Source organism: Neolamprologus multifasciatus, chromosome 7, assembly GCF_963576455.1.
Source record: "Neolamprologus multifasciatus chromosome 7, fNeoMul1.2, whole genome shotgun sequence".
NCBI classification, from domain to species: domain Eukaryota; kingdom Metazoa; phylum Chordata; class Actinopteri; order Cichliformes; family Cichlidae; genus Neolamprologus; species Neolamprologus multifasciatus.
In genome coordinates, this window is record NC_140445.1 from 26058305 (window position 1) to 26130393 (window position 72089).

Consider the following 72089-nt stretch of genomic DNA (forward strand, 5'->3'; position numbering starts at 1 on the left):
TTCCAGGGAACAGCAGCCTCAAAGATCCCACCCAGCCCCACCTCAGCTTCTTACAGAAGGTTTGCCCTTACATCACAGTGTATGGATTATCTGTTATCTGCCTTTACTTGAGCTGTCTGTGAAAGTGAAACACATGCATAAAATAAAAAAAATATACTGTTTTATGTTTGTTATGTTTGCCTAATGAGGACTGTGATCATCTAATTTACAGTGCTCTTGTTGGTTTGCATTATTGAAATAAATTGGTCCACATCGATACTTTTTTACAGGTCATCGGCAAAGGTTTCCAGGATTGTTGCTTTTTGGTTGCCCCTTATTTGCTGATCTAATTTAAGCCTTTTCTTTTAAAATTTCAAAAGCATCCAATAATCTTCCATTTTAATGTATAAAAAAAGGGTTTTTTTCACAAACAAATTTGTATACAAATTAATTGGCTTCAGAAATCAACTGTAAACTACTGTGGAACTGCTTAGTTTGAAAAATGATAGAAATCTGAGGTGAGCTTAAATAAAAAGGAGACATTTTCTCAAAGAAAAAGTTTGTTTGCGTTAAGAATATGCAAAAACACACACACATAAAAACACTTTTTCATCTTTAGTAGTGGTTGTATTGTCATAAAAGCATATCATCTAAAGAGGGGATGACATTCTGACCAGTAAAAACCATGAAGTTACAGATTGTTTCAAAAATAATCAGTTAATCAATTCTACTGGATATAAAGAGGGAGTTATATAGAAGAATTTTTTTTATAAACTCCAGGAGTTAGACAGCTGGGTAGACAGCTATTCCCAGAGTTGTGTGTGATTTTCCACACAGATCTGACAGAAGTTTATTTTTTAAAAATGGTGAAGAATTGAAGTCAAAGTGCACAAGGGCAAAGCCTGGAGTTGGGTAAGTCTTTTTTTAAACAGATGCTGTCTGGGGTAAAGGTCTGGGTGTTAGGACTTGTGCTGAAAGAGAAGTAGATGGCTGACTAGGTTGCATGCACTCTGCTCTTTCTCATTTCCGACCATTACAACGGTTCCTTCTACTGAGAAACGGCCCCATAACATGATGCAGCTTCCACCGTGCCTTAGCACTGGAGTGCTATTAGCCATCTTGGCTTAGAAAAAAAACAACAACAAGTAATAAAGTGCTGTTGAGATGGTTCTTCTACTTCTATCCCGCTTGTAATGATCTGTTAGACACTTCTTGTACATCCTGGACTCTCAAAAAAATCTGTCAGGGAAACAGAGCCAATCAACTGCCAAATGGGGAAATAAAGCAAACATACAAGGTCTTTTTGGGAAAAAGTGACAACAATTTAAATTTCTTTTAGGGGGCGTTGTTTTGTCTTTTTTACTGAGTTTAACTACTATGGATGCTAAGTGACAAATTGCTTGGATGCTTCCCTGATTCGGGCCCTTCTTCCCTACATGTAAAATTATGTGATGAGTCTTTAGGGATTTGGTCTTCTTTTAGCTTTCTACAAACCCATCTCTACTGAGTTTCCTTTTTTAAAATCACATTTTAGTTGTGTATTAGCTTAAAGACAACAAACTACTTTGGTGGAATATTTCCCCGTCTGTTTTGTTGCAGTGTTAATCGCACACCGCGTGTGTGACTGTAAACTACAGTAAGCCACATTATTTGGATATCATTCTCTTATTTAAAGCATGTTTTCTTTCACTTCTCTATTTACCACACAAACGTTCATCGCTTTTTGTGCATTTGATAAACGAAACAACAACAACATGCTGTTTACTGCTGACTCAGGACTTTTTGAGATTATGTAAAGTCACCAGCCGTAGCAAAAAAGCGCACAATCGAGTTTAGTAAAAGATGATGTCGACCAGTGCAACAGATCAAGGCTGAGAGAAAAACAAGGATAATATGCACAGTTAACCCTGACAAGTTACTGGCTCGATGCCATCTGAAATTTTGTAAACATGCAAGCTTTTCCACAAAATGAAGAACCTACAAAAATTTAAAAAAAGAATTTAAAAAAACCCTTTCTTTTTTTTAAATTAAATGTTACTGGCATAAATGATCTCTTGTCAGGAACACTCAAAGAGTCACTTCCTCTTACTCTTGACACCAGAGAGAAGCTGTTGCTGCTTTGCTTGCAGTCTAGCTGATGCCCTTAACTATGACCTTTCTCTTTTTCATGCACACACACTGAGCTAAAACAGAAACCACTGCTGTATCTGAACTGTTACATGTATTGAAAAAGGAGATTTTAATTGCCGCTTTCATAGATTCTGCAAACACCAGTTTCTTATCACCGCTTTCACTATGCAGCTTTTCCAGTAACAATGATGTACTTTCTCTAAAAGAATTTTGAAAAAACATATTGCACTGGGTGACAATCAAGACAACAGAGAATACAAAATTATAATTTGTTGCACGTCTATAACTTCCCAAGCATCACTTTGAATACACATCATCATGCAGTACATCACTTTCAGTACATTCTGCAGCATATCTGGGCTTATAAAAATCTAAATGCCTATCTCTCTCTCACACACACACACTCACTCACTCACTCACTTGTTAAAAATCTAACTCATATACAGTGTTTTTTTGGTCACAATATTATTTTTAAACTCAGTACTTTGCAGGTTGTATTTGAAGCTTTCGAACTCCTTCATTCCCAACCGTTTGCCTGAGCACAGGGCAGTGTCCTGGGCTGGCCGTGACCAGCACCCTGCAACCTATTCGTTCACTTAGAAACTTCCTTAATGAGTCATCGAAATATGGGTTTCCTTCTTTGTAGCTGTCCAACAAAAGCAGAGTCTTGCCAGATGTGATTAACAGAGTTCTCAACTTTTCTGTTGATATATTTTTGGTGAGTGAAAGCTGAGTTGTTATCTCCTGAAACAAGTCGTCTTTCACGGAGCTGCAGTCAACATATAAGAGAAGATGAAGTGCGCTGAGGTCGAGGAAGTTGGAAAGGGAATCTGTGGGCCATTCAGTCCAGGATGAGATTAGGATGTGGGCTACAGTTGTTTTCCCGCTTCCGGGAAGTCCCTCAAGGAAAAATGTCTCACCAGCTCCCGGGAGTAAAGCAGGAAGTTTCACAGGGTGGCCTTCACTGAAAATAAAAAAAAGCAAAGTCGAGATTGTGAAGTCAACAAAACCCCAAGTTCTTTTTTGAGATCCTGGGCTTATTACAGATTACTTTTACTTTACCTCACAGGGACTTCTGCATAACAACGTTTGCATTTGAAAACTTTACTGCGATACATCGACATGTACTGTAGCTATCAGTGCATTCAAAAAATGTTCTCGAGCTGAGCTTCACAAGCTCGCTCACAGATTTCGCAACTGCTGCCTTATAAACCGATAGCCATGACAATGTCAGTCAACTATCATAAATTAGCATTAAATAGGCAGAAGTACTGTTCGCAAACACAAATGTAGGAACAAAAAAAAGAAAACAAAAGCCTTGCCATGCCATGGTCATTCCCTTTTGTCTATTATAAAAAGTTTTTTAGCTGTCACAGGAACTGTGTTTAAACTAGAGATGGCACGATACCACTTTTTTATGTCCGATACCGATACCGATATCATAAATTTGGATATCTGCCGATACCGATATGAATCCGATATAGTGTGTTTTTTAATCAGTAAAACTGTTTTTTTAATATCTTGCTGCTTTTTGTATAAGTTCATACTCAAGTTAAAAAACAACAACAACACTAAAGCTATTCTGTTATACCTGTATGTAAAAAACAAACAAACAAAAAAACACTGCACCCAAAATATTTCATAGATCAGCAACACTGATCAATCTAATAAAGTTAAACCTACCCCATCCTCCCTATTCTGGTATTTTAAAGAGTACTTAGCAGAAATATTAAGCAACCTAACTAATAGGGTTGCAAACTCCCAGCAAAAGAAAATAGGGAACCACCCTCTTCCTCATGATGCTTAATCAATGTAATCAACTTTAATTTGATGCAGGGTGAAAAAAATTCACAGAAATAAATTATTTTTCAAGAATAATTAAATAGATTCAACATCTTTCTTCAACAGAATTGCAGACTGCACAGATGGTACCTTCCCAAAGGAAAAAGTACTACTACTAAAAAGTACTAGGGTATATTAGACTTAACAGTTACCATATACAGTAATGGACTTCTATACATTTTACATCAGATTAAAACTTTGGGTGTAAGATTCAGATAATTATTAAATAATTAAAAGCTAGATATTTTAAATGAGAATAAGAAAGAAAAGTATGTCTTTGTGCCCCCTTTTGCCTGTTCATGCCCTATCGGCCCCCCTGGCTAAACTTTGCTAGATCCGCCCCTGCACAGTTACCAGCCGTCAGCTGCATAGAAAAAGATCCTGGTCTATAAAGTAATATTAAATAAATTCTAACAACAGCTTATCAAGCTTAATAGTGCTGCTGTTGTTCAGCCGCTGGTTTCCTCTTTCTGGTGAGAAGTGAGCCAAAAACAAACAAGAGAGAAAACTCGCGACAGAAAAGCCGATCGGCTGATCATTAAGCAGTTTCACGATTGAAGTAGCAGCAAGAAGAGAGAGAGAGAGAGAGAGAGAGAGAGAGAGAAAGGCAGTTGCTCTATATATCGGTTGTTAAGCTTAACGCGGGAATGCTTTACAAACATTCAGAGATGAACTTACACACTTGCTTTACTTCTCTCTGAGATAACTTCCTCGGAGATGAAATGTTTGCTAGCAGGCTACAAATACACACAGCCGCTCTATCACGTGACCACACTGCTCCGGCTAGCCATGTCGCCAAGTTTTGTGAGGTGCTTTTTTGATATTTAATGGATCGGATTACATTTTTTATTTCTCTCCGATATCCGATCCAGTAATTTAGGTCAGTATCGGACCGATACCGATACGTAATATCGGATCGGTCCATCTCTAGTTTAAACCCAGCATTGTATATTTTCATTAAGTTAAATCTGTCAGTAATAGAAGGCTTTGGTTGAATATACAACACAAATTTAGTTAAAGTCCACACAGTAAATTAATTGTGACCATAAACTTGTCTTCATTCAGACCCCTAAAAATATAATAACCTCATTATTTTTTAAATGTGCTATCTAGTACTGTAGATTCATAGAGGATGGTGTTACTGCTAACAAGGACCACTACCTAATACAACACTAATTGAGACGCCACACACAGCTCTGCACAATGCTGGGTGGTTGCAAGTAAATGAAAAGAGGATTCACTGTATGCGATTTTCTGGAAAGAAGAACTTTTTTTTTTTTTAAGGCTGCGTGTACGGGAAATGATATTGGATAAATGCATAGTCGTCTATTTCCCAATCATTTTGGACGCATGTATTTATGACTCACTTGTTTTGCAGTCTGCGAGGCAGCTCCTCCGCACTGAAAGTGATGCATTGATTCCTTCGCTCTGCACTGAGAAAGCTTTCTGAGTAATGCGTTTTCACATACAACCCCAGATTTTCCTCAACGTGGCCTGGAGACAAGAAGTCCAGTCAGTCATTTGCTGAAGATGTGAAATATCCTGCAGGTATTTCTTTTCAGATAATCTTTCAGTGGCACATAAATCATGTAAACTATATTTCTCAACTTGATAAGCTACCTACCTTCATTACAAGTAGTTATCTCATTCTCATAGTTGTCGTCATAACTTCTCAGACCTGACAGGAGAGAACAGCATTGTTAGAAATATGACAACACAGAGGACAGTAAGATTAAAAAAAACGCTGAAGTTTTATTTATAACCAGTGTAGAAATTCAACAGCAAAACAGCAATAAAAACATAACCACTGAACTCACGGGAAGCAGCGGTAGGAGCAGGTCTTTCCAGGAGGTTCCTGGTGCTGTGAGTGCTGTGATTGTGGGATCCTGTAACAAAAAAGTGCACTTTAATGCAACATACTGGTACAGCAGGTGATGTAGTCTTTAAGCACTGATACACTGAATGTATGGAGGTTGTTGAGTTTGGTTTGTTTTGAATTATACATTCTTTAATTGACCTTATATTTGCTAAAATGGTGCTATGCCACCATATATGTAGTGATTTGGTGTCATGGTGTCATAATCTCTTATGATTCTGACATATGATTTCATATGATATTTGCACACATATTTGTGTCTTTTTATATTTATATGTATATTTATACCTATATCTCTATATTTCTCTATATTTTTGTATCAATATGTCTGTTTCTACACTTTATTTTAAATCAGTGCTTGACGTTTGTTGTATACTCAATTTCCCTCTGGGATTAATAAAGTCTCTGTGATTCTGATTCTAATATTTCGGCTTTGAAATTTCAATTATTCCTCAAAATGTCCAATATTTTCATATGCTCTTGAAAGCACCACAATAAAGATCCATGCCTTCCTGATAACTGCGTGACAGTTTCCTGATCTATCTGTAAGTAAAACGTCATTTTTACACATTCATATGTGAAAATATATTTAATAAGTTTTCCAGTGAACCTGAGTGAGGTGTGTGAACAATATTATAAACTCGTGCTGAAAAAAAATCACCCGTGCGTTTACAATTAGCTTTGAATTCCCCTTGTAGATAAACCAAAACCACACTGGGTGTTTCCCACAATCTAGCCGGTCTGGTCTGATAGTTGCGAAACGCATTAGAATGTAAAAAGCTAAGTCATGGTCACACGAAAAAAACAAACAAACACTGCAGGTCACATGCTAAAGAATTTCCAGCAAAATTTTGTTCAAATCACAAGCATTATAGAACAAATGGGACAAGAACCTCCTGAAACGTTCACAGATGCTTCCTCTTTTACATGACCTACAGTGTCACCAGTGTTCCTGGGAGTATGCATGTGTTGTTTTGTTTTCTTTTTTTTCCCAGTCAGAGCTGCGCAGCCTTTGACACAGGAAAGATACATTTTGCAGTGCTGAGTAATGAATTCAGATTGTCTGTGAGCTGTTTGGCACAAGACCAACAACAAAGTTTTGGTTTTGCTTGGGCATTAAAGTTAAAATCATTTAGCCGATGTCAGCTCTGTCGTTGCACATTTTATGCAGTTTTACTGAATGTTTAAAATGAAACCAGAGCAAGCACTTGCAGTGAGGTGTTAAATAGCTTGTCTGTTTTTGTGGCAAAGGGAAATGCAGGTTTGCATTAAGATCACCTTCATGTTGTATTACAGGTTTTGCAAGATGACTGGCTTTCAGTTTGAATTTGTTTCTTAAATATCTTGCAAAGTATCCATTGTTTGAGATAACTGTTTATATCTAAGCCCATTATTCAAGATAACTGCTGCTATCTGTGGTATTTTAACACCTCACTAAATTGTTACCCATCATTTTGTTTGAAACCAACATTTCTGTCTGCAGCACGACACAGGATATGTAAGCATTCCTGTCTGTGCTGAACTGAGGGACTGATTGGTTACCTTTTCGTCGTCGATAGGTGACCACTCCGACAGAGACGAATGCCACTATCACTCCTATGCACAGTATAATGATGACAGCATCATTTTTTGCAGGATGAAGTGGTATTTCATCTGTGAAAAGAGTCAAAACATTGTGGGATTAGTATTTCATGGTAATATCTATGCTTTAGCAATTTTAGCCGCTCTGGAAATAACCAAACATACCAAAGGAATATGACCACAAACTTCCCCTTTGCTGGTCAAGGACAAAACCTTATAGCAGCTATAGTGCCTCGTTATGCTGGTGCAATGGCAGATATGATCACATAAAAATGTCTTCTTTCACATATTTTATATATTTATTTATTTGTTCTTGTATTAACAATACATTTCTCTTACTCTAGCATTGAACATTTTATATGTATAAGAAATTAATTTAAATATATTTCTCATTTCCCTCAACAGGATCATCATTAAACTCTACCCTTTTGTGTTTATCATTACAATATGACTTACAATAAAGCTTCCTGTGGGAAATACCGCATGGGAAAATGTGGCTAGTTTTTCATCAAAGAAATAAATATGACACACGCAAAGCACATTAAAAGTGAAACGGTTTCGATACGTGTTATGATTAAATATATATTTTTTCCATATTGGTGTGAAAACGATGAGCACCCTACATGCAGACACAGAAAAGTCTCACATTTGAAGATTTGCTACGCACCTACATCCACACACCAGACAAACACCACCCACCAGCTTCACAGAAACATATGGGAGGATCTTTTAATTCCAGGAAAGCGGTGGAAAAAGTGGGGGAATCATATCTACATATCTCAGTCTCTGCAGTTTGATGTAGGGTGGCGATAAAAGCCAACATGTACAAAACAAAATTCTAATCATATCAGGAAGTTGGTGGTGACGGGCACACAGGTTATGAGAACATATTTCCTGTGGTAGCTTTGAACATTTAGAGCTTCACTTGAACTTCAGTGTCATCTGCTCTTTTGGGGACCATTTAAAAAAAAATCTATTTCAGTTTCTGATCAGTTAAACAGACACAGTAATGTTGGAGCCTTTTTTCTCCTTTTTTTAAGAGAGGCACACTGTACAGCCGGATGATTCCCAGCTGGAAAAGCTGGGATTATGTTACATCCCCCTTCCTGTTAAATATTGTGAGTATTGTTTTGGAAGAAATCCATTTCTGCAACGCCTTCCTGAAAGGAAGCCGTCCTTTTGATCTCAAAGACACAGCTATAAGCTGCATCTAACTCTCATGCACACGCAGGAGGACATGTAAATACCATGTACCATTTCAAGACTGGGAACGAACGCTTACCTGGAATATAAATTGTTGCAGAGCTGCCGTCTTTTGTAAATTTACAGGTGTAGTTGTTTTTTTCTGATGAGCTGACTTTTATCTGGCTGGTGATTCTAAAAATCTGGTCTGGTGTTGATTCAGCAGTGGTGTTGGGATTGAGTGTCTCCAGGTTTCCATTCTGCCATTCAACTGTTGACTTAGGGTATCCCTCAGACTGGCAGGTTATCAGGACCTCATCACCTGTTGCAGCCCTCTTAATGTGTTTGGTCACTGATTTATAAGATGCTAGGGAAGAAAATGAAGTTCTATTGTAACACAAGATTGATAACAGCATGTGCTGAGTTTGTCAAAGTTTCTTTCTTTTTTTTTTTTTTTTTTACAAAATTGACTAATAGTGGTCTTTATTTCATTTTCAGTTTGAGTGAAACTTTAACTGCCCAGAAATGACCATGCGCTTTGGCAGTTACGAGACCATTCCCAGAACAATGCTTGTGAAATCTTCAGAAAAGAAAAGTAACAGGCCTACACTGCAACACATGTACTTCTCACCTTCAACAGACAAGGCTATAGTTTTATAGTCGGCTCCATCCGCTGAATGAACCACACACTGGTACTTCCCGGCATCACTGATTCTAAGACTGGACAACTGTAAAATCACAAAAGCACATGAGTCCTCTGTTATGCCCTCTTAAAGAAACCAAAATGGAAAACTTTTCAGCTCTATCCCTCCCTCTGCCTCTCTTATTAGGGTTTTATTCTGTACTATAATATAAAAAATTAAACAGACTTAGTCCTTTTATGAGTATACACCCCTGTAAAGTTCCAGTAAAGTTATCCCGTGGCACTTTCTAGGGATGAAGAAGAGCTGGCAAGTTTAAACAAGCTTAATGCTCAGAGGAAAGTTAGTAGGAATTAAGTGGTAAGCCGTCCAACATGTGTTATGTAAGTCTGAGTAGCTCAGTGCCAGGAATTACCTTCAGCTTAGCCCAGCCTTCCGCCAGCTCCTCGGTCAGAAGCTGCACTCGTCCCCGATACTTTGGAGATTCCAAGCGCGCCACGCCATTATCCAGCCGGATCACATCCTGAACGGAGTCAGAGTTGATCCAGTGCCAGGTCACGTTCAGGTCAGGATGAGGATAGGAGGGTTTAGGGTTGAACTTGCAGCCCATCACGACACTTTCTCCAAACTCTGACGTGTACATGCTTTGCTCTGCCTCAACAGTGAACAAGACTGCAGGGAAATGACACAAAATAATGCCAAGATGAAGGTAAATACTCCAGTCTTAAAATGTTTACAAGCATCTTATACTTTTAACATAATTTCACTCTGCAGCTGTAAGTACCTCATGTGTCAAATATGTAGTTATTGTTCTGACTTTGCTTCTACATATCCAAAAAATGTATTTACCACCCACCTGAGAGAGAGGGCTGAAATAACACTTGTAAAACTATAAGAAGGGCCCAGTCCATTGAGATCTGAGGATGAAAAAAGGGACTATTACCAGATGTTGAGATTCTTTAGTGATGAAACATGAGTCACTTTACCAAAGAAACCCAGATGTGCAGTGTAAACTTGTTTGCCTCTTAATTTGGCAAAAAGCTGTGTGACAGTATATCACATGGTAATCCCAATCTAGCATGACTCAGCTCCAAAGAAGTACTTCCCTCTTCTTTATCTTTTATAACAGGAAAAAATAACACAGGGAAGTTTTTGTTTTGAAACTGAAGCCATGCCAGCACACTTCAACCGCACCATCCTCACATAACAGCCCACCTCTCTACATAAAACATCTTTCCACCACACCATTATATCTGGAAGTGTAGCTGTACCAGGCTTCTATGGAAAAAATATAACTTAACACCAACTGCAAATGTGTACAAGAGCATCTTTGTTTGCTTACACAGTAAGCAACTTTGATAGGTGAGTAAGTAGGATATAAATAGACATTTTCTCCTGGATTTCCTCCCCAAGTGGAAAGACAACTACAGTTCTGCAGAACTCTGATTGTTAAGATCTGTTATCTGTTTGGTTAACCATAGTCTTATCTGATACGTGATAGTAAGGGAGTTTTAGAGTACGTGTATGCATACACAGATAAATCAGATGAGTCGAAACAGAATCCAAAGACAAAAATAAATGTTAACGTCAAAAATAGATGGCCCGTGTAAAAACAGAAAAAAATGTACATGGCTCATTTGTACATGCAAAAAAGATACAGAACATAGAATATCTTTACATTATTATTATTATTAATATTGTTATTATTGATGGTGTTGCTCTAGTGTTAAAAATATATGTGTATATATATATAATTTGTTTTGAGTTGTCCTAAATAAATAATTTGTCCTCTTACCTGTAGGTCATTCAAAAACAGCCAGCTGTGTTCTCATTAGTTATTTCCTTCTTCCTTGAGCTCTAAATGTGATCTGAACTCCCCCCGTCAGTCCCTTCGAACAGTTAAGGCAGGAGAAGTGGCCACGCCTCCTGCCTTAACTGTACTCAGCTCAACTTCTTTATGAAATTACGGCGTTTTCTTTTCGTGGAAAGCTTAGACGGCTCGAAATTAACTCTCCGCTGCTCACACGGAAGCTGACTTGTGTTTGCTGTAAGTAAATGTTCCCGACAGTAAACTCCTCCAAATATAGTTGCTCAAACATTAATGATCAGCAAACACATATTGAGCAACATTCGAGTCCTGTAGCTTGTATCCGAAACTAATACTGGTTAGTTTTTTTGTGGGTTTTTTTTTTAACGCACTTGTTTCTGTCTATGTGGTCAGGACTCCCAAACTATGGCGTCCTTTATCGGGAATTTTTTTATACTACCTCAGTATCACCCAGTTTGACCACTTGCTGTAAATATTAATCCAGGTAAAACTCTAACAATATAATCATTAGTGATGAATGAGTTAGCAAAGATATCATCTACTTAAAGAAAATAGTCTGTGTAAATATTTTAGTGTAAATAATAAGTAAAATTCCAGCAGCAGCAACTCTCGGTCTAAGGAATCATAGGTCGTAATCCTAACTCTATATCGTGGGGGAAAGAATCAAGAAGGACTTTTTCTTAGAAAATTTATTTATTTATTTAATGTACCACTTATAGTGGCTAATGGTTACATTTCTCTGGTTATCAAGACTTGAGAAAACTAATTAACTACTACCATGGGTTAGGGTTAAGATCAATCAATCAATGATGTCGTTGGCTTTTTTTATACTTTGACTCAGGGTTAAAGTACCAAAAATTAAATACTATACAATAATACTTTGTAATTTTTGTTCATTGTCTTCATATTTAGATGTTCTTTTTTAACTGCATGTAATTATTTGAATTTCAGTATGCTAAGTTAAATATTTATCATTTACAAATTGATTATTAATAGCACAGTATCACTTTATTAGTAACTTATTAATGCTTCATCCTTCCTTTCCATACTTAACACCAGCAGGGCCAGTACCTAAGGTTTTCCCCTCTACTACATCATAGTAATACGCTGTTGATGGTAAGTAATGAGCAAGACATTATCTTATTAACCTCAGCTCAGTGTTTGCCATACTCATTCCACTTAAAAGTGTTTAGTATAGTCTATTATCATGTAACACCTCTAAAAACTACAGTTATTAATAGTGTCTCTGTAACTCTTTGATTAAGTTTTTAACTCAGAATCTATCCATCTATCTATCTTCTTTTCTGGATCTGGGTCAACAGAGTCGAAGTCTAAGCAGAGACATATCCCCTCCTAGGCCACCAGGCCAGTGTGTCCTGGGTCTCCCCCATGTCTTCTTCCCAGCAGGACATGCCTAAAAACCCCTCACCTAGGTGGCTATGTGTCTACACGTTAACAGTCTATATGTGTTTTGTGGGCTTGGAGAAGACATTTGACTCCACCAGGGTGTTGCTCATTGTTTCAGTTCCAGTTAGAGCTTGGTTCCTGTGCTGGCAGTAAATCAGGCACATTCCTGGTAGAAGTTGGATCCCACCAAAGCTTCTCTACTAAAGTTTTACTTTTTCAGTATTACTAATGACAGCAACAATAAACAATATTCATAAAGAAAAAGAATAAGATAAAATACATAACTACTTGAGCTAAATTAGGTTGGGTTGCAAAATTCATATAGCAAAGCCAACATATTCATTTTAAGGGGATCATTCAAAGTCAACCAGCTGACCGATTGACTGATGAAGTTGTGTACTGATCATGCATTAAGACCATGAGAAGAGCTATAGGTGGGTGCTGAGTGCACCTTTGGTTGTGAAGTTGTTAAATGAGCTCTGAAAGTACTACTGCCTCAGCATTTCTTATCCATCCATCCACCCGGACTGTGAGAGGAAGCAGGAATACCCGGTGTAGACCCACACACGGGGAGATATGGGGAGAACATCCAAAATCCACGCAGGACCCAAACCCAGGACCTTCTTGCTGTGAGGGGACAGTCCTAACCATGACAGCACTATGCCACCCTAACATAACAGCTACTCTGATGAGAAGTATTGCATATAAAGACTAAAGCCATAGTGCAATATTAATGAGTAAATTTAACCTCTTAAGCCCCAAGCCTACCTGATCTCCTGCTTTTTCAGGGGGCGTTGGGGCTTAAGAGGTTAAACAAAGCAGAATTTTGCCCACTGAGTTTAAGTCACATGTATTTGACACAAAACCCCAGAGCAGTCAATACTGTGGAATTTTCGTTTGGCATGTAAATGTATTTGTAAAAAGTACCGTTTAAATCAACACAATCGCAAAACCAAGATGTTTACACAACACTTAACAAGTCATGTGCTGAAAGCTGGAAAGCTGGAGTTGAATGAACAAACCTTATTTGAGGGAATTTTTACCTGCATGTCAAGTCATTCCCCACGTGGAATATACAGCAGGGTGTCATCCAGACATTATCCTGTGCCAACCTGCATAACATCGAACCATAAAACATTTCTGGGTTTCCCATGTGCTTACCTCTTGCCTGAATCAGGAATATCAACTAATGTGACGAGAAGCTTTATTTTCACAGTCTTTTTCACTTACGGAAGTAAAACAGGTAAAATAGCTGTCTGTCTGTAAAAGGTACTATGACAAAGACACGGTGTTGGCGAGGCAAGGATATTTGAAACACTGACATCACATCTTTTATTTATTTTTCCTTTAAATGTAATTAATTAAAATTATTAATAAGTAAATTATTGTATTCAAAAAGAAAAACAGATGTAATACGGAGAAGTTTTGTCCACAGTGACGACCGTTCACACATGTACTTAACACTGTGACTTCTCTGTGTGACATATCTCTACACGGTTTATTTAAGTTAGCGTTTGTAATGTGAAGTTGCCAGGAAGGTGACAGATGAGAAGTTCCCGCTGCCGTTGTAATTCACTGATGGTACATGATAGCTTGGCTTGATATGAGTCACTGCAGCATGAAACTATCACATAAGTCCCGTTCATTTTGCTTTTGATTCATGAATTCACAAGGGAAAAACTGAAGAAGAACAAGCATGGGATGCTATTTTTCCCGCAAATTCATGGTAGGATCATGTCACACCTGATGGCTCAGGTGGTTCAAAGTCCAAAAACTCCAGCCATGACTAGATGAAATTTCATCTGGCAGTTTAACTTCTGTTTCACTTTCAGGAGAGAAGAAGTTTCAGAATTCATCAAAGTCCACCGCAGCTCCAAGTATATCTCAAACTATATCACTATTAGTGCTAAATTAATGCTATTCCATTCTTCAAATACAAGAATAAAAAAACTGACAGGAATTCATTTTCATTTTGAAAGTCAGTCCCTCTCTCTGCTGGTCGTGTATCCACCATCCACACTGTTAAATAGGAATACTAGGCTACTATATTATTATTATTATTATTATTATTATTATTATTATTATTATTATTATTATTATTATTGCTTTAATATAAACTCCACCACCGGAGTTTACGTATCTTAAATCAAGCCATTCATTCAACGAGTCAACGTGTAACGCTACTATTTAAGTGACCCATGGGAACCAATAGAGGGAGCCAAACTACACCATCTAACTCACTTTAGCCTTCAAGTAATCATTCTGTCCCTTCCTATACTCACTCTGACAAAATCATCATAGATCTGTTTTGTTTTGGTTGATCTTGTCAACTTGCTTTTGTGTTTGTTTTAAAATAAGTGTTTTACAAATGTGACTAAAATGAAAACTGAGATGAAAACCTATTTCCTGTGTTTTAATTGTATTGCAGTCTTTGTTGTTATTGTTTTCTATTATTTATGTTTTATTATTTATTATTTTCATTTCATTCAACTTACTCTTTATATTTCGAATGCAAATAAATGAATGAATAAAACAAAAAAAACATTTAGTTTAGCCGGAAGTAAGACGTCATTTCCTTCCGCTAAAAAAAGCAGTGCGCGTAGCTTTTATTTTGACGATCTACCCCGGAGTCCTTTCCCCAGCATTTAGCTTACAGTCTTCAAAGTGTTTGGGGTATGTAAAGCTTTTATTTTAAGTTCTCCAACTTGTCATGAAATATTAAAGTTTATACGGACAACAGTTTCATTTAGGTTAAAGACAGAGGTCGTGTTGTTATTCGCTAACTTAACGGAGTTGAGGCTTAAAGCTAAAGCTGAAGTGAAGAGACACCGAAGGACTGAATAGGTCACTACATGCTGAAACAAATCCAGTTTGAAGCAGGTGGCTTTTCTAAGCCCGACTCTGGAATTTTGTTTGCTGCTGTGATGAGAGCAGAGCAGCACGTTTGAATGACTGCGTGTTTAATTCACAGAAACGCCAACGCAGCCATGGGTGTACTACTGTCCAAATCCATGGATGACAATATAAAAAAGCAACAAGAATTCATGCTAATGAATGCACGGCTGCAGGTGAGTAAAAGTGCACCCACTCGCACATCACCTCTGACCTCTGCTGTGACATCTTTCACCATCTAGTGAAAGATGGTGAAAGTGAAAAAGCAAAAAAATAAAAGAAGCAGATTTTTTTAAAAAAATTTAACGCATAAAATTGCCCCAAACCTTCCCACCAAAAAGTTTTACCTTCATACTTTGAAATTGTACTAGTTGCAGATGCTGAAATGATGTTGGACTAAGTTTAAATTGTGCACTTGTTAATTTGCATTATTTTTGTATCAGCTCCATGAGTACGGGAGACATCCACAGCAAATGTAGGTCTGCAAACATTTTTAATGTCTCTGACTACAACCAAATCCATTTAGACCCACTACTTAGTTACTCTCTGGAGGAGGTAATTAACCACACTGCTCATTGTCTGAGTAGTGTGATCACTGTGCATTACTTCCTTTCATGTCCCACACACTGACACAAATCCCTATCCTAATGACGACACGCATACCATCTTTCTTTTAGTGTTTAAGTATTAGTACACACCAAAGTCAAAAACCAGCCCAAAGTGATTCCACAGCAGGTACCACTGTGATTCTACTTAAAGAGGAAACTTGCACAGGTAGAAAAAAAGGCTTGTTACCCTGGTGAAGATCATGCTATGGCTTATGGACTGGGGGCATACACTCAGCTTTAACCTCACTCTTGTCACTTTTCTAGCTCTTATTAGTGTGTTAGTAAGATGTGGATCCAAGTTTGTAAAGCAGTTCTGGAAGGTGGGGATACATATTCTAACATGTGGTCTAGTTCGGTGTGTTTTGGAGGAAGGAAGGTTCAGGGTTTAAGTAGTCATCATCATGGGCTGATCCGATTAGAATGAGAATAAGCAGTCAATCATTTACAGGTTTTGTCGTTTTATTGAATAATGGGTAAAGGAAGGAAAGACACACATGGACTGCTATCTCTCAGCTGCCGCCCCATGTGGGAGTGAAGAAAGAGTGAGGGGTAGGTGAGTGCAGTCCTTATATAACGAGTGACAGGTGAGTGCAATTAAGGCAAAGCACCACACCCAATCAAAGGTGAGGAAAAGAAACAAGGTGCATTTGGTGAAGTGAATGTGCTGAAAGGTGAGCCTTTACAACACGGTGCCTGATACAGTTTCAAAAATCCCCCGTGGCTGCTCATATGTATGGTACACATATTTTGAGAATGGACTTCCTAGGAATGAGGAATTGGTGTCATCAAAATGGATTTATAGTGGGGGGGTTTGTTTTCTTTCAAGGAAAAAAAACTGATGCAAATATTTACTGACATTAGAGCATTATAGTGACTTCCATTAAAAAAAGAAAAGAAAGTAGATCTTATTTATGTGAAATTAGAAAACCCGGACACCGACAAATGGGGGAAAAAAAAAAAAGGGTGGGGGGGCATTTTTAGTCACAAAAGGAAGGATTTAAAATTCTTCTGTGGAAATACACCACTGGGCTCAGATGTTCATATTGCTGTCTTAAGCAGGAGGAACTTTCTTTGGAAAGATGGAGTCAAAGAGGGGTCAAAGCTTTCTGAAATCTTTCCAAATTACTGTAACTGTAAGATGCTTTTTTTAAATGCCTATTTTCAATCCCCTGGCAATATTTCAATAGAATTGAAATCTTAGCATTGGTTAGGGACCTCAGGTCTTCTCCTTGAGTCCTTTCTTTGTGGATTTACTAGTGCATTTAGGAACATTACTCCATATCCAATTTTGGACAAATCCTTTTTAAAAGCATGAGAGCATACAGAGTGCCCAAAAGTCAAAGTTTGCAAACATGTAAAAAATAAAAAAACCTAATCCACAAAAAAACCCTAACATGAAATATTTTGTATTTATCAGGAATACCTGCTGCACATATTTCCCGTGTCCCCCTTCTTCCAATGTGTAGATCATGATGATTTGTGTGCATCTGTTTTCAAGTTAGTGTCCCGCTTTGTGTTCATACTTGCACCCCTCACAGTCCTGTCCCAGAGTCAGTCTGCTGCTTGTCTGAGCTTGCCAAAACCAAATCTTTTCCTTTTGATATTCCCACCAGCAGATATGTTTGTCTAGTTTTGAATTACACATCTACACTAATAGGGCTAATTTATCACTTATGGGTTCGTAGCTATCCCATACAAACAGCCTGTAGAAACAGAAAATGGTAAAGAATGCTATACAAAGACCCTGAAGTATTTAATGTAGATGACACATTATCATTATTATTGTTGTTATAAGTGTTCATTATTATAAACACTCATGAGTCATTTGGCATCAGCACAAAAATGAGAGGGAGATGGGGCAGAATATTGAAGGAGCAGTGAATGTGGATGAGTTTAAATAGCATCCAACCATCCAAAGTAACAGTGGGTGGAGACAAGTGTCAGCGGTAATTTGTGATGGATAGTTGCAGACTGAAAGGAAAGATTTTTAAGATGCTATGATGTGTCGTTTGGAAAACTGGAGGTGACAGAGTTGAAGATGTTAAGATTTTTTTGTTTGGAGTGATCATGAAGGACATGATTAGGAATGAGTACATCAGAGGGCCATTTCAGGTTGAGTGCTTTGGAGATAAAGCTAAAAGGCATGGACCTGTGGACAGGAGGGATAATAGATAACTGATGTAGAAGATGGAGCTGCCAGGGTGGAGGAAAAGAAGAAGACAACAGATTTGTGGATATAGTGAAGGAGGACCTGCCAAGGGTTTGTGTGATAGCGGAGCCTGTAGAAATAAGAGCACAGCTGAGCATTCATTACATGATGCAACAAACAAGTAAAACGAACAGTGTTCAAGAAATGTAGCACCTCTTGTCCTCATCAATACACAGTGATGGTGGCAACAGATATAATTATGCAGCTTAATATCAGCATGCACGATGCTCTGATTTATTTTAAAATCATTTTGTTCACATAATGCAGACTGAAAGGAATAGTCTAACTGTAACTAATAATGTGAAACTGGTGGCTGAGCAGAAAAGATGTGCAGTGATCTTTACTTATGTTACGTATTTGTGTATATGGGCATATTGAATTGCTTCATTTTTATAAGATGGAGACCCTGCAGCATCTATGTACTTAGATGCTGGAGTGCGTTTCAGGATACTTTATTCAAATTTAACATCCTCTATCTTCCATTTACTTCCTTTTTTGTGACCCAGATGAAGCCGTCATGAAAGCTGACCTTTCAGCGATCGTGTCACCCCATTTCCCGTTCCTGCAGCTCATACACATGGTGTGGAGGAGCGGGAAATGCTTTCTTTTCATAATTGCATTCTTCACTCATTCACAGCATGTGCCATTAAAGGGGAACACCCTTAAGTGTGCTCAGATTACTCACTAGTTTGTTTCAGCGGACGCTGGCTTTAAAAGAACAAACACTGTCAATTACAGAAGTCACTCCTGTAATTTCCATTGAACTAAAAGAGTGTACAGCCAAGAGTCGATGTCAGGAGTATGAAACACCCAGATTGTGGAGATGAAAAGTTTGTCACTTCCTCCTTCCCTAGAGCGTAGTGTTTGTAGTTGGCATGTTTACAGCAGTGGATTCCAGGGTTTAGTTTCATGACTTATCAAAAATTCCAAAGAAACTTCTCAAGCATACATAGAAGTTTTGTCTGGGCTCCCAACTAATCACATCTCTGTTCACGTAATGTACACTTCCTACAAGTTTTTAGGGGCTTTTTTTTAAAAAGTACTAAGCCTTTGGTGCTTATGGAGATCTCTTTTAAACTGTCTGTACTCTCATAAAACAATTAACTGATGAATCAGATGATTATTACAGCTCTGATCAACAGTAATTGACTGAAATTGATTATAACTGAAAATGAAATCTTACCAAGCAGGGAAAATTTTATTTCATCATTTCTTCTTAATTTGTTTTTGTGTGTCTGTGTGCTCGCGTGCATGTGCCCAGATGGAGCGCCAGATTCTGATGCAGAACCAGATGAGAGAGCGGCAGATGGCGATGCAGATCGCCTGGTCCAGAGAGTTTCTGAAATACTTTGGCAGTTTCTTTGCAGTGGCCACAGTGGGACTAACTGCAGGGTGAGATTCTAACACCTCACAAAGATCTGACACAAACTCACACAGATTCATCTCTGTGTTGTGCTTTTATCTTTCCAGTTAAATATTGTCTTCTATTTATCATAATTTTTCTTTAGAGCTATTAAAAGAAAGAACCCAGGCATGCTGGCTCCTATCATTCCTCTCAGTTTCATATTTGCCTACCAGATGGACAGCGCCTATGGAACGCTTATTAATCGTATGAGAGGTAAAGCTACACACTTACAGGCATCATCATCTTAAGGAAACCTGTTTAACATTTAAAAAGAGGGTGCACAGCTGGGTAAATAAATCCTTATCAAGCATTATATAGTGATTCTTTGCTTTGGTTTTAGAGGATTATTTTACTTTGAACAGCAGAACACAGACTCACTATATCCAGAAAACCCAGCCTCTAATATACAGTTAGGTCCATATATATATATATTTGAATATGTGAATAGTGTCTGTTTACCAAAACAGTTTCCACTTTCCGCTATGATGGGCATCTATATAATGTGTAGACTCCCAGCTTTCATATGAGAAAATCCACATTCAAATTGGATGAAGGTTTTGGAGTTTCGGCCCCTTAACATGTGGCCCCCGCATTTTAAAGGGACAAAAAGTAATTGGACATTTGACTGAAAGGCTATTTCATGGGCAAGTGTGGGCACTTCCTTTGTTATGTCATTATCAATTAAGCAGATAGAAGCCCTGGAGTTGATTTGAGGTGTGGCGCTTGCATTAGCAAGATTCAAATTAATAAATGTTATTTTATTTGTCCAGTTACTTTTGATGTCCTGAAATGATGGGATTGCATTTTAGTTCTCACATCTTTTTGTTCAACCCACTGAATTAAGGCTGACAGTCGGCAGTTCAACTGGATCTGAGTTAATTATATTTAAAGTTGTTATATTTAAAATTAATTGTGGTAATGAACAGAACCAAAATGTCTCTGTCCAAATGGACCTTACTGTTTACCAAATAATGCATCTAAATGTTTAAAAAATATTGTGTTTAGATATTCATTAATTACATTTTTTTAAAAAGTTTGCAGTCACTAATTATACCCATTAAATGTGTTTTTCATGATGTCTTTAGGGGAAGCTGAGAATGTCATGGAGGCTGAAAATGACCGTCTACAGTTACCTCAAGGGACTCCAACCTTTGAGAGCATAGAGAAGGCCCGCCGTGCTAAAAGCAGCCTCAGCGCCTTCTTGGAGAAATAATGTAATTAGTTATTGTCTGACAGCGTGGTTCCAGAGAGGAGCTGCAGCCACTGTACATTTCGTTTTCAACAAACCACAAAGACTAGGAAGTGGCTCACAAAGAAACCTCAGATTTAGCTGTCCAAAACATACCCACTCCCTAAATGCTACACAACTATACTTTATGTAGCATTAAGGTAAAAGCGGCCTCAGCTCCTTCTTGGAGAAATAATGTAATCAGTTATAGAACAAAAGTCCTCTGTCATGGAAAGTTTCAGTGCCTGATTGGTGTATGCCACATGTTGATCCATGAGTTAAGTTTTATTACAGTGTTATAAGAGCATTGTCTGACCACAGCCGATAACTTGTCTCTAAATATTGCACAATTGCAGTTATATCATCAATGTTTTCTTTAGGTTGTTATTTTCCAGGGTTTGCTTTGATTATGTATGATGGACTTGAAGGGAAATTGATAGTAATATTAATCAGTTTATGTTATCTCTCTGGGTTTTTTTGTTATATTTAGATGAACAAGAATACCAGCTGCTTTAAGCCTGGTTCATGAATGTAATGATGATGATTAGGGATGCACCGATACCGATACTGGTATCGGGACCGATACTGTAAAATGTGGTATCAGTTAACTCGTAAAAGTTAACCGATACCACGAACCGATACTAACTTATTTCATTAATCAGAGGGTGGATTGTCATTTTTGTTGTAGTTTTTTAGATTGGCCACTAGGGGGACATCACGCGCTAAACAGGCATAGGGTTAGACGAGTGAGACTGGCGGCTCCAGATAAAAAAAGAGAAACTGGAGGCTGCTGTAGCTAGGCTAAACAAAATGTCAGCAGTGTGGACCGGAACAGCCAACTTTCTCCCAATATTTTATTTTAATTTTTTCAGCATAGAAAACCCCTCAACAAACAAATACAGCTCAGGCGCTGAGATGATAGGACAAGAAATAGCACAATAATAATAATCAATAGGGAAAGACAAAAGAAAGAAAACATTAAAATTAGAAACTACCAGTATCCATAATGAATTAAATGTCATGAATATGTAATAAACAGGGAAATTGCAGTGCCATGGTACATGCTTATACAACGTGAGCTTTCTCGAGGTGAGTACAAAATGGAGTCCAGGATTTTGAGAAAACATTTGCTGCAGGTGTTTGCAGGTATCGAACTTTTTCCAGTTGAATGACAGATAACATGTCATTGAGCCAGACACTGAAGGAGGGAGGAGCAGCGGACTTCCATTCTTTTAGGATAAGTCTTTTCGCAATCATCATTCCGAGGTCGATTGGCACCCGCACAGTCGCAGGGATAGTTCTGGAACGTACACAGCCAAAAACTGCAATTTCTGGATTGGGTGAGATGGAAATCCCATAAGCTTTAGAGTACCAATCAAATATTTTGGACCAAAAATTGGTCAATGAGGGGCAATGCCAGAAAGCGTGAGCCAATGTGCTCTCTGATGTTTTACATCTGTCACATATGGGGGAAGTTGAAGGATAAATTTTGTGTAGCCGAACTTTGGAATAATGTAGCCGATGGACAATTTTAAATTGTATTAATTGATGTCTGCTGTTAACAGAGCAGGAATGAATTTTTGATAGGCATTTGTCCCACATTGATTCTGATATTTCTATGCCCAATTCCTCCCTCCAAGCGTCTCTTATCCTCGTAGTCTGCACTTCAATGCTGTCATCAAACAAATGTACAATTGTAGAAATCAAGTGTTTGGAGTAAGGAGGGCTCAGGAACACCTTAAAAAGGTTATGTTCATGTGGAACATCTTGGTAATTCTTCATACTGGATTGCATAAAATGCCTGACTTGTAGGTAACGGTAAAAATGTGAGTGCGGTAAATCAAATTTTTGCTTAAGCTGATTAAATGATGCAAATTTTCCATCTATATAAAGATCTTTGAATTTGATCAATCCCTTCCCCTTCCAAACATAGTAGGATTTATCATCCCAAGGAGGCAAAAAGGCATGGTTATCACATATTGGTGCCTGCACAGAGGAGTTTGGCAGTTCAAAAAAACCTCTAACTTGGTTTAAAATCCGCACAGATTGTTTCGGAACAAACCCCAGTTTCTTAAGACTCTCAGCCCTCCCTACTTTTGACAAAAGCAGGGCCTCTAGAGAGGAGTCCCTTACAATGCCAGCCTCCATTTTAACCCAAAGGGGGATGTTGAAATCACCAAGATCTGAGGATGTCTGTTGCCAGAAGGTCAAGGCTCTTAGATTTGCAGCCCAGTAATAATGTTTAAATATTGGTAAACTCAGACCTCCCTCCAATTTGGATTTTTGTAGATGTAGTTTTGAAATCCTAGGATTCTTGTTGTTCCATATGTAAGAAGTAATAATTGAGTCCAACTCCTTAAAGAAAGAGGAAGTGAGATAAATAGGAAGATTTTGGCAAAGATACAGAAATCTAGGAAGAGAGACCATTTTTATGGAATTTATACGACCGACCATAGAAAGGGGAAGAATTTTCCATGACTCGATGTTATGCTTTAATGTTGATAAGAATTCAGCAAAGTTCAAGCTAAAAATTAATTTGGGATCTTTAGGAACAGTTAATCCAAGGTATGTGAGATGGTCGTTAACTATTTTGAAGGGAACATTACAAAGAAAACTCGGCGAACCGGTTTTAGATAAAGGCATAAGTTCACTTTTAACCCAGTTAATTGTATATCCTGAAATTTTGCCAAATGAAGTGACCAGATTAAGAAGGGATGGTACAGATTCTTCTGCATTACGCAGGTATAATAGTACGTCGTCTGCGTACAAACTAATAACAGTTTCAACCCCCCCGACCAAGAGCCCTTGTATTTTTGGATGTGCTCTTATCTTAATCGCAAGGGGCTCTAATGCCAGAGCAAATAGAGCAGGGGACAGGGGGCAGCCCTGCTGAACAGAGCGCTGCAAAGGAAATGGCGCTGACCTCTCTCCATTTGTGAGAACTGAACAGATTGGATTTGCGTATACTAATTTTACCCAAGATATAAATATTTCACCAAACCCAAACTTCCGTAATGACTCGAACATATAAAACCACTCAACCTGATCAAAGGCTTTATGTGCATCAAGAGCTAAAATTGCTGCTCCTCCCGAACTACCATGGTCAGAATAGATGGTGTTGAGAAGACGCCTAACATTGAAGAAAGAAAGTCTGCCAGGGATAAATCCTGTTTGATCAGGGTGAATAATGGAGGTCAAGTACTTGTTCAGTCTAGTTGCTAGAATTTTGGTTATCACCTTTCGATCAAAATTTTGAAGAGCAATTGGCCTGAAGTTAGCAGGATCTGAGTCATCTCTGCCTTTCTTCAAGATTAACGAAATATTTGCTTCATACAGAGTTTGGGGTAGTACGCCCCTGTTTTTACAATCACGCATCATCCTAAGCAAGAGTGGAGCAAGACCATCACAAAATTTCTTATAAAATTCTATGCCAAAACCGTCAGGGCCTGAAGCCTTCCCAGATGCAAATGACTTAATAGCAGCTACCACTTCTTGCAATGTAAAGTCTGAATCGAGTTGATCTCTGGCAGCTTCATTTAGCCTAGGCAGACTGAGAGAATCAAAAAAGTCATTCAAGGCAGACAGCTGGGAAGAGTACAACTCCTGATAGAACTCTCTGAAGCGCTTATTAATTTCTATAGGGTTTGTTAGAAAAGCACCAGATTTAGATCTTATTTTGTGAATTGCTCTCGAAGCTTGTGTTCCTTTTAGTTGTTGCGCTAGCAATTTACTGGGTTTGTCTCCTATCTCAAAATGTTTATGTTTCAGCTTCAGTAGTAGATTGGTAACCTGGTCACTCATAATTGCATTGTATTCGTATTTGAGTTTTAATATTTCTCTGTAATCCTCCGGTGATTTAGAATTCTGGTAAGCCCTTTCTAGACGAGGAATGGCACTATTAATTTCAGAAAGTCGCTTCATCTTTTCCTTTTTGAGGCCTGAGCTATAGGAAATAATTTCGCCACGCATTACGACTTTTAATGTTTCCCACGGTGTTGAATCAGAGACCTCTCCGTTGTCATTTGAGTCAAGAAAGTCCTTGAGTTTGGGCGTAATATATTTAATAAACTTTTCGTCACTGAGAAGGGTTGGATTGAAACGCCAGGAATAGTTCACTTTAGGCAAACTTAGACTCAGTGATATAGCTGTGGGACTGTGATCAGAAATCAAAATATTATGATATCTGGAATTTGAAATTTGAGAAATAAGGCTTGAACTGACCAAAAAATAATCAATTCGACTGTAGGATTTGTGGACGCCAGAGTAAAAGGAGTAATCTTTATCAGTGGGATGCTGAAGTCTCCAAATGTCCACTAAATCTCTAGCTTTAGAAAGATTATTCAAAAGCTGCACAGAGGCGATCTCTGGGGGAGGGCGAGTTGACAGCCGATCAAGGTAAGGGTCTAAATAGCAGTTCCAATCTCCTGCTATTACTATATTTGAGTCAGTATCATCCGGTAGCAAGTCAAACACCTTTCTGAAAAACATAGGCTCATCTGTATTTGGACCGTAAATATTTAGTAGGGTTAATGGGAGAGAAGCTATCATCCCTGAAACCATTATGTATCGTCCCTGAGGATCATTGATTACAGATTTTAGTTGGAATGGGACATTTTTCTTAAATAGTATGGCTACCCCCCTGGCATGTGATGTAAAGGGTGACTGATATATTTGAGATATCCAGTTACATTTTAAAACATGCCGCATTGTAGATTTTATATGGGTTTCTTGCAGAAAAATTACATCTGCGCATAGAGATTTCAAATGTTTAAATACTTTACCCCTTTTGACAACTGAACCGAGTCCTCTAACATTCCATGATACAAGCTGCAAATCTCTGTTTCCTGTTTGTATACTAGCCTGTGACCTAGCCATTATAGTGGGGAAAAAAAGAAAAATGATAAGGAGTGACATTGTACATACAAAATGACTGAAAGTCATAAACTGGCAGTAATGAAACTAGTGCACATGAGCTGTAGAACAAGAACAAATCAAAACATAACCCACCCTTTCCCCCAAAAACGCGTCCCCTCTTCACTTCGAAGGGAGCTGCCGGGCAAATGGCAAGATATCTTCACGCCCACCACTCAGAATAAAAACATAAAAGTGCTGCGAATTACCACCACCATGTAATAGAAAAAGCAAACATCATTCACTGAGAAAATGTTACACCAGTAAGGATGTCTCATCTAAAGTTGTTGGTATAATGTTGTACTTGAAAGTCCAAAGCCAGTTCTCAGCATGGTGTCTTTTAAAGTTAGAAGTCTTAATATTGCTCAGGTATTCCTGCAGTCAGAATCACTACAGTTACCTTACACTGAGACCTTAATTTCTCATAGTCTACCCGTGTCCTTTAATGCAGCGTGCCGCCTCATCTGCGTCGTTGAAGATTGACGGTGCTTGTCCGTCACGCCAGTATACATAGAGCCTTGCCGGGTAACGTAGTGTGTGCTTGATTCCATCACTGCGCAGGGTTTGCATCACACCATTAAAAGCGCGACGCTGGTTCATCACTTCGTTGGTGTAGTCCGGAAATATCATCACCTTGTTTCCTTTGTACTCGCAGCCTTTTTGCATCCTGCAGCGACGCAGGATCAGCTCCTTCTCCTGAAAATGATGAATGCAGGCCAGGATGGTGCGTGGTTTAGCACCAGCAGTTGGTTTCGCTTGTAGTGCGCGGTGTGCACGATCAACTTTAATCGGATGTGGAAAGTGCTCCTTTCCCAGCAACTCCGGGATAAGCCTAGAAACAAAGTCAGTGGGCATACCTTTTTCCTCGTCCTCAGGTATGCCGACAATTTTGATATTGTGTCTGCGAGAGCGGGCCTCTAAGTCCTGGAGTTTGATTTTGAGTTGGTTGGCGTGCTGAGTTAGGTCCGAACATTTGGCTTCTAGCGCTTCTACGCGCTCGTCCAAGGCACACGTCGCTTGTTCTTGACTTTCCATGCGGTTTTTCATCTCTTTCTGCTCCGAAAGGAGCGACTGAAAGCTAGCCTCAAAAGTATCAAACCGCTCATCAATCTTCCCCATTATAGACGTGGCCATTTCCCGACACATCTCCTTGCATAGGGTGTAGGTTCTGTCTTCGTGGGGGCCAGCCTCTGGTTCGGTAGGGCTACTGGTGCTAGCATTAGCCCCGCTAGCGGTGTTGCTAACATAGCCCTCGATGGTTTTATTCTTGCTCGGAGGGTTCGTTTTCGGTCTCATTGCGCAAAAATGGACAGCGTAGATCAGCCTGGAAACATTCACCCGCAGAAAATATCCGCCTGTGTAAGAATTTATGGTGGTGTTGAGTAAAAATCTGAGTTTTGGTGGAGAGCTCCGAAAAGCACGTCTACATCCTACCGCCGCTCACTAGCGCCCCCGGAACAGCCAACTTTAACTCGGGTTTTGGAAAAGCGATGAAAAATGTCAAGAGAAAATCCACGGGCAGTTAAAATAACAGAGGCTCTGACTTATTGCTCTGGATGACCAGCCAATGCCGGTCGTGGAAAACATAGGATTGCACCGTCTTCTCAGCATACTCGAGCTGCGATATAAAATTCCCAGCCGCCCACACATCAGGGAGATAATGGTGCCAAAACTTTCTAAAGAGGTAAAGACAAGCAGTGTGTGCGATGTCAGTCCTTGGTTTAACGGCGCAGTGGACTGATGATCCAGGGCAGATGGGGAGTTCGTTCGTCAATGCCAAATACTTTCGTTATTTTGTTTGTTTGTTTATAATATGGACACTCTGCAATAATTTAAAAGTTTATTTTATTCTCAAACCTAATTTGTATTTATTTTATTCCAAACAGAAGTGTTTATTTATTATTCTGAAAGCTCGAGACAGTGCCAATAGTTCAGTGATATTTTGTTAGATTACAATGTGGAGACTCTGCAATAATTTAAGAGAAGTGCTTATTTTTCACTTGAAATTTTTTTGTGGTCATTTTTATTAAGATATTATTTATTATCGGCAGAGAATAAAATAAAACCTGTCTTCCAATTCATTGCGTGTGTGTGTGTGTGTGTGTGTGTGTGTGTGTGTGTGTGTGTGTGGTTTTTGTAAGTATCGGTTTTTGTACTCTGTATTGGCAAGTACTCAGATCCAAGTATTGGTATCGTATCGGTTTGAAAAAATTGGTATCGTTGCATCCCTAATGATGATTGAACAAAGTGGTAAGACAATGATTGTTGACTTTCGTCAAAGCTGCAATTAGACCAGTGGAGAACAGAAATTCTCTTAAACACTCTTATGTGTAATACGTCGCCTTTAAAAAGCTCCTGAAACATGTGTCTCGTCAGATGACTGTTGCAGGTCAGTTATACACTTGCCTCTGTTTAGATGATAGACCGTATGCAAAAGATGGACGTAGCATCCAAACCCTCCACTTTTTCTCCTTTACATTCAGCTCCTGCTGTCCTGGAACAGCAAAGGCTTGCCCTTTCTTTCTCATTTCAGTGGCTACAATCCATCCTTTGTATTCAGTCTGCGGTTCTTTTCTATCCGGGTCATAAACGTGTTACTTTCTAAGAAGCTTTGTTTTGATGAAATCTAAATTAGATTTCTGCGGCCCTCTGCCAGGCTGGTAACTTTTGCAGTTGCCGATAACCAACAGCTGAAGTGATCAAAATGTAATGGTGCATCATTGGTAAAGATTCTCAGACATTTGTATTGACAGCTAAAATGTATTATTTTCAACACTAAAATTTTAATTATAGGTGTGAGGGAGCTTCAATACAAAGCTGTTGGACCTCCAACTTTTTTTAAGCCATCACAGTAGATTTAATGCAGAATAATCCAAGGTGCTGATATTTATACTTTGTGTTTGACATCTGGAAAAAAATTTAAATTAATAAAAAAAGAAAATTGAAAAGATTTTAGTGTCCGAATTGATCTTTGTGACAAGGACACCCCCTGAATGCAAAGCTGTAGAGCAGGGATGTCAGTGTTTCTGTTAATGTAATGAGATCTTTTAATCTCAAAGAGCAGCAACTTAAGCAGTATGTGGGGGTTTTTTTTTGTTTGTTTGTTTTTAACATGATAATGAAATGCTGCATAGTAAATGACATTTCTCAGGATGACTCTTTGGGCTTAAATTGTTAGAAGTTAATGTGTAAAGTTATGTCCTCTTTCATATTTTCCACAGCCGTTCAGTGGACTGGAGTGGAGCGTATTTCACAGTTTGAGTGTGAGAGAATTCCCCGACAGAGAAACAGTGAAACTAGCAGAGCCAGAGCTCAGCAAAGGCCAGAAATGTTATAGATCCTACTTTTGGCATCCTCAAAACATGCTGGCACTCCATCTTCTTGTGAGCCTTTGAGGGTCGGCCTCTGTTTCCTCCCAAAGTTGTGGGGGCCTGCTGCATCCTCCACATAATATCTGTGTGGCAACACACGATGTCTACCAAGAAGAAGGAGAGGAGGCGACGCAAGCAGGACAAGCCGAAACAGTTGAAGGCACAGGTGCAGACAGGAAGCTTTCAGGAACCTGTGTCTGAGCCAGGCTTGCTGCACAAGTGTCTCCTGAACAGCTACCTGCATGATGTAGTCATGTTCAAACAGCAGCTAAGGCCACAAGAAATAGCCTGCTATTGGTTAAAGAAAAAAAGGGTGCATGTTTTTCTCCTAATTAGTGTTGCTGTAGGAGTATGGAATCTATTTGTTCAAATTGTAAATAGTGTGCATTAAGTGTTCTTTTTTGTATATTTGTTTATTCTTTATAAACCTCATATGTTCGTAATTGTATAGGTTGAATTTTATGTACGCAGAAAAAAAACTCACTTCACATTTGACATTTAAAGTGTTTTATTTAAAGTTTGTCAACAAGTTTCTCAAATAGTGACAGATATCACTCTGCCCTTTGAGTAGCTGCCCTCTCCCTCTCTTGCTCCCTAGTCAGAGCCAGTCTCTCGCTGTCTTCCTCTCTTTCTGGTTGGTCCTTTAAAAACGGTAGGATAGCCTGGCTGTCCCTGGGCCTCTTCCTCAACACTTCTGTAGAAGGGGTCGAGGGTGTAGTGCGGATTGCATCACCTGTAGTGAAAGTCAGGTTTGCTGGTAGACTTATTGAGTGCTGCCGCTGGAACACAGCATCCATCATTAGGGCTGGGTATCGTCACTGATTTCTAGAATCGATTCTATTCCGATTCACAAGGTCCCGAATCAATTCAATCCACGATTTGATTCCATTCAATTCAATTCTATTTGATTTGGGAAAATTTTGCCTCAGACAGTCAGAAATATTATAATTCAGATCAGTACATTTACATATTTTTTGTATCTATAAAAAGGAAGCTGACACACGCAAGACTTTATCAAAGGTGTGAGCATCACAGCAGATGCCTTTGTGTCAAAGTAGCTGAAGATAAAACACAGAAAAAACATGAAGGTGATTTTCCTGGCCTGGGATTGTATAAAAATATTCTGCAGTACATCAAAAACGAAAGAAAACCATTAATCAACATCATCTCTGAAGTTACAGTGGTTTTATTAGAGACACGGCTAAGCGTTTTGCATTTTTGCATTTTAAAAAGTTTAAATTTGTTCAGAAGCCTATTGAATGGCAGAAATTAGGCTTTCTTTTCAGAAGTAAGTAAAAGGGACAAAAAACAGCGGCCGACAGCGCTGTAAACAACGGTAGACAGACAGATTTTTAGACGGGAAACTGTTCTTGAAGTACAGAGAGAGTGAGAGCTGTGCATGAAGTGTGATTTTATCGTGGTAGAAGCAAAACAGCAAAGTCAGAGAGAATTCATGACGATGTTTATGTGAAGCGTGGTTTGGATCTTCTTTTGCTGCTGATTCGGTCAATATTGTTTGGAGAGAGATCAAACTAACAGCTTTAGAATCAGCGCAAAAAGGTCATAAACACAAAGCGTGGACCCGCCGAAACATCAGAATCAGCGAGCTGTCGGCTTTCAGCCCCGACCGTGTCCATGCCGTCGGGTGAGAAAGGCGACATCTCACTGATTCTGATCCGTGGGTCCGCGCTTTGTGTTTACGTCTTTGTGCAGAATCCGTGTTCCTGCTCTCATTTACTGTTTTAGCTGATTGGTGGTTGTTGAAATTTTGTTTTGTTTTAACCTGAGATTCTGGCGTTTTGGGCAAAATGAATTTATATTAAAAAATCGATTCAGGATTTTAATGAATCGATATCACGTTATCCAAGCCAGAATCGATTTTAATCGATAAATCGATTATCAAAACCCACCCCTATCCATCATATTGTACCGCTGCCAGGTGGTGGCAGTCGGGCTACCTGCCTCTACACCCTTCCCTGTAGATGGGTCCCTAAGAAAATATGTATTAATTGCTATATTATCACAGTTACACTGACTGTATTATTAAATTCCAAAGTACATTTTGTTAAAAAAAAGAAGAAGAGGAATCCATTTAAGGAATGGTAAACAAGTAAAGTATTTTTTTAAACCAATCGAAGGAATCAGATAGGAACGGGTACATTACCTTGTATTTGGCCTTCAGGTTGTTCCACGTTCTTTTTTTTTTTGCTTGTTTGGCTGTAATAGCCTGAAGAGCTAACAAAGTCCCTGAGGGAAAATAATGTGGCACTGTCACTTCAATAGGTATTTATCATAACAGACGTGTTGCTCTAATCCTTCCCTAGAACACAGGGAGCACTCAAAATCAGTACTTACTCCCATCTAGTCTTGCCGGAATTTCTCCTTCCAGTAAAAAAAGGCTCTGATTTGCTGCCTGCCACTCAGTGAGAGCCCATGTTTCCTCACGTGTCCTTTGATTAAAATATAAACGTTAAATATTCCATAATAGTAATAAGTCAAGCAAAGAACAGCTTTTATAATAGGGAATAATGAGCAAAACAATCAGGTGCTCGATTGAAACTTAATGTTCATAGAAACTTCAAATGAATTGAAGATAAGATTTTTAAACATTATATAGGACAGTGTAACATTTGTGTGAACGACTGGCTATTAAAAATACCAAGGCGATTTATATCAGAGCCTTTAAAGATTGTGGCAAATTTCCAAATGAAATGTCGAGATAAGGCCGTTTTCATCGGGCACACTGAACCTCGTGCTTGCTATTTGGCAGGCAAGGCATCTCCCAAAAAAAAGCACAAGGAATTTATAAGTAGGGTTTCTACTGTTAAATGTACTAAACATTAGAATTTTAAATACCTATATTCTCACATAAAATGCATTGAAAATACACTGCATATTACAACTATAGAAGTATTTAACTTTTGTGGGTCTTCTCCTCAACCGTTTCCACAGAAATCTTGCGAAATGGATTCTGGGATATTTGGCTGTACCACCGAGTCCACCCAAGTCACCACTGATGCATGCTTGACAAAACGAGAGGAGTGAGAACACATCTGGGAATTTTTAGCGTACTCAGCTTGATGTCTACTTTGAATTGGAAAAATACTTGGTCTGCGACTGACGATGTATCACAAGTCCACGAGAATGCAATTACACACAAGTACGCCTAGTCTCAGATCATTTCATCCATATTTATGAGCAACATTTTAACTTCTTTAACTCTGGAGTGATGAGCTCCAACAGTATGCTTGACATTTGCTCAGATAGGACAAAAGAACAATGAAACAGACCAGTCTTTGGTTGTGAATGGTTGCAGTTAATTGTAAGATTGGACTAAGTCAAGATTTTTTTACACACATTAAATTGTCATAAAGTCATACAAACCTTTTTGACAAGTTCTGAATAGATCTGCAACATATTTAATTATTTGTGCATCTATAATATGCATCTTTTGGAAATTGAATACATAAAGACTATATTTGGTTGTTTTAATCACAACGGTTTTAATATACTGATTGAAAAACTGAAGAGGTTTTTTTTTTTAATTGTTGTTGTGTCATTTAAGTGTAGATACTTACATATCCTGTGCCACGGCAGTCCCCTAAACGTGGAAACTAATCTGCTATTGACGATGCCAAAATTGCCTTCATCTCTGAAGTTGGACAAGCAAAAACTTATGTAAATTTCTTCTAAAATAAACAATACATAAAGGAGAAGCTTTTGTATTTTGAGCAGGGTCTGATCGTAGCCAACATTCTCAGCCTCAGCAGCTAATACTTTTAACAACTTAGCCTTGCATGTTAACTAAAAACCAAAAGGCTAACACAAACTATATCTGTAAGGTGTTAAATTACTGTTTTTTACTTTGAGTACATGTAAACTTCGAGCTTAAAGCTCCCCAGGTTTGAGAGCGAAGTTGGTGGCTATATATAGGTGGTGTATTAGCAGTATAAATACGTATGTTGCACTCCGCATCATGTTTTCATTGGTTTCGACTAGTAGCAAGCTGCCCTTTGCGCAGTCTAGTGAATGACGTGCAGGATAAAAACGGGTCAAAGTGCCATTTATCTTTATTTTTAAATCTAAAAGGGATGAATTATCTTTGCTTTTAACTGTTAAACTTGAAAATATGTTACGGTACCAACAACGGTGCACAATTTAGGATAAGTTAAATTATTAAATTAAATACTGTAGTTTAGATAGACTGTACTCCTTTTTCTTGTCTTTTTTTTTTACCTTTTATTTAACAAATGCTGTATAGCAACACGATCTCATTCTTACTTTGTTCTAGATGCAGAGATCTCTAAATAATTTGTCAAACCTAACAACCTCAGCCTCATTTCAAATAATACATTTAGAGCACCATATTAAGCATTTTTTTAATATAAATAACTATAGTTTTCTTTATTGCAAGCCAGCTGTTGTTATCTGTCAAAAGCCCTTTCATGAGTAGGTAAAATTCTAGAACATTCTTACCCTAATTGTAATGATCAAAAGTAACCCTATCACTTTCAAACTTTTAGAATTGAGTTTTTACATAGCATGTTTTAATTCATTGTAGAAGAAAGTCGAGTTATATCTTATCAGGTGAAAGTCTAGTTGAAAGTGGCTGTTTGTGAAAAAATGATGTGGCTTCTTCTGAGGCTTGTCTCTAATCCAACGAATTGGTTAAAATTTGACCCAATATTTGATCAAAGCTACCCGACCTATGACCCAATAGAAATACCCAAGCTGTGGAGTTAATTAAAGAGCCCGACACATCACCAACCCTACTGCTGAGTCACAACTGAGTCAACCAATATTTCGGCAAACTAAACCCTAAACTAAACCCAACCTATGACTCTACATCTTTTACTCAGAAGTTGAGTTATGAAACTCAGCACTAATGAGATAGATCACTCTTTTTAAATCAATTCTTTACTTTTGTATTTTAACTTATACTCATTTCTCGGTCCATCTGAATATCTGGAATTAGAGAGCAACGGTTTACATCAGCAGCTCTTATAGGGTGGGTGGGTAGGTGGGCACGTACATACATACATACATAGAATATTATTTTATTATGTATCCATTTTTCTGACCCGCAGGAGTAAGCCTGTGTCTTGTTCTGTGTCTGCATGACAAAGTTTCCGGTTTCAAAGTCTTGATCAAGACTTTGAAACCGGAAACTTTGAAATTTACTGTGACGTCATAGAAAAACTCACGCAGTCACCACAGTCATTTAAAAATATTTAGGACGGCCGCACGTAGACAACAGTTTTCCTTAATCTTGCGCTTGTAGTTAGCAAATATAAATAAATCACGTCTTTCAATCGCCACAGTCACGAGCAGTTTTAAACTGCGGAAAAAATGCACGACTGGTTTCCACGGTAACCAGATTGTTGCCGTCGGCACGTGTTCACCTACACCTGGTGACATCACACAGAGAAAGCTTCCCTTTGATCCCAAAAACCCTTAAACAGACCTTTGAGTCGCATGATAACACACGCTAAAAGCTTGTTTGAGCGCTATAACGCAGTACTGCAAGAATTAAGGAAAGAAATAGAGAACTCATCATCTGTAAACATGTCGAACTCCGTTTGGGGCGCGATTTGCACTGTGGGCACTTATGCTCACAAAATTATGAGAAAAACGTTGGGATTTGATGACCAACCTTCACCCACTGCTGACCAAACTGTATGCGAGGCACCTGAAGTTCGCTGTGGTAACCAAATTTTACACGCGGAACATGAGGTACTTTTGCCAGATCAGCATATACCTGAACATAATCAGAATAGCGGTTTAAAGCAAGTGTGTGAAATTCTTCACCCTGAAAATATACAGCAGCAGCCTTCTGTGATTCAAAGACATCAGCGATGGGAAAATTCAAATCGAGATGCATCAGACCCTGCTGAACCCAGGATCTCAGACCTAAGACCTAGTCAAAGAGTCTCAGAACACCATGATGAAATTGTGAACAGAGACAGGCCTCCTTTGGAAGGGAGAGAAGAACATAATGGGATTCCTCATAGAGAGGTTTCTATCACCAGGAGAGGAACTGGATTTTTAGGACAATCCATTACCACAGTGTCTAACATGTGCAAGTCAGCAACTGAGGCCATTTGTCACAGGTTCTCGCTAGTAGTTGAAGAGGTCAGACAATATGTGGCAAAGCTGATGTCACGTGCTGTAGGAAGTATTTGCGTTTGCCTTTGCATTTTATTGTTCTTGGTCAACAAAATTCAAGCTATATTAATTTATTTACTTTCATTTTTAACACAATACCTTTAATTTTCCTCTATGGAAATGGAAAAGGTGAAGACAAACCTAATGTCAGTGCCAACTTTATTTGGCTCTAACTGGACTATGACAATTTTAATAGGGAAATAACTAATAATTGGGTTATAATGCGGTTAATTAGGCTCTTACCATCTCAGTCATGCAAACAACAGTTGAAAACCCAGCCAGTCACGGCAGATGGCTGCTCCTTCCTGAGCCTGGTTCTGCTGGAGGTTTCTTCCCAACGGGGAGTTTTTCCTCCCCACAGTTGCCAAGTGCTTGCTCATAGGGGATCATCAGATTGCTGGCCTTGTCTCTAATACTGTAGGGACTACCTTACAGTATTAGAGACAGGCAGCTGTTGTTTGCATTCAAAGCCACATAAATAAACTTGAATTCTCAATTAAATGAATGGATTTGATTTGATTCCTTTACCTTCACAGAATCCTTTTACTTCAGTTTTGTCTTCTGCTTCTTGGTAGCAATAATAGTTTGTCAATTAAGCTTCTTGCCCCATTCATCCCTATGCTCTCCTGTTTTCTCCTAACTGGCATGTCTGACCCGTGGGAGTGCAGACACCACACAGAGAAAGCCTCAGACTTTAAAGCCGGAAACATTTTCAGTGACGTCACAGAACAACGCACCTGCAGTCCACACAGTAGGTGACCTATCATTTAGTTAATCTTATGATTGCCGATCAGGTATGCTTTTAGACTTGTGCTACGTTTGAAATGATAAATGTTACAAGGTCAACAGTAGTAAAATTGCTAGCTCCAGTTTTTTTAAATGAAAGTGACAGATGTTAATGTGTGAAAAGCTTTAACCTTCCCGTTGTGATGAAGTGACCTGATTTCAAGTTTTAAAATGTAAAAAGAAAATTGCTAAAAGGACTTTTCTAATACAAAATTTCTGCTTGGATTAAAAAGTGTAACCAGCATATAAAATGAAAATGGTTTGACCTGGCAGCCAAAGTGGAGGCTGAAGGGGTCTAAAACTACATCTGTCTTTGCAACTGTGAGACATATTTCACCAACACACACACACACACACACACACACACACACACACACACACACACACACACACACACACCGTATTCTATTGACCTCACGTGTAAAGTGCAAGAACGCAGGTGTTGTGAACTTTCCTGTTCCTGTGGGCAGTAATGGAGTTGATAATAAGATATCAGCAAAGTTTACTGGAATTTTTTGGGTTCTGACACTTTTGGATGGCTAAACAAACTGACTCAGGGATATCCTTGCTGTACCACATAAACAACATAACAGGAGGGTTAAAAACTGAGACGACAGTGAAATTAAGCATTCTTTGGTCAACACTGCCACCTACTGGACCCTACATTAAGGCCTAAGACTTTCAACTTTGGTTTAAATCATGTAGCCACGCAATCTGAGGAAAAGTTCACTCCAAACACAGTGAGGTTCATTCAAAGGAACTTTTATGCAGATGATGGACTTGTAAGTGTTATATCAGAAGCTGAAGCAATAAAACTAGTGAAAGAGGCAAGATAATTGTGTAGCAAGGGTAAACTAAGATTAGACAAAGTTCATATCAAACTGTGAAAATCTGATAAAGTCACTGTCGGGAGAGGAGAGTGCTGAAAGTATTAAGGACTTAGATCTATTGATGGAAAGACCACTTGGTGTTTAGTGGTGCATTTCTTCTGATGAGTTTTAGTTCAGAGTAACTGTAAAAGAGCACCCAATGACAAGAAGAGGAATTCTGTGCACAATAGCATCAGTGTACGACCCACTGGGATTTGTGGCAACCTTCATCCTAAGAGGAAAACAAATCCTGCAACAGTTATGCCAAGAGAAAGTAGAATGGGACGAGCCACTCTCAGATCAACACTGTCACTGTGGGAATCCTAGATTTTCAAAACCTGTCAAAGGTGAAAGTTCAAAGACGTGTCTTACCTGCAAACACAGACATTGCACAGTGTGAACTACACCATTTTTCAGACGCTGGTGTGACAGGCTACGGAAAATGTAGTTATTTAAGAACAGAACAAAGAAATCAAGGACTTGACTCGAGGAAAGGACATTCAACTGAAGGATAAGACACACAAGCTCTACAGCCCAAGTCCATTTGTTGATGAGCAGGGAGTACTTAGGGTGGGAGGAAAAGAGCAACTCTACACCCATATATCAAACATCCTGCCATTATCCCCAAATCAAGTCATGTTGTGTTTACTTATTAAACAGTACCATGAAAAGGTGCAGCATCAAGGAAGAGGAATAACTGTCACTGAGCTGCGCTCCAATAGAGTATGCATTACAGGATGCAGCGATTCAGTTGCTTCTCACATCTACAAGTGCACAACCTGCACAAAGTACAGGAGACATAGTCAAGATCATGGGAGGTCAGATTTACCAGAGGATAGAATGGAAACAACACCCCCAATTCTCCTACTGTGGCATTGACTGTTTTGGACCTTTTTATGTAAAAGAGGGTAGAAAAGAACTTAAAAGGTATGGTCTTCTTTGTACATGTATGTGTTCTAGAGCAATACATAATGAAATGTTGGATGACCTTACAACTGATCATTTTATGAATACATCATGTAGTTTTATTTCTATTCATGGACATGTAAGACAAATCAGGTGTGACCAAGGTACTAAATTATTTTGGTGCTAAGGGAGAGTTTTTGAGGCCAGCACGGTGGTTGGAATTGAACTCAGGACCCACAGCAAGAAGGTCCTGAGTTCAATTCCAACCATGTTTGCGTGGGTTATCTCTGGGTACTCCGGCTTCCTCCCACTGTCCAAAGACATGCAGTTTGTAGGGATAGGTTAATTGAAAAATCTAAATTGCCCATAGGTGTGAATGGTTGTCCATCCCTGTGTGTTAGCCCTGCGACAGACTGGCGACCTGTCCAGGGTGTACCCCACCTCTCGCCCTATGACAGCTGGGATAGGCTCCAGCACCCCCTGCGACCCTGAAAAAAAGGATAAGCGGAAGTGAATGGATGGATGGAGAGCTTTTGAATGCACTGAAGGATTTTGACAAAGAACAGTTGAAACAATGTGGATATAAGTTTGTTCTGAACACCCCCTCTTCAAGCCACATGGGAGGTGTTTGGGGAAGGCAAATTAGGACTATTAGAAGTGTTTTAACGACTATTCTAGATCACACTTCTAAGAGACTTGACACTTCCTCACTCAGAACGTGTCTTTATGAAGTTATGGTTATTGTGAATTGCACCTAGTAGTAGTAGAGAACCTAAATGACCCAAATTTAGAACCTCGTACACCAAATCATATTCTCATGATGAAGTCCAGCATTATTCTACCCCCTCCTGGCAAATTTGTGAGCAGGGACCTGTACTTGAGAAGGAGATGGCGCCAAGTTTAGTTTTTAGCCAATTAATTCTGGACAAGGTGGAAGAAGGAATATCTTCTCACTCTTCAACAGAGACAGATCTGGCAAAAAGATAAAAAGGAGTGCAAAGGTGAAATATATTGTTATTCTTCAAGAAGACAATTCTCCAAGGAAAAAGTGGAAACTGGCAAGAGTAACAGAGCTATATCCAAGCGTAGATGGAAGTATTAGAATGGTTAAGCTTTTGCTCTGTGATTCAATTTTGGATAGGGATGGGAAAAGGACTGTCAAACCAGCGTATCTTGATAGGCCAGTACACAAAACTGTGCTATTGCTAGAAGCAGAATAAATGCTAAAATGTAAACATGTTCCTACTATAATGTGTTTAGGCAGAAATCACAATAAGTTTGTGATTTGGTGGGAGTTTTACTGCCATACTTTTAGTTAACATATTTTGTTTTGCACTATGCATATTTTATATGTCATTAGGACATTTATTGTGGAAATTCTCATGTAGGAACTATTGTACTGCATGTTGGTTCCACTGGTGCACCTGAGGAAGATGCATGCCCATGCTGAGGTATGACCATGGCAAGCTGAAGCTGGAGAGACAAATTTAAGTCAGAAGAAGTTCAAATGTTCTTAAAAATATCTGTAAGGTGTTTATTTCTGCTTCAAAGCATGGGCCAGTATGTTTTGTATATTATATCGATGATTTTATGTCTCTGTTTCACCCGTCTCTCTATTTCATTGAATTTATATTGTGTTTTAGTTCAACGGTTGTGAGTTTGTGATCAAGTTGATGCTGTAACAATATCAACCCCGAGACCTTACAACTCACTTTAAAGCCAACTTCATGCCATCAATAAAAATAACTCTTCGACTTAAAGAAGAGGTGGAAGTCATAAATGTGTTTTCCAATAAATCTGATGGCCTACTAATAAAAGCACTCTGTGTAATTTAGACTAAATTAAGTGAAATATATGTCTACTATCAGACTAGAAGACGGAAAACACACCATAAGATGTTTACTTGAATTCTCAGCAACTTTGGTCCTCAGCCAATAAAAAAATATGAAACTTTTGCTGTGACGTCATAGAAAAACTCACCAAGGTCAAATCTTATTATGTTTACATGCAAACACAGATCATCATTCTCGGGTTGAGCAACGCTACGGCTTCGCTACATCTGTTTGTTCTGTACAAAAAGACGTGCAGGTCACTTAAAAAATATTTAGGACGGCCGCACGTAGACAACAGTTTTCCTTAATCTTCCGCTTGTAATTAGCAAATACAAATAAATCGCGTCTTTCAATCGCCACAGTCACGAGCAGTTTTAAACTGCGGAAAAATGCACGACTGGTTTCCACGGTAACCAGATTGTTGCCGTCGGCACGTGTTCATGCAAACCTGGTGACATCACACAGAGAAAGCTTCCCTTTGATCCCAAAAACCCTTAAACAGACCTTTGAGTCGCATGATAACACACGCTAAAAGCTTGTTTGAGCGCTATAACGCAGTACTGCAAGAATTAAGGAAAGAAATAGAGAACTCATCATCTGTAAACATGTCGAACTCCGTTTGGGGCGCGATTTGCACTGTGGGCACTTATGCTCACAAAATTATGAGAAATACGTTGGGATTTGATGACCAACGTTCACCCACTGCTGACCAAACTGTATGCGAGGCACCTGAAGTTCGCTGCGGTAACCAAATTTTACACGCGGAACATGAGGTACCTTTGCCAGATCAGCATATACCTGAACATAATCAGAATAGCGGTTTAAAGCAAGTGTGTGAAATTCTTCACCCTGAAAATATACAGCAGCAGCCTTCTGTGATTCAAAGATATCAGCGATGGGAAAATTCAAATCGAGATGCATCAGACCCTGCTGAACCCAGGATCTCAGACATAAGACCTAGTCAAAGAGTCTCAGAACACCATGATGAAATTGTGAACAGAGACAGGCCTCCTTTGGAAGGGAGAGAAGAACATAATGGGATTCCTCATAGAGAGGTTTCTATCACCAGGAGAGGAACTGGATTTTTAGGACAATCCATTACCACAGTGTGTAACATGTGCAAGTCAGCAACTGAGGCCATTTGTCACGGGTTCTCGCTAGTATTTGAAGAGGTCAGAAATTATGTGGCAAAGCTGATGTTACGTGCTGTAGGAAGTATTTGCGTTTGCCTTTGCATTTTATTGTTCTTGGTCAACAAACTTCAAGCTATATTAATTTATTTACTTTCATTTTTAACACAATACCTTTAATTTTCCTCTATGGAAATGGAAAAGGTGAAGACAAACCTAATGTTAGAGCCAACTTTATTTGGCTCTAACTGGACTATGACAATTTTAATAGGAAAATAACTAATAATTGGGGTATAATGCAGGTTAATTAGGCTCTTACCATCTCAGTCATGCAAACAACAGTTGAAAACCCAGCCAGTCACGGCAGATGGCTGCTCCTTCCTGAGCCTGGTTCTGCTGGAGGTTTCTTCCCAACGGGGAGTTTTTCCTCCCCACAGTTGCCAAGATGCTTGCTCATAGGGGATCATCAGATTGCTGGCCTTGTCTCTAATACTGTAGGGACTACCTTACAGTATTAGAGACAGGCAGCTGTTGTTTGCATTCAAAGCCACATAAATAAACTTGAATTCTCAATTAAATGAATGGATTTGATTTGATTCCTTTACCTTCACAGAATCCTTTTACTTCAGTTTTGTCTTCTGCTTCTTGGTAGCAATAATAGTTTGTCAATTAAGCTTCTTGCCCCATTCATCCCTATGCTCTCCTGTTTTCTCCTAACTGGCATGTCTGACCCGTGGGAGTGCAGACACCACACAGAGAAAGCCTCAGACTTTAAAGCCGGAAACATTTTCAGTGATGTCACAGAACAACGCACCTGCAGTCCACACAGTAGGTGACCTATCATTTAGTTAATCTTATGATTGCCGATCAGGTATGCTTTTAGACTTGTGCTATGTTTGAAATGATAAACGTTACAAGGTCAACAGTAGTAAAATTGCTAGCTCCAGTTTTTTTTAAATGAAAGTGACAGATGTTAATGTGTGAAAAGCTTTAACCTTCCCATTGTGATGAAGTGACCTGATTTCAAGTTTTAAAATGTAAAAAGAAAATTGCTAAAAGGACTTTTCTAATACAAAATTTCTGCTTGGATTAAAAAGTGTAACCAGCATATAAAATGAAAATGGTTTGACCTGGCAGCCAAAGTGGAGGCTGAAGGGGTCTAAAACTACATCTGTCTTTGCAACTGTGAGACATATTTCACCAACACACACACACACACACACACACACACACACACACACACACACACACACACACTCCGTATTCTATTGACCTCACGTGTAAAGTGTAAAGTTGCAGTTAATTGTAAGATTGGACTAAGTCAAGATCAAATGTTATATTTTTTTACACACTTTAAATTGTCATAAAGTCATACAAACCTTTTTGACAAGTTCTGAATAGATCTGCAACATATTTAATTATTTGTGCATCTATAATATGCATCTTTTGGAAATTGAATACATAAAGACTATATTTGGTTGTTTTTTTTGTTTGCCAAAATTGCCTTCATCTCTGAAGTTGGACAAGCAAAAACTTATGTAAATTTCTTCTAAAATAAACAATACATAAAGGAGAAGCTTTTGTATTTTGAGCAGGGTCTGATCGTAGCCAACATTCTCAGCCTCAGCAGCTAATACTTTTAACAACTTAGCCTTGCATGTTAACTAAAAACCAAAAGGCTAACACAAACTATATCTGTAAGGTGTTAAATTACTGTTTTTTACTTTGAGTACATGTAAACTTCGAGCTTAAAGCTCCCCAGGTTTGAGAGCGAAGTTGGTGGCTATATATAGGTGGTGTATTAGCAGTATAAATACGTATGTTGCACTCCGCATCATGTTTTCATTGGTTTCGACTAGTAGCAAGCTGCCCTTTGCGCAGTCTAGTGAATGACGTGCAGGATAAAAACGGGTCAAAGTGCCATTTATCTTTATTTTTAAATCTAAAAGGGATGAATTATCTTTGCTTTTAACTGTTAAACTTGAAAATATGTTACGGTACCAACAACGGTGCACAATTTAGGATAAGTTAAATTATTAAATTAAATACTGTAGTTTAGATAGACTGTACTCCTTTTTCTTGTCTTTTTTTTTAACCTTTTATTTAACAAATGCTGTATAGCAACACGATCTCATTCTTACTTTGTTCTAGATGCAGAGATCTCTAAATAATTTGTCAAACCTAACAACCTCAGCCTCATTTCAAATAATACATTTAGAGCACCATATTAAGCATTTTTTTAATATAAATAACTATAGTTTTCTTTATTGCAAGCCAGCTGTTGTTATCTGTCAAAAGCCCTTTCATGAGTAGGTAAAATTCTAGAACATTCTTACCCTAATTGTAATGATCAAAAGTAACCCTATCACTTTCAAACTTTTAGAATTGAGTTTTTACATAGCATGTTTTAATTCATTGTAGAAGAAAGTCGAGTTATATCTTATCAGGTGAAAGTCTAGTTGAAAGTGGCAGTTGATGATGTGGCTTCTTCTGAGGCTTGTCTCTAATCCAACGAATTGGTTAAAATTTGACCCAATATTTGATCAAAGCTACCCGACCTATGACCCAATAAAAATACCCAAGCTGTGGAGTTAATTAAAGAGCCCGACACATCACCAACCCTACTGCTGAGTCACAACTGAGTCAACCAATATTTCGGCAAACTAAACCCTAAACTAAACCCAACCTATGACTCTACATCTTTTACTCAGAAGTTGAGTTATGAAACTCAGCACTAATGAGATAGATCACTCTTTTTAAATCAATTCTTTACTTTTGTATTTTAACTTATACTCATTTCTCGGTCCATCTGAATATCTGGAATTAGAGAGCAACGGTTTACATCAGCAGCTCTTATAGGGTGGGTGGGTAGGTGGGCACGTACATACATACATACATAGAATATTATTTTATTATGTATCCATTTTTCTGACCCGCAGGAGTAAGCCTGTGTCTTGTTCTGTGTCTGCATGACAAAGTTTCCGGTTTCAAAGTCTTGATCAAGACTTTGAAACCGGAAACTTTGAAATTTACTGTGACGTCATAGAAAAACTCACGCAGTCACCACAGTCACTTAAAAATATTTAGGACGGCCGCACGTAGACAACAGTTTTCCTTAATCTTGCGCTTGTAGTTAGCAAATATAAATAAATCACGTCTTTCAATCGCCACAGTAACGAGCAGTTTTAAACTGCGGAAAAAATGCACGACTGGTTTCCACGGTAACCAGATTGTTGCCGTCGGCACGTGTTCACCTACACCTGGTGACATCACACAGAGAAAGCTTCCCTTTGATCCCAAAAACCCTTAAACAGACCTTTGAGTCGCATGATAACACACGCTAAAAGCTTGTTTGAGCGCTATAACGCAGTACTGCAAGAATTAAGGAAAGAAATAGAGAACTCATCATCTGTAAACATGTCGAACTCCGTTTGGGGCGCGATTTGCACTGTGGGCACTTATGCTCACAAAATTATGAGAAAAACGTTGGGATTTGATGACCAACCTTCACCCACTGCTGACCAAACTGTATGCGAGGCACCTGAAGTTCGCTGTGGTAACCAAATTTTACACGCGGAACATGAGGTACTTTTGCCAGATCAGCATATACCTGAACATAATCAGAATAGCGGTTTAAAGCAAGTGTGTGAAATTCTTCACCCTGAAAATATACAGCAGCAGCCTTCTGTGATTCAAAGACATCAGCGATGGGAAAATTCAAATCGAGATGCATCAGACCCTGCTAAACCCAGGATCTCAGACCTAAGACCTAGTCAAAGAGTCTCAGAACACCATGATGAAATTGTGAACAGAGACAGGCCTCCTTTGGAAGGGAGAGAAGAACATAATGGGATTCCTCATAGAGAGGTTTCTATCACCAGGAGAGGAACTGGATTTTTAGGACAATCCATTACCACAGTGTCTAACATGTGCAAGTCAGCAACTGAGGCCATTTGTCACAGGTTCTCGCTAGTAGTTGAAGAGGTCAGACAATATGTGGCAAAGCTGATGTCACGTGCTGTAGGAAGTATTTGCGTTTGCCTTTGCATTTTATTGTTCTTGGTCAACAAAATTCAAGCTATATTAATTTATTTACTTTCATTTTTAACACAATACCTTTAATTTTCCTGTATGGAAATGGAAAAGGTGAAGACAAACCTAATGTCAGTGCCAACTTTATTTGGCTCTAACTGGACTATGACAATTTTAATAGGGAAATAACTAATAATTGGGTTATAATGGGGTTAATTAGGCTCTTACCATCTCAGTCATGCAAACAACAGTTGAAAACCCAGCCAGTCACGGCAGATGGCTGCTCCTTCCTGAGCCTGGTTCTGCTGGAGGTTTCTTCCCAACGGGGAGTTTTTCCTCCCCACAGTTGCCAAGTGCTTGCTCATAGGGGATCATCAGATTGCTGGCCTTGTCTCTAATACTGTAGGGACTACCTTACAGTATTAGAGACAGGCAGCTGTTGTTTGCATTCAAAGCCACATAAATAAACTTGAATTCTCAATTAAATGAATGGATTTGATTTGATTCCTTTACCTTCACAGAATCCTTTTACTTCAGTTTTGTCTTCTGCTTCTTGGTAGCAATAATAGTTTGTCAATTAAGCTTCTTGCCCCATTCATCCCTATGCTCTCCTGTTTTCTCCTAACTGGCATGTCTGACCCGTGGGAGTGCAGACACCACACAGAGAAAACCTCAGACTTTAAAGCCGGAAACATTTTCAGTGATGTCACAGAACAACGCACCTGCAGTCCACACAGTAGGTGACCTATCATTTAGTTAATCTTATGATTGCCGATCAGGTATGCTTTTAGACTTGTGCTACGTTTGAAATGATAAATGTTACAAGGTCAACAGTAGTAAAATTGCTAGCTCCAGTTTTTTTAAATGAAAGTGACAGATGTTAATGTGTGAAAAGCTTTAACCTTCCCATTGTGATGAAGTGACCTGATTTCAAGTTTTAAAATGTAAAAAGAAAATTGCTAAAAGGACTTTTCTAATACAAAATTTCTGCTTGGATTTAAAAAGTGTAACCAGCATATAAAATGAAAATGGTTTGACCTGGCAGCCAAAGTGGAGGCTGAAGGGGTCTAAAACTACATCTGTCTTTGCAACTGTGAGACATATTTCACCAACACACACACACACACACACACACACACACACACACACTCCGTATTCTATTGACCTCACGTGTAAAGTGCAAGAACGCAGGTGTTTTTTTAGTTCTCACATCTTTTTGTTCAACCCACTGAATTAAGGCTGACAGTCGACAGTTCAACTGGATCTGAGTTAATTATATTTAAAGTTGTTATATTTAAAATTAATTGTGGTAATGAACAGAACCAAAATGTCTCTGTCCAAATGGACCTTACTGTTTACCAAATAATGCATCTAAATGTTTAAAAAATATTGTGTTTAGATATTCATTAATTACATTTTTAAAAAGATTGCAGTCACTAATTATACCCATTAAATGTGTTTTTCATGATGTCTTTAGGGGAAGCTGAGAATGTCATGGAGGCTGAAAATGACCGTCTACAGTTACCTCAAGGGACTCCAACCTTTGAGAGCATAGAGAAGGCCCGCCGTGCTAAAAGCAGCCTCAGCGCCTTCTTGGAGAAATAATGTAATTAGTTATTGTCTAACAGCGTGGTTCCAGAGAGGAGCTGCAGCCACTGTACATTTCGTTTTCTACAAACCACAAAGACTAGGAAGTGGCTCACAAAGAAACCTCAGGTTTAGCTGTCCAAAACATACCCACTCTCTAAACGCTACACAACTATACTTTATGTAGCATTAAGGTTATCTCTCTGGGGGGTTTTGTTATATTTAGATGAACAAGAATACCAGCTGCTATAAGCCTGGTTCATGAATGTAATGATGATTGAACAAAGTGGTAAGACAATGATTGTTGACTTTCGTCAAAGCTGCAATTAGACCAGTGGAGAGCAGAAATTCTCTTAAACACTCTTATGTGTAATACGTCGCCTTTAAAAAGCTCCTGAAACATGTGTCTCGTCAGATGACTGTTGCGGGCCAGTTATACACTTGCCTCTGTTTAGATGATAGACCGTATGCAAAAGATGGACGTAGCATCCAAACCCTCCCCTTTTTCTCCTTTACATTCAGCTCCTGCTGTCCTGGAACAGCAAAGGCTTGCCCTTTCTTTCTCATTTCAGTGGCTACAATCCATCCTTTGTATTCAGTCTGCGGTTCTTTTCTATCCGGGTCATAAACGTGTTACTTTCTAAGAAGCTTTGTTTTGATGAAATCTAAATTAGATTTCTGCTGCCCTCTGCCAGGCTGGTAACTTTTGCAGTTGCCGATAACCAACAGCTGAAGTGATCAAAATGTAATGGTGCATCATTGGTAAAGATTCTCAGACATTTGTATTGACAGCTAAAATGTATTATTTTCAACACTAAAATTTTAATTATAGGTGTGAGGGAGCTTCAATACAAAGCTGTTGGACCTCCAACTTTTTTTAAGCCATCACAGTAGATTTAATGCAGAATAATCCAAGGTGCTGATATTTATACTTTGTGTTTGACATTTGGAAAAAATTTAAATTAATAAAAAAAGAAAATTGAAAAGATTTTAGTGTCCGAATTGATCTTTGTGACAAGGACACCCCCTGAATGCAAAGCTGTAGAGCAGGGATGTCAGTGTTTCTGTTAATGTAATGAGATCTTTTAATCTCAAAGAGCAGCAACTTAAGCAGTATGTGGGGGGTTTTTTTTGTTTGTTTGTTTTTAACATGATAATGAAATGCTGCATAGTAAATGACATTTCTCAGGATGACTCTTTGGGCTTAAATTGTTAGAAGTTAATGTGTAAAGTTATGTCCTCTTTCATATTTTCCACAGCCATTCAGTGGACTGGAGTGGAGCGTATTTCACAGTTTGAGTGTGAGAGAATTCCCCGACAGAGAAACAGTGAAACTAGGAGAGCCAGAGCTCAGCAAAGGCCAGAAATGTTATAGATCCTACTTTTGGCATCCTCAAAACATGCTGGCACTCCATCTTCTTGTGAGCCTTTGAGGGTCGGCCTCTGTTTCCTCCCAAAGTTGTGGGGGCCTGCTGCATCCTCCACATAATATCTGTGTGGCAACACACGATGTCTACCAAGAAGAAGGAGAGGAGGCGACGCAAGCAGGACAAGCCGAAACAGTTGAAGGCACAGGTGCAGACAGGAAGCTTTCAGGAACCTGTGTCTGAGCCAGGCTTGCTGCACAAGTGTCTCCTGAACAGCTACCTGCATGATGTAGTCATGTTCAAACAGCAGCTAAGGCCACAAGAAATAGCCTGCTATTGGTTAAAGAAAAAAAGGGTGCATGTTTTTCTCCTAATTAGTGTTGCTGTAGGAGTATGGAATCTATTTGTTCAAATTGTAAATAGTGTGCATTAAGTGTTCTTTTTTGTATATTTGTTTATTCTTTATAAACCTCATATGTTCGTAATTGTATAGGTTGAATTTCATGTACGCAAAAAAAAAACTCACTTCACATTTGACATTTAAAGTGTTTTATTTTGAAGTTTGTCAACAAGTTTCTCAAATAGTGACAGATATCACTCTGCCCTTTGAGTAGCTGCCCTCTCCCTCTCTTGCTCCCTAGTCAGAGCCTGTCTCTCGCTGTCTTCCTCTCTTTCTGGTTGGTCCTTTAAAAACGGTAGGATAGCCTGGCTGTCCCTGGGCCTCTTCCTCAACACTTCTGTAGAAGGGGTCGAGGGTGTAGTGCGGATTGCATCACCTGTAGTGAAAGTCAGGTTTGCTGGTAGACTTATTGAGTGCTGCCGCTGGAACACAGCATCCATCATCATATTGTACCGCTGCCAGGTGGTGGCAGTCGGGCTACCTGCCTCTACACCCTTCCCTGTAGATGGGTCCCTAAGAAAATATTTATTAATTGCTATATTATCACAGTTACACTGACTGTATTATTAAATTGCAAAGTACATTTTATTAGAAAAAGAAGAAGAGGAATTTCCATTTAAGGAAGGGTAAACAAGTAAAGTATTTTTTTAAACCAATCGAAGGAATCAGATAGGAACGGGTACATTACCTTGTATTTGGCCTTCAGGTTGTTCCACGTTCTTTTTTTTTTGCTTGTTTGGCTGTAATAGCCTGAAGAGCTAACAAAGTCCCTGAGGGAAAATAATGTGGCACTGTCACTTCAATAGGTATTTATCATAACAGACGTGTTGCTCTAATCCTTCCCTAGAACACAGGGAGCACTCAAAATCAGTACTTACTCCCATCTAGTCTTGCCGGAATTTCTCCTTCCAGTAAAAAAAGGCTCTGATTTGCTGCCTGCCACTCAGTGAGAGCCCGTGTTTCCTCACGTGTCCTTTGATTAAAATATAAACGTTAAATATTCCATAATAGTAATAAGTCAAGCAAAGAACAGCTTTTATAATAGGGAATAATGAGCAAAACAATCAGGTGCTCGATTGAAACTTAATGTTCATAGAAACTTCAAATGAATTGAAGATAAGATTTTTAAACATTATATAGGACAGTGTAACATTTGTATGAACGACTGGCTATTAAAAATACCAAGGCGATTTATATCAGAGCCTTTAAAGATTGTGGCAAATTTCCAAATGAAATGTCGAGATAAGGCCGTTTTCTTCGGGCACACTGAACCTCGTGCTTGCTATTTGGCAGGCAAGGCATCTCCCAAAAAAAAGCACAAGGAATTTATAAGTAGGGTCTCTACTGTTAAATGTACTAAACATTAGAATTTTAAATACCTATATTCTCACATAAAATGCATTGAAAATACACTGCATATTACAACTATAGAAGTATTTAACTTTTGTGGGTCTTCTCCTCAACCGTTTCCACAGAACTCTTGCGAAATGGATTCTGGGATATTTGGCTGTACCACCGAGTCCACCCAAGTCACCACTGATGCATGCTTGACAAAACGAGAGGAGTGAGAACACATCTGGGAATTTTAGCGTACTCAGCTTGATGTCTACTTTGAATTGGAAAAGTACTTGGTCTGCGACTGACGATGTATCACAAGTCCACGAGAATGCAATTACACACAAGTACGCCTAGTCTCAGATCATTTCATCCATCTTTATGAGCAACATTTTAACTTCTTTAACTCTGGAGTGATGAGCTCCAACAGTATGCTTGACATTTGCTCAGATAGGACAAAAGAACAATGAAACAGACCAGTCTTTGGTTGTGAATGGTTGCAGTTAATTGTAAGATTGGACTAAGTCAAGATCAAATGTTATATTTTTTTACACACTTTAAATTGTCATAAAGTCATACAAACCTTTTTGACAAGTTCTGAATAGATCTGCAACATATTTAATTATTTGTGCATCTATAATATGCATCTTTTGGAAATTGAATACATAAAGACTATATTTGGTTGTTTTAATCACAACGGTTTTAATATACTGATTGAAAAACTGAAGAGGTTTTTTTTTTTTAATTGTTGTTGTGTCATTTAAGTGTAGATACTTACATATCCTGTGCCACGGCAGTCCCCTAAACGTGGAAACTAATCTGCTATTGACGATGCCAAAATTGCCTTCATCTCTGAAGTTGGACAAGCAAAAACTTATGTAAATTTCTTCTAAAATAAACAATACATAAAGGAGAAGCTTTTGTATTTTGAGCAGGGTCTGATCGTAGCCAACATTCTCAGCCTCAGCAGCTAATACTTTAACAACTTAGCCTTGCATGTTAACTAAAAACCAAAAGGCTAACACAAACTATATCTGTAAGGTGTTAAATTACTGTTTTTTACTTTGAGTACATGTAAACTTCGAGCTTAAAGCTCCCCAGGTTTGAGAGCGAAGTTGGTGGCTATATATAGGTGGTGTATTAGCAGTATAAATACGTATGTTGCACTCCGCATCATGTTTTCATTGGTTTCGACTAGTAGCAAGCTGCCCTTTGCGCAGTCTAGTGAATGACGTGCAGGATAAAAACGGGTCAAAGTGCCATTTATCTTTATTTTTAAATCTAAAAGGGATGAATTATCTTTGCTTTTAACTGTTAAACTTGAAAATATGTTACGGTACCAACAACGGTGCACAATTTAGGATAAGTTAAATTATTAAATTAAATACTGTAGTTTAGATAGACTGTACTCCTTTTTCTTGTCTTTTTTTTACCTTTTATTTAACAAATGCTGTATAGCAACACAATCTCATTCTTACTTTGTTCTAGATGCAGAGATCTCTAAATAATTTGTCAAACCTAACAACCTCAGCCTCATTTCAAATAATACATTTAGAGCACCATATTAAGCATTTTTTTAATATAAATAACTATAGTTTTCTTTATTGCAAGCCAGCTGTTGTTATCTGTCAAAAGCCCTTTCATGAGTAGGTAAAATTCTAGAACATTCTTACCCTAATTGTAATGATCAAAAGTAACCCTATCACTTTCAAACTTTTAGAATTGAGTTTTTACATAGCATGTTTTAATTCATTGTAGAAGAAAGTCGAGTTATATCTTATCAGGTGAAAGTCTAGTTGAAAGTGGCTGTTTGTGAAAAAATGATGTGGCTTCTTCTGAGGCTTGTCTCTAATCCAACGAATTGGTTAAAATTTGACCCAATATTTGATCAAAGCTACCCGACCTATGACCCAATAGAAATACCCAAGCTGTGGAGTTAATTAAAGAGCCCGACACATCACCAACCCTACTGCTGAGTCACAACTGAGTCAACCAATATTTCGGCAAACTAAACCCTAAACTAAACCCTACCTATGACTCTACATCTTTTACTCAGAAGTTGAGTTATGAAACTCAGCACTAATGAGATAGATCACTCTTTTTAAATCAATTCTTTACTTTTGTATTTTAACTTTGTGGTGGGGCGTGGTCTGCGGTGCAGTGCGGACGCACCTGCACGGCATCCGCAATCACCCCCGCCGTGTTAAAACACAGGGACTCAGGGGTTGGTGGTGTGTGGTGTTGTGAATAAATGTCTGAAAACACTGATCCCTGGACCCGCCGTGCCTTATTCCTGCCACGGTGGTGCCGAAACCCGGGAGGCGGCACGGCGGGTTCTTATCGGAGCCAGGGAGTGGAGGAGCTGGCCCAGAGGGTGGCCGAAATGGCGGCCGCCCAGCGGGAGCAGGCGGCGGAGGTGCGTCGCCAGCAGGCAGAGCAGCAGGACCAGTCCGAGCGCCACCTGCAACGGATTGGGGAGCTGGCGGCGCTGCTCTGGGCCTGGGCGCCACCCCCACAGGTGTGTACCGAGGACAGCGAAGCGGTGGAGGAGCCGCGTGGGGCACCTGAGCAGCCGGAGGTGGCAGACGAGGCGCGCGGGGATCTGCGCCTGCCGGAGGAGGGGGAACAGCCGGGTGAAGGGCTGCTCCTGCCGGGAGCGGTGGACGAGCCGCTCCGACCGGAGGCGGCAGACGAGGCGCGCGAGGGTCTGCACCGGCTGGAGGAAGAGGAGTCGCGGGAGGGGCTGCCGGAGCCGCTCCCGCCAGCGCCCCAGCCAGCGGCGGACGAGCCGCTCCCGCCAGCGCCCCAGCCAGCGGCGGACGAGCCGCTCCCGCCAGCGCTCCAGCCAGCGGCGGACGAGCCGCTCCCGCCAGCGCCCCAGCCAGCGGCGGACGAGCCGCTCCAGCCGGAAGAGGTGGAGAAACCGGGAGGGGAGATGGCGGTCCCCGTGCCAGGGGAGCCTGCTCGACCTGTGCCCGAGGTCGAGGATCGAGCTGCCCCGCAGCGTCAGATGCGCCGGGTAGTGAGCCCCTCCCGGGGCCGGCGGGGTCGTGCCGGCTTGCCGGGTAGCCGGCCTCCGGACCGGTTTCGCCACTGCTGCCGGAGGCGTGGCCGACCCCCGGACAAGGCTCGCCGCCATTGGAGGTGTGGGCGGCCTCCGCAACGGACTTTGCTCCCCCCAACCGGTGGGGTGGGGGGGAGTAGGTTCGGCCAGATGACTCCCCGGCCTCAATCGGGCGATGGGGGTGTGTGGTGGGGCGTGGTCTGCGGTGCCGTGCGGACGCACCTGCACGGCATCCGCAATCACCCCCGCCGTGTTAAAACACAGGGACTCAGGGGTTGGTGGTGTGTGGTGTTGTGAATAAATGTCTGAAAACACTGATCCCTGGACCCGCCGTGCCTTATTCCTGCCACAAACTTATACTCATTTCTCGGTCCATCTGAATATCTGGAATTAGAGAGCAACGGTTTACATCAGCAGCTCTTATAGGGTGGGTGGGTAGGTGGACACGTACATACATACATACATAGAATATTATTTTATTATGTATCCATTTTTCTGACCCGCAGGAGTAAGCCTGTGTCTTGTTCTGTGTCTGCATGACAAAGTTTCCGGTTTCGGAAACTATTAAATTTACTGTGACGTCATAGAAAAACTCACGCAGTCACCACAGTCACTTAAAAATATTTAGGACGGCCGCACGTAGACAACAGTTTTCCTTAATCTTGCGCTTGTAGTTAGCAAATATAAATAAATCACGTCTTTCAATCGCCACAGTAACGAGCAGTTTTAAACTGCGGAAAAAATGCACGACTGGTTTCCACGGTAACCAGATTGTTGCCGTCGGCACGTGTTCACCTACACCTGGTGACATCACACAGAGAAAGCTTCCCTTTGATCCCAAAAACCCTTAAACAGACCTTTGAGTCGCATGATAACACACGCTAAAAGCTTGTTTGAGCGCTATAACGCAGTACTGCAAGAATTAAGGAAAGAAATAGAGAACTCATCATCTGTAAACATGTCAAACTCCGTTTGGGGCGCGATTTGCACTGTGGGCACTTATGCTCACAAAATTATGAGAAAAACGTTGGGATTTGATGACCAACCTTCACCCACTGCTGACCAAACTGTATGCGAGGCACCTGAAGTTCGCTGTGGTAACCAAATTTTACACGCGGAACATGAGGTACTTTTGCCAGATCAGCATATACCTGAACATAATCAGAATAGCGGTTTAAAGCAAGTGTGTGAAATTCTTCACCCTGAAAATATACAGCAGCAGCCTTCTGTGATTCAAAGACATCAGCGATGGGAAAATTCAAATCGAGATGCATCAGACCCTGCTAAACCCAGGATCTCAGACCTAAGACCTAGTCAAAGAGTCTCAGAACACCATGATGAAATTGTGAACAGAGACAGGCCTCCTTTGGAAGGGAGAGAAGAACATAATGGGATTCCTCATAGAGAGGTTTCTATCACCAGGAGAGGAACTGGATTTTTAGGACAATCCATTACCACAGTGTCTAACATGTGCAAGTCAGCAACTGAGGCCATTTGTCACAGGTTCTCGCTAGTAGTTGAAGAGGTCAGACAATATGTGGCAAAGCTGATGTCACGTGCTGTAGGAAGTATTTGCGTTTGCCTTTGCATTTTATTGTTCTTGGTCAACAAAATTCAAGCTATATTAATTTATTTACTTTCATTTTTAACACAATACCTTTAATTTTCCTCTATGGAAATGGAAAAGGTGAAGACAAACCTAATGTCAGTGCCAACTTTATTTGGCTCTAACTGGACTATGACAATTTTAATAGGGAAATAACTAATAATTGGGTTATAATGGGGTTAATTAGGCTCTTACCATCTCAGTCATGCGAACAACAGTTGAAAACCCAGCCAGTCACGGCAGATGGCTGCTCCTTCCTGAGCCTGGTTCTGCTGGAGGTTTCTTCCCAACGGGGAGTTTTTCCTCCCCACAGTTGCCAAGAGCTTGCTCATAGGGGATCATCAGATTGCTGGCCTTGTCTCTAATACTGTAGGGACTACCTTACAGTATTAGAGACAGGCAGCTGTTGTTTGCATTCAAAGCCACATAAATAAACTTGAATTCTCAATTAAATGAATGGATTTGATTTGATTCCTTTACCTTCACAGAATCCTTTTACTTCAGTTTTGTCTTCTGCTTCTTGGTAGCAATAATAGTTTGTCAATTAAGCTTCTTGCCCCATTCATCCCTATGCTCTCCTGTTTTCTCCTAACTGGCATGTCTGACCCGTGGGAGTGCAGACACCACACAGAGAAAACCTCAGACTTTAAAGCCGGAAACATTTTCAGTGATGTCACAGAACAACGCACCTGCAGTCCACACAGTAGGTGACCTATCATTTAGTTAATCTTATGATTGCCGATCAGGTATGCTTTTAGACTTGTGCTACGTTTGAAATGATAAATGTTACAAGGTCAACAGTAGTAAAATTGCTAGCTCCAGTTTTTTTAAATGAAAGTGACAGATGTTAATGTGTGAAAAGCTTTAACCTTCCCATTGTGATGAAGTGACCTGATTTCAAGTTTTAAAATGTAAAAAGAAAATTGCTAAAAGGACTTTTCTAATACAAAATTTCTGCTTGGATTAAAAAGTGTAACCAGCATATAAAATGAAAATGGTTTGACCTGGCAGCCAAAGTGGAGGCTGAAGGGGTCTAAAACTACATCTGTCTTTGCAACTGTGAGACATATTTCACCAACACACACACACACACACACACACACACACACACACACACACACACACACTCCGTATTCTATTGACCTCACGTGTAAAGTGCAAGAACGCAGGTGTTGTGAACTTTCCTGTTCCTGTGGGCAGTAATGGAGTTGATAATAAGATATCAGCAAAGTTTACTGGAATTTTTTGGGTTCTGACACTTTTGGATGGCTAAACAAACTGACTCAGGGATATCCTTGCTGTACCACATAAACAACATAACAGGAGGGTTAAAAACTGAGACGACAGTGAAATTAAGCATTCTTTGGTCAACACTGCCACCTACTGGACCCTACATTAAGGCCTAAGACTTTCAACTTTGGTTTAAATCATGTAGCCACGCAATCTGAGGAAAAGTTCACTCCAAACACAGTGAGGTTCATTCAAAGGAACTTTTATGTAGATGATGGACTTGTAAGTGTTATATCAGAAGCTGAAGCAATAAAACTAGTGAAAGAGGCAAGAGAATTGTGTAGCAAGGGTAAACAAAGATTAGACAAAGTTCATATCAAACTGTGAAAATCTGATAAAGTCACTGTCGGGAGAGGAGAGTGCTGAAAGTATTAAGGACTTAGATCTATTGATGGAAAGACCACTTGGTGTTTAGTGGTGCATTTCTTCTGATGAGTTTTAGTTCAGAGTAACTGTAAAAGAGCACCCAATGACAAGAAGAGGAATTCTGTGCACAATAGCATCAGTGTACGACCCACTGGGATTTGTGGCAACCTTCATCCTAAGAGGAAAACAAATCCCGCAACAGTTATGCCAAGAGAAAGTAGAATGGGACGAGCCACTCTCAGATCAACACTGTCATTGTGGGAATCCTAGATTTTCAAAACCTGTCAAAGGTGAAAGTTCAAAGACGTGTCTTACCTGCAAACACAGACATTGCACAGTGTGAACTACACCATTTTTCAGACGCTGGTGTGACAGGCTACGGAAAATGTAGTTATTTAAGAACAGAACAAAGAAATCAAGGACTTGACTCGAGGAAAGGACATTCAACTGAAGGATAAGACACACAAGCTCTACAGCCCAAGTCCATTTGTTGATGAGCAGGGAGTACTTAGGGTGGGAGGAAAAGAGCAACTCTACACCCATATATCAAACATCCTGCCATTATCCCCAAATCAAGTCATGTTGTGTTTACTTATTAAACAGTACCATGAAAAGGTGCAGCATCAAGGAAGAGGAATAACTGTCACTGAGCTGCGCTCCAATAGAGTATGCATTACAGGATGCAGCGATTCAGTTGCTTCTCACATCTACAAGTGCACAACCTGCACAAAGTACAGGAGACATAGTCAAGATCATGGGAGGTCAGATTTACCAGAGGATAGAGTGGAAACAACACCCCCATTCTCCTACTGTGGCATTGACTGTTTTGGACCTTTTTATGTAAAAGAGGGTAGAAAAGAACTTAAAAGGTATGGTCTTCTTTGTACATGTATGTGTTCTAGAGCAATACATAATGAAATGTTGGATGACCTTACAACTGATCATTTTATGAATACATCATGTAGTTTTATTTCTATTCATGGACATGTAAGACAAATCAGGTGTGACCAAGGTACTAAATTATTTTGGTGCTAAGGGAGAGTTTTTGAGGCCAGCACGGTGGTTGGAATTGAACTCAGGACCCACAGCAAGAAGGTCCTGAGTTCAATTCCAACCATGTTTGCGTGGGTTATCTCTGGGTACTCTGGCTTCCTCCCACTGTCCAAAGACATGCAGTTTGTAGGGATAGGTTAATTGAAAAATCTAAATTGCCCATAGGTGCGAATGGTTGTCCATCCCTGTGTGTTAGCCCTGCGACAGACTGGCGACCTGTCCAGGGTGTACCCCACCTCTCGCCCTATGACAGCTGGGATAGGCTCCAGCACCCCCTGCGACCCTGAAAAAAAGGATAAGCGGAAGTGAATGGATGGATGGAGAGCTTTTGAATGCACTGAAGGATTTTGACAAAGAACAGTTGAAACAATGTGGATGTAAGTTTGTTCTGAACACCCCCTCTTCAAGCCACATGGGAGGTGTTTGGGGAAGGCAAATTAGGACTATTAGAAGTGTTTTAACGACTATTCTAGATCACACTTCTAAGAGACTTGACACTTCCTCACTCAGAACGTGTCTTTATGAAGTTATGGTTATTGTGAATTGTACCTAGTAGTAGTAGAGAACCTAAATGACCCAAATTTAGAACCTCGTACACCAAATCATATTCTCATGATGAAGTCCAGCATTATTCTACCCCCTCCTGGCAAATTTGTGAGCAGGGACCTGTACTTGAGAAGGAGATGGCGCCAAGTTTAGTTTTTAGCCAATTAATTCTGGACAAGGTGGAAGAAGGAATATCGTCTCACTCTTCAACAGAGACAGATCTGGCAAAAAGATAAAAAGGAGTCCAAAGGTGAAAGATATTGTTATTCTTCAAGAAGACAATTCTCCAAGGAAAAAGTTTTAAACTGCGGAAAAAATGCACGACTGGTTTCCACGGTAACCAGATTGTTGCTGTCGGCACGTGTTCACGCAAGCCTGGTGACGTCACACAGAGAAAACTTCCCTTTGATCCCAAAAATCCTTAAACAGACCTTTGAGTCGCATGATAACACACGCTAAAAGCTTGTTTGAGCGCTATAACGCAGTACTGCAAGAATTAAGGAAAGAAATAGAGAACTCATCATCTGTAAACATGTCAAACTCCGTTTGGGGCGCGATTTGCACTGTGGGCACTTATGCTCACAAAATTATGAGAAATACGTTGGGATTTGATGACCAACGTTCACCCACTGCTGACCAAACTGTATGCGAGGCACCTGAAATTTTACACGCGGAACATGAGGTACCTTTGCCAGATCAGCATATACCTGAACCCCGCTTCAGCAGACTCAGAGAACTGCATAATCAGAATAGCGGTTTAAAGCAAGTGTGTGAAATTCTTCACCCTGAAAATATACAGCAGCAGCCTTCTGTGATTCAAAGATATCAGCGATGGGAAAATTCAAATCGAGATGCATCAGACCCTGCTGAACCCAGGATCTCAGACCTAAGACCTAGTCAAAGAGTCTCAGAACACCATGATGAAATTGTGAACAGAGACAGGCCTCCTTTGGAAGGGAGAGAAGAACATAATGGGATTCCTCATAGAGAGGTTTCTATCACCAGGAGAGGAACTGGATTTTTAGGACAATCCATTACCACAGTGTGTAACATGTGCAAGTCAGCAACTGAGGCCATTTGTCACAGGTTCTCGCTAGTAGTTGAAGAGGTCAGACAATATGTGGCAAAGCTGATGTCACGTGCTGTAGGAAGTATTTGCGTTTGCCTTTGCATTTTATTGTTCTTGGTCAACAAAATTCAAGCTATATTAATTTATTTACTTTCATTTTTAACACAATACCTTTAATTTTCCTCTATGGAAATGGAAAAGGTGAAGACAAACCTAATGTTAGTGCCAACTTTATTTGGCTCTAACTGGACTATGACAATTTTAATAGGAAAATAACTAATAATTGGGGTATAATGCAGTTAATTAGGCTCTTACCATCTCAGTCATGCAAACAACAGTTGAAAACCCAGCCAGTCACGGCAGATGGCTGCTCCTTCCTGAGCCTGGTTCTGCTGGAGGTTTCTTCCCAACGGGGAGTTTTTCCTCCCCACAGTTGCCAAGTGCTTGCTCATAGGGGATCATCAGATTGCTGGCCTTGTCTCTAATACTGTAGGGACTACCTTACAGTATTAGAGACAGGCAGCTGTTGTTTGCATTCAAAGCCACATAAATAAACTTGAATTCTCAATTAAATGAATGGATTTGATTTGATTCCTTTACCTTCACAGAATCCTTTTACTTCAGTTTTGTCTTCTGCTTCTTGGTAGCAATAATAGTTTGTCAATTAAGCTTCTTGCCCCATTCATCCCTATGCTCTCCTGTTTTCTCCTAACTGGCATGTCTGACCCGTGGGAGTGCAGACACCACACAGAGAAAGCCTCAGACTTTAAAGCCGGAAACATTTTCAGTGATGTCACAGAACAACGCACCTGCAGTCCACACAGTAGGTGACCTATCATTTAGTTAATCTTATGATTGCCGATCAGGTATGCTTTTAGACTTGTGCTATGTTTGAAATGATAAATGTTACAAGGTCAACAGTAGTAAAATTGCTAGCTCCAGTTTTTTTAAATGAAAGTGACAGATGTTAATGTGTGAAAAGCTTTAACCTTCCCATTGTGATGAAGTGACCTGATTTCAAGTTTTAAAATGTAAAAAGAAAATTGCTAAAAGGACTTTTCTAATACAAAATTTCTGCTTGGATTAAAAAGTGTAACCAGCATATAAAATGAAAATGGTTTGACCTGGCAGCCAAAGTGGAGGCTGAAGGGGTCTAAAACTACATCTGTCTTTGCAACTGTGAGACATATTTCACCAACACACACACACACACACACACACACACACACTCCGTGTTCTATTGACCTCACGTGTAAAGTGCAAGAACACAGGTGTTTTTTTAGTTCTCACATCTTTTTGTTCAACCCACTGAATTAAGGCTGACAGTCGGCAGTTCAACTGGATCTGAGTTAATTATATTTAAAGTTGTTATATTTAAAATTAATTGTGGTAATGAACAGAACCAAAATGTCTCTGTCCAAATGGACCTTACTGTTTACCAAATAATGCATCTAAATGTTTAAAAAATATTGTGTTTAGATATTCATTAATTACATTTTTAAAAAGATTGCAGTCACTAATTATACCCATTAAATGTGTTTTTCATGATGTCTTTAGGGGAAGCTGAGAATGTCATGGAGGCTGAAAATGACCGTCTACAGTTACCTCAAGGGACTCCAACCTTTGAGAGCATAGAGAAGGCCCGCCGTGCTAAAAGCAGCCTCAGCGCCTTCTTGGAGAAATAATGTAATTAGTTATTGTCTAACAGCGTGGTTCCAGAGAGGAGCTGCAGCCACTGTACATTTCGTTTTCTACAAACCACAAAGACTAGGAAGTGGCTCACAAAGAAACCTCAGGTTTAGCTGTCCAAAACATACCCACTCCCTAAACGCTACACAACTATACTTTATGTAGCATTAAGGTTATCTCTCTGGGGGGTTTTGTTATATTTAGATGAACAAGAATACCAGCTGCTATAAGCCTGGTTCATGAATGTAATGATGATGATTGAACAAAGTGGTAAGACAATGATTGTTGACTTTCGTCAAAGCTGCAATTAGACCAGTGGAGAGCAGAAATTCTCTTAAACACTCTTATGTGTAATACGTCACCTTTAAAAAGCTCCTGAAACATGTGTCTCGTCAGATGACTGTTGCGGGCCAGTTATACACTTGCCTCTGTTTAGATGATAGACCGTATGCAAAAGATGGACGTAGCATCCAAACCCTCCCCTTTTTCTCCTTTACATTCAGCTCCTGCTGTCCTGGAACAGCAAAGGCTTGCCCTTTCTTTCTCATTTCAGTGGCTACAATCCATCCTTTGTATTCAGTCTGCGGTTCTTTTCTATCCAGGTCATAGACGTGTTACTTTCTAAGAAGCTTTGTTTTGATGAAATCTAAATTAGATTTCTGCTGCCCTCTGCCAGGCTGGTAACTTTTGCAGTTGCCGATAACCAACAGCTGAAGTGATCAAAATGTAATGGTGCATCATTGGTAAAGATTCTCAGACATTTGTATTGACAGCTAAAATGTATTATTTTCAACACTAAAATTTTAATTATAGGTGTGAGGGAGCTTCAATACAAAGCTGTTGGACCTCCAACTTTTTTTAAGCCATCACAGTAGATTTAATGCAGAATAATCCAAGGTGCTGATATTTATACTTTGTGTTTGACATCTGGAAAAAAATTTAAATTAATAAAAAAAGAAAATTGAAAAGATTTTAGTGTCCGAATTGATCTTTGTGACAAGGACACCCCCTGAATGCAAAGCTGTAGAGCAGGGATGTCAGTGTTTCTGTTAATGTAATGAGATCTTTTAATCTCAAAGAGCAGCAACTTAAGCAGTATGTGGGGTTTTTTTTCTTTGTTTGTTTGTTTTTAACATGATAATGAAATGCTGCATAGTAAATGACATTTCTCAGGATGACTCTTTGGGCTTAAATTGTTAGAAGTTAATGTGTAAAGTTATGTCCTCTTTCATATTTTCCACAGCCATTCAGTGGACTGGAGTGGAACGTATTTCACAGTTTGAGTGTGAGAGAATTCCCCGACAGAGAAACAGTGAAACTAGGAGAGCCAGAGCTCAGCAAAGGCCAGAAATGTTATAGATCCTACTTTTGGCATCCTCAAAACATGCTGGCACTCCATCTTCTTGTGAGCCTTTGAGGGTCGGCCTCTGTTTCCTCCCAAAGTTGTGGGGGCCTGCTGCATCCTCCACATAATATCTGTGTGGCAACACACGATGTCTACCAAGAAGAAGGAGAGGAGGCGACGCAAGCAGGACAAGCCGAAACAGTTGAAGGCACAGGTGCAGACAGGAAGCTTTCAGGAACCTGTGTCTGAGCCAGGCTTGCTGCACAAGTGTGTCCTGAACAGCTACCTGCATGATGTAGTCATGTTCAAACAGCAGCTAAGGCCACAAGAAATAGCCTGCTATTGGTTAAAGAAAAAAAGGGTGCATGTTTTTCTCCTAATTAGTGTTGCTGTAGGAGTATGGAATCTATTTGTTCAAATTGTAAATAGTGTGCATTAAGTGTTCTTTTTTGTATATTTGTTTATTCTTTATAAACCTCATATGTTCGTAATTGTATAGGTTGAATTTTATGTACGCAGAAAAAAAACTCACTTCACATTTGACATTTAAAGTGTTTTATTTAAAGTTTGTCAACAAGTTTCTCAAATAGTGACAGATATCACTCTGCCTTTTGAGTAGCTGCCCTCTCCCTCTCTTGCTCCCTAGTCAGAGCCTGTCTCTCGCTGTCTTCCTCTCTTTCTGGTTGGTCCTTTAAAAACGGTAGGATAGCCTGGCTGTCCCTGGGCCTCTTCCTCAACACTTCTGTAGAAGGGGTCGAGGGTGTAGTGCGGATTGCATCACCTGTAGTGAAAGTCAGGTTTGCTGGTAGACTTATTGAGTGCTGCCGCTGGAACACAGCATCCATCATCATATTATACCGCTGCCAGGTGGTGGCAGTCGGGCTACCTGCCTCTACACCCTTCCCTGTAGATGGGTCCCTAAGAAAATATTTATTAATTGCTATATTATCACAGTTACACTGACTGTATTAAATTGCAAAGTACATTTTATTAGAAAAAGAAGAAGAGGAATTTCCATTTAAGGAAGGGTAAACAAGTAAAGTATTTTTTTAAACCAATCGAAGGAATCAGATAGGAACGGGTACATTACCTTGTATTTGGCCTTCAGGTTGTTCCACGTTCTTTTTTTTTTTGCTTGTTTGGCTGTAATAGCCTGAAGAGCTAACAAAGTCCCTGAGGGAAAATAATGTGGCACTGTCACTTCAATAGGTATTTATCATAACAGACGTGTTGCTCTAATCCTTCCCTAGAACACAGGGAGCACTCAAAATCAGTACTTACTCCCATCTAGTCTTGCCGGAATTTCTCCTTCCAGTAAAAAAAGGCTCTGATTTGCTGCCTGCCACTCAGTGAGAGCCCGTGTTTCCTCACGTGTCCTTTGATTAAAATATAAACGTTAAATATTCCATAATAGTAATAAGTCAAGCAAAGAACAGCTTTTATAATAGGGAATAATGAGCAAAACAATCAGGTGCTCGATTGAAACTTAATGTTCATAGAAACTTCAAATGAATTGAAGATAAGATTTTTAAACATTATATAGGACAGTGTAACATTTGTATGAACGACTGGCTATTAAAAATACCAAGGCGATTTATATCAGAGCCTTTAAAGATTGTGGCAAATTTCCAAATGAAATGTCGAGATAAGGCCGTTTTCTTCGGGCACACTGAACCTCGTGCTTGCTATTTGGCAGGCAAGGCATCTCCCAAAAAAAAGCACAAGGAATTTATAAGTAGGGTCTCTACTGCTAAATGTACTAAACATTAGAATTTTAAATACCTATATTCTCACATAAAATGCATTGAAAATACACTGCATATTACAACTATAGAAGTATTTAACTTTTGTGGGTCTTCTCCTCAACCGTTTCCACAGAACTCTTGCGAAATGGATTCTGGGATATTTGGCTGTACCACCAAGTCCACCCAAGTCACCACTGATGTATGCTTGACAAAACGAGAGGAGTGAGAACACATCTGGGAATTTTAGCGTACTCAGCTTGATGTCTACTTTGAATTGGAAAAGTACTTGGTCTGCGACTGACGATGTATCACAAGTCCACGAGAATGCAATTACACACAAGTACGCCTAGTCTCCGATCATTTCATCCATCTTTATGAGCAACATTTTAACTTTTTTATCTCTGGAGTGATGAGCTCCAACAGTATGCTTGACATTTGCTCAGATAGGACAAAAGAACAATGAAACAGACCAGTCTTTGGTTGTGAATGGTTGCAGTTAATTGTAAGATTGGACTAAGTCAAGATTTTTTTACACACATTAAATTGTCATAAAGTCATACAAACCTTTTTGACAAGTTCTGAATAGATCTGCAACATATTTAATTATTTGTGCATCTATAATATGCATCTTTTGGAAATTGAATACATAAAGACTATATTTGGTTGTTTTAATCACAACGGTTTTAATATACTGATTGAAAAACTGAAGAGGTTTTTTTTTTTAATTGTTGTTGTGTCATTTAAGTGTAGATACTTACATATCCTGTGCCACGGCAGTCCCCTAAACGTGGAAACTAATCTGCTATTGATGATGCCAAAATTGCCTTCATCTCTGAAGTTGGACAAGCAAAAACTTATGTAAATTTCTTCTAAAATAAACAATACATAAAGGAGAAGCTTTTGTATTTTGAGCAGGGTCTGATCGTAGCCAACATTCTCAGCCTCAGCAGCTAATACTTTTAACAACTTAGCCTTGCATGTTAACTAAAAACCAAAAGGCTAACACAAACTATATCTGTAAGGTGTTAAATTACTGTTTTTTACTTTGAGTACATGTAAACTTCGAGCTTAAAGCTCCCCAGGTTTGAGAGCGAAGTTGGTGGCTATATATAGGTGGTGTATTAGCAGTATAAATAGGGGAGATCGGGGATAGTTGTAACATTTTTGACATTTCTGTCTGTAAATTAGAGCTCTTTTAAGGTAGTGGATTCAAAATGTAATGCAAAGTATTTACATGTCTCGGCTATTAAATAGTGCAGCTATTTTCTCTGCAGCACAATTACCCATTGCATGATATGGCCTCAAACACAAAGAGTGAAATGTTACAATTAACCCCATAGTCTGGGTTAGTTGTAACATATCCTGTAGTGATGGGATTTCCGGCTCTTTTTAGAGATCCGGCTCTTTCGGCTCGGCTCACTAAAAACCGGATCTTCAGGTTTTTTTGTTGCTTTAATTATTTAATCATTAACAATAATATAAAATTATGCAGAAAAGGAATTACTAATGTAAAAAAAATTGGTTTTATTTATATATGTTTATATATGGCCCCTAGAGAAAAAGCACGTACAAACTCCAAAACACATTTCTAGCGTTAACTGAACTTCCAAAACAGAGCTACCCAGATCACTTAAATTACACAATTGAAAGCATGTGCGTATTGTTTGTGTATTTATAGACAAGCACTCATATTTATTCAAATAATTAAAAAATTCATTTACCTGTTACTACCACACACCAAATTCGGTTGTTGATACTTGCTGGCTTGTGTAGCCACTAGGTAACAAAAGCTCAACACTGCACCCTAGCATCCTGGAGTACTTCTGTTGTCTTTTTTGTACGTGATTCTGAGTTTTTACGTGTTTTGGAGTTTGTACGTGCTTCTGAGTATTTACGTGTTTTGGAGTTTGTACGTGCTTCTTAGTTTTTACGTTTTGGAGTTTGTACGTGCTTCTGAGTTTTTACGTGTTTTGGAGTTTGTACGTGCTTCTGAGTTTTTACGCGTTTTGGAGTTTGTACGTGCTTCTGAGTTTTTACGTGTTTTGGAGTTTGTACGTGCTTCTGAGTTTTTACGTGTTTTGGAGTTTGTACGTGCTTCTGAGTTTTTACGTGTTTTGGAGTTTGTACATGCTTCGGGGTTTGTAAGTGCGTCTGAGTTTTTACGCGTTTTGGAGTTTTTACGTGTTTTAGAGTTTGTACGTGCTTTGTCTCTAAGGGCCACCATAAATATACTTTATTTATTCACTCCACATAAAATGTAATAAATAAATCATATAATACAAAGAACAACTATTTACATTTTAAACTTTTAACTATTTAAATTTTCAGCTTTTACCTTTTAACCAAATTTAACGTTTAACAACACAAAACACTGCAAACCACAACACAATTAAATATAAATTAAAATATGAAAACAAAAAGAAGATGCACATTCTCTGTCATATGGGCCTGCATGATTTCTGAATCCTTTATCATCTGCAACTGAAAATAGTGGATGATTACTATCCCTTTCTAATGTGACTTTGTTGTCCCTCGCTCTCTTTCTCTCTGGCTCTGTTCCTGTGCTGCTGCGAGTGTAACTAACGCCCCTCCCTCCTCTGCCCAGCGCAAAGTACAGGCCGCGCATGCGGAGTTTAGCGGAAAAAAGGGCGAGAGAGAGGGTGAGAGAAAGAAAAAAAAAAAAAACCTCTCGCGTCGTTCACTTCAAAGAATCGGAACTAAGAGCCATTTCGTTCGCGAACGACCCATCACTAATATCCTGGGGTGAAATGTAACACAATGAAATAAGGGTACTAACAAAACATTAACATGTAATCTTTGTTTATTCAACACATGAATGCACTTAGAGCCATTTATGTAGCTATGTGTGTGTGTGATAGAATGCAGAAATCTAGCTTTTGAACATATTCCAACCCCCCAAAAAAGACAAATTATGGAATTTTCTGCAACTGAATATTTCATTAATTTTGGTTGGTCTTCCTTGAGTTTGGCCTCATTGGCTCAGTGGGCATTATAACCTACAACTCTTGCACCAATTTTGAACATAACAATGAAGCTGAAAAAATGTAGTTGTTCACCAGCATCGCAATTCCATTACTTTTTATCATGGCTTTCCTTGGTGTGGTTTGCAAAGTGCTTCAGAAAGATGAGGAAATCTGTTTCTTGCACCCATCCTGATTTATTTCCACTACCAGTACTTCCTACTGGTCCATCTCTTACACAGTGGTCTGCATAATGTATGTGTGGGAACACAAACAGTGGAGGAATTGTGTTGCCAATGGCATTAACCGCATATACAAAGGCGACCAGTGAACCTCTCTCTGCTGATGTCTTTGCCCCAACTTGTTTAATATAAGTTAAAGTAATAGTGTGGTAAGTTGTAACATCTGCATTATTGTTACAACTAACCCAGACTGTTGCTGTTACAACTAACCCAGACTCCTATAGCCATGAACTAGCTAACATTACAGCCAACGGCTAAAACATTAGCACTAAAGACCTACACAGAATATACCCCCATAGGCATACAAATAACATAATTTAAGTTTGATGAGTTTAACTGCAAAGCAGATAATGCTATTAGAAATTGAAATAAAGTAGAAAAACTTACTTTTTGGCATAAAAATTACTTTTTTTCGTGTTAAATTGTCTGTGTTTGACAAAATGTGCTGATTTTTCACATGTGATAGCAGAACTGAGTTGGGCATACACAGAATGAGTCACATCATTTGAAACTTAGCCCTGATTGGAGAAATTGGAAGTGTTACAACTGACCCACGTTACAACTATCCCCGGTCTCCCCTACGTATGTTGCACTCCGCATCATGTTTTCATTGGTTTCGACTAGTGATGGGATTTCCGGCTCTTTTTAGAGATCCGGCTCTTTCGGTTCGGCTCACTGAAAAGAGCCTCTTCAGGTTGTTTTGTTGCTTTAATTAATTTATTATTAACAATAATATAAAATTATGCACAAAAGGAATTACTAACGTAAAAAAAAAGTGGTTTTATTTATATATGTTTATATATAAATATATACGGTGGCCCCTAGAGACAAAACACGTACAAACTCCAAAACACATTTCTAGCATGAACTGAACTTCCAAAGCAGAGCTACTAGATCACTTAAATTACACAATTGAAAGCATGTGTGTATTGTTTGTGTATTTATACACAAGCACTCATATATATTCAAATAAATTTTAAAAAAAAGTTCATTTACCTGTTACTACCACACACCAAATCCGGTTGTTGGTACTTGCTGGCTTGTGTAGCCACGAGGTAACAAAAGCTCAACACTGCGCCCAGCATCCTGGAGCACTTCTGTTGTCTTTTGTACGTGTTTTGAGTTTTTACGTGTTTTTACGTGCTTCGGAGTTTTTACGTGCTTCGGAGTTTGTACGTGTTTCGGAGTTTTTACGTGCTTCGGAGTTTTTACGTGCTTCTGAGTTTTTACGTGCTTCGGAGTTTTTACGTGCTTCAGAGTTTGTACGTGTTTTGGAGTTTTTACGTGCTTCGGGGTTTTTACGTGCTTCGGAGTTTTTACGTGCTTCGGAGTTTGTACGTGTTTTTACGTGTTTTGGAGTTTGTAAGTGATTCAGAGTTTGTATGTGCTTTGTCTGTAGGGGCCACCGTAAATATACTTTTATTTATTCACTCCACATAAAATGTAATAAATAAATCATATAATACAAAAATCAACTATTCACATTTCAAATTTTAACTATTTAAATTTTCAGCTTTTTCCTTTTACAAATTTAAAGTGAAACAACACAAAACACTGCAAATCACAACACAATTAAATATAAATTAAAATATGAAAACAAAAAGAAGATGCATATTCTCTGTCATATGGACCTGCATGAAAAAACTTTCTGAATCCTTTATCATCTGCAACTGAAAATAGTTGTGGATGATTAGTATACCTTTCTAATGTGACGTTGTTGCAGTGTTGCCAACTCCTCAGTAAGGAAAATCGCTATTGGTTGTCCTAAAAGTTGCTAAATGACGTCATCACCTAATTTGCATAATTGGTCATGCTAACGTAATTGTAACCTATGCTGCTGGAGAGAGAAATAACATCGTGGACGAGACATAAAGTGAGCAAAAAACGTCCTAAATGCAGTTAGAATTTATTTAGAACTACAAATTAAATTTCTTTTAGCAATTATTGTTTTTTGTAATGTCACAATTCCAACCCTGCTCCTTAATCCGGGCTTGGACCGGCAAAAGTGACCCGAAATAGGCACTCTGGTGGAGTTACTTTGTGTGTGTGTGTGTTTATAAGTAGTTTTAAACCTGATCCACAAAACCGCATAAGAGTAAAAGAAGAACTGACTGCATTACAGCACCCGCTGCTTGTTGAGAGTAAAAGCGATATGCGCTTTCACGTCTTTTTTTAGCGACTTTTCTTGGAAAAAAAGTCGCTAGGGGGTCTGAAAACTCGCTAAATATAGCGACAAAGTCGCTAAGTTGGCAACACTGCGTTGTTGTCCCTGGCTCTTTCTCTCTCTCTCCCTCCGGCTCTGTTCCTGTGCTACTGAGTGTAACTACCGCCCCTCCCCCCTCTGCCCAGCGTAAAGCACAAGGCTCGCGTGCTGAGTGAAGCAGGAAAAAAGTGCGAGAGAGAGGCTGAGAGAAAGAGAAAAAAAAAAAACAATTATTAAATTAAATACTGTAGTTTAGATAGACTGTACTCCTTTTTCTTGTCTTTTTTTTTAACCTTTTATTTAACAAATGCTGTATAGCAACACGATCTCATTCTTACTTTGTTCTAGATGCAGAGATCTCTAAATAATTTGTCAAACCTAACAACCTCAGCCTCATTTCAAATAATACATTTAGAGCACCATATTAAGCATTTTTTAATATAAATAACTATAGCTTTCTTTATCGCAAGCCAGCTGTTGTTATCTGTCAAAAGCCCTTTCATGAGTAGGTAAAATTCTAGAACATTCTTACCCTAATTGTAATGATCAGAAATAACCCTATCACTTTCAAACTTTTAGAATTGAGTTTTTACATAGCATGTTTTAATTCACTGTAGAAGAAAGTTGAGTTATATCTCATCAGGTGAAAGTCTAGTTGAAAGTGGCAGTTTGTGAAAAAAATATGTGGCTTCTTCTGAGGCTTGTCTCTAATCCAACGAATTGGTTAAAATTTGACCCAATATTTGATCAAAGCTACCCGACCTATGACCCAATAGAAATACCCAAGCTGTGGAGTTAATTAAAGAGCCCGACACATCACCAACCCTACTGCTGAGTCACAACTGAGTCAACCAATATTTCGGCAAACTAAACCCTAAACTAAACCCAACCTATGACTCTACATCTTTTACTCAGAAGTTGAGTTATGAAACTCAGCACTAATGGGATCACTCTTTTTAAAACAATTCTTTACTTTTGTATTTTAACTTATACTCATTTCTCGGTCCATCTGAATATCTGGAATTAGAGAGCAACGGTTTACATCAGCAGCTCTTATAGGGTGGGTGGGTAGGTGGACACGTACATACATACATACATAGAATATTATTTTATTATGTATCCATTTTTCTGACCCGCAGGAGTAAGCCTGTGTCTTGTTCTGTGTCTGCATGACAAAGTTTCCGGTTTCGGAAACTATTAAATTTACTGTGACGTCATAGAAAAACTCACGCAGTCACCACAGTCACTTAAAAATATTTAGGACGGCCGCACGTAGACAACAGTTTTCCTTAATCTTGCGCTTGTAGTTAGCAAATATAAATAAATCACGTCTTTCAATCGCCACAGTAACGAGCAGTTTTAAACTGCGGAAAAAATGCACGACTGGTTTCCACGGTAACCAGATTGTTGCCGTCGGCACGTGTTCACCTACACCTGGTGACATCACACAGAGAAAGCTTCCCTTTGATCCCAAAAACCCTTAAACAGACCTTTGAGTCGCATGATAACACACGCTAAAAGCTTGTTTGAGCGCTATAACGCAGTACTGCAAGAATTAAGGAAAGAAATAGAGAACTCATCATCTGTAAACATGTCGAACTCCGTTTGGGGCGCGATTTGCACTGTGGGCACTTATGCTCACAAAATTATGAGAAAAACGTTGGGATTTGATGACCAACCTTCACCCACTGCTGACCAAACTGTATGCGAGGCACCTGAAGTTCGCTGTGGTAACCAAATTTTACACGCGGAACATGAGGTACTTTTGCCAGATCAGCATATACCTGAACATAATCAGAATAGCGGTTTAAAGCAAGTGTGTGAAATTCTTCACCCTGAAAATATACAGCAGCAGCCTTCTGTGATTCAAAGACATCAGCGATGGGAAAATTCAAATCGAGATGCATCAGACCCTGCTAAACCCAGGATCTCAGACCTAAGACCTAGTCAAAGAGTCTCAGAACACCATGATGAAATTGTGAACAGAGACAGGCCTCCTTTGGAAGGGAGAGAAGAACATAATGGGATTCCTCATAGAGAGGTTTCTATCACCAGGAGAGGAACTGGATTTTTAGGACAATCCATTACCACAGTGTCTAACATGTGCAAGTCAGCAACTGAGGCCATTTGTCACAGGTTCTCGCTAGTAGTTGAAGAGGTCAGACAATATGTGGCAAAGCTGATGTCACGTGCTGTAGGAAGTATTTGCGTTTGCCTTTGCATTTTATTGTTCTTGGTCAACAAAATTCAAGCTATATTAATTTATTTACTTTCATTTTTAACACAATACCTTTAATTTTCCTCTATGGAAATGGAAAAGGTGAAGACAAACCTAATGTCAGTGCCAACTTTATTTGGCTCTAACTGGACTATGACAATTTTAATAGGGAAATAACTAATAATTGGGTTATAATGGGGTTAATTAGGCTCTTACCATCTCAGTCATGCAAACAACAGTTGAAAACCCAGCCAGTCACGGCAGATGGCTGCTCCTTCCTGAGCCTGGTTCTGCTGGAGGTTTCTTCCCAACGGGGAGTTTTTCCTCCCCACAGTTGCCAAGTGCTTGCTCATAGGGGATCATCAGATTGCTGGCCTTGTCTCTAATACTGTAGGGACTACCTTACAGTATTAGAGACAGGCAGCTGTTGTTTGCATTCAAAGCCACATAAATAAACTTGAATTCTCAATTAAATGAATGGATTTGATTTGATTCCTTTACCTTCACAGAATCCTTTTACTTCAGTTTTGTCTTCTGCTTCTTGGTAGCAATAATAGTTTGTCAATTAAGCTTCTTGCCCCATTCATCCCTATGCTCTCCTGTTTTCTCCTAACTGGCATGTCTGACCCGTGGGAGTGCAGACACCACACAGAGAAAACCTCAGACTTTAAAGCCGGAAACATTTTCAGTGATGTCACAGAACAACGCACCTGCAGTCCACACAGTAGGTGACCTATCATTTAGTTAATCTTATGATTGCCGATCAGGTATGCTTTTAGACTTGTGCTACGTTTGAAATGATAAATGTTACAAGGTCAACAGTAGTAAAATTGCTAGCTCCAGTTTTTTTAAATGAAAGTGACAGATGTTAATGTGTGAAAAGCTTTAACCTTCCCATTGTGATGAAGTGACCTGATTTCAAGTTTTAAAATGTAAAAAGAAAATTGCTAAAAGGACTTTTCTAATACAAAATTTCTGCTTGGATTAAAAAGTGTAACCAGCATATAAAATGAAAATGGTTTGACCTGGCAGCCAAAGTGGAGGCTGAAGGGGTCTAAAACTACATCTGTCTTTGCAACTGTGAGACATATTTCACCAACACACACACACACACACACACACACACACACACACACACACTCCGTATTCTATTGACCTCACGTGTAAAGTGCA

General features: G+C 39.3%; 2 protein-coding genes and 1 long non-coding RNA gene across 5 annotated transcripts; 2 read left to right on the forward strand and 1 right to left on the reverse strand.

The window, feature by feature from the left end:
- Positions 1-431: 431 nt before the first annotated feature.
- On the reverse strand, positions 432-11080 carry LOC146514412 (coxsackievirus and adenovirus receptor homolog). Its single transcript, XM_085165584.1, has 10 exons — positions 11027-11080; positions 10088-10148; positions 9647-9903; positions 9222-9318; positions 8691-8957; positions 7370-7480; positions 5769-5837; positions 5576-5629; positions 5319-5445; positions 432-3073 (listed from the first exon to the last, which is right to left on the reverse strand). Exons 2-10 carry the CDS (start codon positions 10140-10142, stop codon positions 2587-2589), a joined length of 1524 nt encoding a protein of 507 aa, XP_085021710.1. The 5' UTR covers positions 10143-10148; positions 11027-11080; the 3' UTR covers positions 432-2586.
- A 1071-nt stretch (positions 11081-12151) lies between these two features.
- On the forward strand, positions 12152-35756 carry plgrkt (plasminogen receptor, C-terminal lysine transmembrane protein). Of its 3 annotated transcripts, XM_085165585.1 has the most exons (6): positions 15011-15139; positions 15438-15534; positions 19437-19567; positions 19684-19793; positions 20666-20794; positions 28941-35756. In XM_085165585.1, the coding sequence occupies exons 2-5, from the start codon at positions 15454-15456 to the stop codon at positions 20791-20793; spliced, it is 450 nt and encodes a 149-aa protein (XP_085021711.1). In that variant the 5' UTR covers positions 15011-15139; positions 15438-15453; the 3' UTR covers position 20794; positions 28941-35756. The 3 variants fall into 3 exon arrangements, with proteins under 3 accessions (XP_085021714.1, XP_085021711.1, XP_085021713.1); XM_085165588.1 differs by lacking the exons at positions 15011-15139; positions 28941-35756 and adding an exon at positions 12152-12175 and having other exon boundaries at positions 20666-21354; XM_085165587.1 differs by lacking the exons at positions 15011-15139; positions 28941-35756 and adding an exon at positions 15160-15346 and having other exon boundaries at positions 20666-21354.
- A 17166-nt stretch (positions 35757-52922) lies between these two features.
- On the forward strand, positions 52923-59066 carry LOC146514414 (uncharacterized). Its single transcript, XR_014875345.1, has 2 exons — positions 52923-53689; positions 58107-59066. It is a non-coding gene; the product is annotated as an uncharacterized LOC146514414 (long non-coding RNA).
- Positions 59067-72089: the final 13023 nt, after the last annotated feature.

Bases quoted from the DNA above. Each gene is read 5' to 3' on its own strand.
- LOC146514412 (XM_085165584.1), bottom strand. From the start codon at position 10,142: ATGGACTGGGCCCTTCTTATAGTTTTACAAGTGTTATTTCAGCCCTCT. The intron at 5,838-7,369 runs GTAACCAATCAG...TTTTTGTTACAG, and splicing joins CACCTATCGACGACGAAAAG to GATCCCACAATCACAGCACT. The intron at 5,446-5,575 runs GTAGGTAGCTTA...TCTTGTCTCCAG, and splicing joins GATAACTACTTGTAATGAAG to GCCACGTTGAGGAAAATCTG.
- plgrkt (XM_085165588.1), top strand. From the start codon at position 15,454: ATGGGTGTACTACTGTCCAAATCCATGGATGACAATATAAAAAAGCAA. The intron at 15,535-19,436 runs GTGAGTAAAAGT...GCATGTGCCCAG, and splicing joins TAATGAATGCACGGCTGCAG to ATGGAGCGCCAGATTCTGAT. The intron at 19,794-20,665 runs GTAAAGCTACAC...TGATGTCTTTAG, and splicing joins GCTTATTAATCGTATGAGAG to GGGAAGCTGAGAATGTCATG.